The sequence below is a fragment of the Brassica napus genome, chromosome A5 (assembly GCF_020379485.1).
Source record: "Brassica napus cultivar Da-Ae chromosome A5, Da-Ae, whole genome shotgun sequence".
In the NCBI taxonomy this organism is placed as follows: Eukaryota; Viridiplantae; Streptophyta; class Magnoliopsida; order Brassicales; family Brassicaceae; genus Brassica; species Brassica napus.
The window spans coordinates 679,994-743,240 of NC_063438.1; the positions used below are offsets into that span (position 1 = coordinate 679,994).

General features: G+C 35.9%; 16 protein-coding genes across 22 annotated transcripts in view; 7 read left to right on the forward strand and 9 right to left on the reverse strand.

Moving 5' to 3' along the window:
• The first annotated feature begins 1,102 nt into the window (after positions 1-1,102).
• On the forward strand, positions 1,103-3,267 carry LOC106454412 (transcription factor PIL1). Its single transcript, XM_013896535.3, has 6 exons — positions 1,103-1,269; positions 1,395-1,902; positions 1,986-2,093; positions 2,202-2,267; positions 2,368-2,433; positions 2,712-3,267. Exons 1-6 carry the CDS (start codon positions 1,199-1,201, stop codon positions 3,093-3,095), a joined length of 1,203 nt encoding a protein of 400 aa, XP_013751989.1. The 5' UTR covers positions 1,103-1,198; the 3' UTR covers positions 3,096-3,267.
• Positions 3,268-7,874: 4,607 nt separating this feature from the next.
• LOC106450461 (cytochrome P450 709B2) lies at positions 7,875-13,460 on the forward strand. Of its 2 annotated transcripts, none has more exons than XM_048779458.1 (5): positions 7,875-8,279; positions 8,365-8,588; positions 8,687-8,934; positions 9,023-9,462; positions 12,880-13,460. In XM_048779458.1, the coding sequence occupies exons 1-5, from the start codon at positions 7,997-7,999 to the stop codon at positions 12,912-12,914; spliced, it is 1,230 nt and encodes a 409-aa protein (XP_048635415.1). In that variant the 5' UTR covers positions 7,875-7,996; the 3' UTR covers positions 12,915-13,460. The 2 variants fall into 2 exon arrangements, with proteins under 2 accessions (XP_048635415.1, XP_013747573.1); XM_013892119.3 differs by lacking the exon at positions 12,880-13,460 and adding an exon at positions 9,502-10,030 and having other exon boundaries at positions 7,878-8,279; positions 9,023-9,401.
• Positions 13,461-16,594: 3,134 nt separating this feature from the next.
• LOC106454415 lies at positions 16,595-17,569 on the forward strand. Its single transcript, XM_013896536.3, has one exon. The coding sequence runs from the start codon at positions 16,677-16,679 to the stop codon at positions 17,391-17,393; it is 717 nt and encodes a 238-aa protein (XP_013751990.1). The 5' UTR covers positions 16,595-16,676; the 3' UTR covers positions 17,394-17,569.
• A 2,795-nt stretch (positions 17,570-20,364) lies between these two features.
• LOC106450462 (pectin acetylesterase 3-like) lies at positions 20,365-23,001 on the reverse strand. The gene is made up of 11 exons (XM_013892121.3): positions 22,699-23,001; positions 22,342-22,424; positions 22,142-22,271; positions 21,994-22,067; positions 21,824-21,910; positions 21,495-21,619; positions 21,346-21,406; positions 21,216-21,269; positions 21,048-21,125; positions 20,877-20,982; positions 20,365-20,805 (listed from the first exon to the last, which is right to left on the reverse strand). The coding sequence occupies exons 1-11, from the start codon at positions 22,889-22,891 to the stop codon at positions 20,555-20,557; spliced, it is 1,242 nt and encodes a 413-aa protein (XP_013747575.2). The 5' UTR covers positions 22,892-23,001; the 3' UTR covers positions 20,365-20,554.
• A 2,932-nt stretch (positions 23,002-25,933) lies between these two features.
• Positions 25,934-29,655, forward strand: LOC106396571 (protein phosphatase 2C 32). 2 transcript variants are annotated; one of them, XM_048779460.1, is made up of 6 exons: positions 25,934-26,290; positions 26,371-26,493; positions 26,605-28,770; positions 28,856-28,969; positions 29,042-29,306; positions 29,395-29,655. In XM_048779460.1, exons 3-6 carry the CDS (start codon positions 26,749-26,751, stop codon positions 29,544-29,546), a joined length of 2,553 nt encoding a protein of 850 aa, XP_048635417.1. In that variant the 5' UTR covers positions 25,934-26,290; positions 26,371-26,493; positions 26,605-26,748; the 3' UTR covers positions 29,547-29,655. The 2 variants fall into 2 exon arrangements, with proteins under 2 accessions (XP_048635417.1, XP_048635416.1); XM_048779459.1 differs by having other exon boundaries at positions 25,934-26,504.
• A 581-nt stretch (positions 29,656-30,236) lies between these two features.
• On the forward strand, positions 30,237-34,067 carry LOC106415694. Its single transcript, XM_013856454.3, has 13 exons — positions 30,237-30,774; positions 30,986-31,264; positions 31,348-31,527; positions 31,746-31,881; positions 31,974-32,308; positions 32,492-32,621; positions 32,741-32,872; positions 32,958-33,002; positions 33,083-33,162; positions 33,256-33,352; positions 33,440-33,529; positions 33,603-33,734; positions 33,804-34,067. The coding sequence occupies exons 1-13, from the start codon at positions 30,392-30,394 to the stop codon at positions 33,954-33,956; spliced, it is 2,172 nt and encodes a 723-aa protein (XP_013711908.2). The 5' UTR covers positions 30,237-30,391; the 3' UTR covers positions 33,957-34,067.
• LOC106396417 (probable plastid-lipid-associated protein 10, chloroplastic) lies at positions 33,953-35,760 on the reverse strand. Its single transcript, XM_013836801.3, has 9 exons — positions 35,654-35,760; positions 35,349-35,503; positions 35,155-35,274; positions 34,931-35,065; positions 34,766-34,861; positions 34,614-34,694; positions 34,450-34,536; positions 34,316-34,377; positions 33,953-34,237 (listed from the first exon to the last, which is right to left on the reverse strand). The coding sequence occupies exons 2-9, from the start codon at positions 35,499-35,501 to the stop codon at positions 34,120-34,122; spliced, it is 852 nt and encodes a 283-aa protein (XP_013692255.2). The 5' UTR covers positions 35,502-35,503; positions 35,654-35,760; the 3' UTR covers positions 33,953-34,119.
• Positions 35,761-35,926: 166 nt separating this feature from the next.
• Positions 35,927-38,257, reverse strand: LOC106416274 (transcription factor 25-like). The gene is made up of 3 exons (XM_048779461.1): positions 37,992-38,257; positions 36,442-37,835; positions 35,927-36,375 (listed from the first exon to the last, which is right to left on the reverse strand). Exons 1-3 carry the CDS (start codon positions 38,163-38,165, stop codon positions 36,099-36,101), a joined length of 1,845 nt encoding a protein of 614 aa, XP_048635418.1. The 5' UTR covers positions 38,166-38,257; the 3' UTR covers positions 35,927-36,098.
• A 753-nt stretch (positions 38,258-39,010) lies between these two features.
• LOC106454416 (uncharacterized protein C594.04c-like) lies at positions 39,011-40,387 on the forward strand. Its single transcript, XM_013896537.3, has 3 exons — positions 39,011-39,284; positions 39,370-39,633; positions 39,727-40,387. Exons 1-3 carry the CDS (start codon positions 39,060-39,062, stop codon positions 40,210-40,212), a joined length of 975 nt encoding a protein of 324 aa, XP_013751991.2. The 5' UTR covers positions 39,011-39,059; the 3' UTR covers positions 40,213-40,387.
• A 290-nt stretch (positions 40,388-40,677) lies between these two features.
• LOC106454417 (probable inactive purple acid phosphatase 14) lies at positions 40,678-42,958 on the forward strand. Its single transcript, XM_013896538.3, has 5 exons — positions 40,678-41,024; positions 41,242-41,648; positions 41,751-42,025; positions 42,119-42,294; positions 42,387-42,958. The coding sequence occupies exons 1-5, from the start codon at positions 40,751-40,753 to the stop codon at positions 42,434-42,436; spliced, it is 1,182 nt and encodes a 393-aa protein (XP_013751992.2). The 5' UTR covers positions 40,678-40,750; the 3' UTR covers positions 42,437-42,958.
• A 1,154-nt stretch (positions 42,959-44,112) lies between these two features.
• On the reverse strand, positions 44,113-45,767 carry LOC106412091 (B3 domain-containing transcription factor NGA1-like). The gene has a single exon (XM_013852983.3). It carries the CDS (start codon positions 45,190-45,192, stop codon positions 44,299-44,301), a length of 894 nt encoding a protein of 297 aa, XP_013708437.2. The 5' UTR covers positions 45,193-45,767; the 3' UTR covers positions 44,113-44,298.
• Positions 45,768-51,192: 5,425 nt separating this feature from the next.
• Positions 51,193-52,951, reverse strand: LOC106454418 (soluble inorganic pyrophosphatase 3). Its single transcript, XM_013896540.3, has 9 exons — positions 52,864-52,951; positions 52,653-52,788; positions 52,543-52,571; positions 52,394-52,459; positions 52,025-52,132; positions 51,871-51,936; positions 51,652-51,772; positions 51,477-51,558; positions 51,193-51,394 (listed from the first exon to the last, which is right to left on the reverse strand). Exons 2-9 carry the CDS (start codon positions 52,786-52,788, stop codon positions 51,352-51,354), a joined length of 651 nt encoding a protein of 216 aa, XP_013751994.1. The 5' UTR covers positions 52,864-52,951; the 3' UTR covers positions 51,193-51,351.
• Positions 52,952-53,452: 501 nt separating this feature from the next.
• Positions 53,453-56,514, reverse strand: LOC106450471 (protein CCA1). Of its 4 annotated transcripts, none has more exons than XM_048779462.1 (9): positions 56,450-56,514; positions 56,255-56,363; positions 56,099-56,153; positions 55,856-55,967; positions 55,691-55,752; positions 55,111-55,311; positions 54,917-55,030; positions 54,033-54,845; positions 53,453-53,951 (listed from the first exon to the last, which is right to left on the reverse strand). In XM_048779462.1, the coding sequence occupies exons 3-9, from the start codon at positions 56,135-56,137 to the stop codon at positions 53,619-53,621; spliced, it is 1,674 nt and encodes a 557-aa protein (XP_048635419.1). In that variant the 5' UTR covers positions 56,138-56,153; positions 56,255-56,363; positions 56,450-56,514; the 3' UTR covers positions 53,453-53,618. The 4 variants fall into 4 exon arrangements, with proteins under 4 accessions (XP_048635419.1, XP_048635421.1, XP_022574709.2 ...); XM_048779464.1 differs by having other exon boundaries at positions 54,033-54,839; positions 56,450-56,510; XM_022718988.2 differs by having other exon boundaries at positions 56,255-56,488.
• Positions 56,515-57,359: 845 nt separating this feature from the next.
• LOC106450472 (protein CURVATURE THYLAKOID 1B, chloroplastic) lies at positions 57,360-58,934 on the reverse strand. Its single transcript, XM_013892134.3, has 6 exons — positions 58,577-58,934; positions 58,357-58,496; positions 58,202-58,288; positions 58,043-58,105; positions 57,721-57,758; positions 57,360-57,644 (listed from the first exon to the last, which is right to left on the reverse strand). Exons 1-6 carry the CDS (start codon positions 58,740-58,742, stop codon positions 57,587-57,589), a joined length of 552 nt encoding a protein of 183 aa, XP_013747588.2. The 5' UTR covers positions 58,743-58,934; the 3' UTR covers positions 57,360-57,586.
• A 1,099-nt stretch (positions 58,935-60,033) lies between these two features.
• LOC106450473 (transcription factor bHLH70-like) lies at positions 60,034-62,200 on the reverse strand. 2 transcript variants are annotated; one of them, XM_013892136.3, is made up of 4 exons: positions 61,655-62,200; positions 60,853-61,368; positions 60,465-60,776; positions 60,034-60,403 (listed from the first exon to the last, which is right to left on the reverse strand). In XM_013892136.3, exons 1-4 carry the CDS (start codon positions 61,688-61,690, stop codon positions 60,332-60,334), a joined length of 936 nt encoding a protein of 311 aa, XP_013747590.2. In that variant the 5' UTR covers positions 61,691-62,200; the 3' UTR covers positions 60,034-60,331. The 2 variants fall into 2 exon arrangements, with proteins under 2 accessions (XP_013747590.2, XP_013747589.2); XM_013892135.3 differs by having other exon boundaries at positions 61,649-62,191.
• A 782-nt stretch (positions 62,201-62,982) lies between these two features.
• LOC106450474 (metal tolerance protein 1) overlaps positions 62,983-63,247 on the reverse strand; it is a 2,053-nt gene continuing 1,788 nt past the window's right edge. The window contains exon 3 of the mRNA XM_013892137.3: positions 62,983-63,247. This exon is cut by the window's right edge and continues 955 nt beyond it. Within this exon, the coding sequence (XP_013747591.2) occupies positions 63,072-63,247 (176 nt within the window). The 3' untranslated portion in view covers positions 62,983-63,071.

The following is a 63,247-nucleotide window of genomic DNA, read 5'->3' on the forward strand; positions in this document are numbered from 1 at the left end:
ATATAAAAAAAATTATAAATGTTTTTATTATATATTTAATGTGATTTTTAAATATATTTTAATAATATAAAATTAAAAAAAGAACTAAGATATAAAAATTGTTATCAAATATTTATTATTCATTATAATTAATTTTCACATATACGTTAATCATATTAGGTAATTTCGTAGCTTTTATTTAAGGAAAGTGCAAAACATTTTTTGGTACGTTATTTATCAATTCGATAATTAGTTTAATAAAAAGTGTAATATAAGTTAAGATGGACCAACCTATTTTTCTAGGAATAGTATATTTTATATAATTATTTATTAAATAAGAATTTATAATCATACGGTTCTATGATCGTTCATATCGTTTTATAACAAAATATTTAAATCATCGATAACAAAATTTTCAATCTGAAATTTTTAATAAGTTTATAATTTATAAATGTTCTTGAAAATTCATTGAAAGTTTTAATATTAAAATATTTATGTAATCTTATGGTATATAGTGTTTAATATATATATATATATATTTATTTTATTATTAAATGATATTTTTTACTCATATGGTTTTAAAATCATGTGTATCTTCTTATAATAAAAATGTTAAACCATTGATCATTAATTTTTAACATAATAATTTTAATAGTTTTAGTCATTTATTGTCGTTTTTAAAAATTCAAAATATAACATATACGAAAAAATCTAAATTTTATTTTTATAGCTAATTTGATTGTTTAATTTATTTTAATAATATAAAATTAAACAAAAAATGATAGAGGAGATATACATTGTTATCAAATCTTTATTATTAAACTCATTAATTGTCATATATATATTAGTCCTTTATGGTAATTCCGTAGGTTTTCTTTAAGGAAAGAAAATATCAATCATATCATTATATCATATAGTTTGACCAACTTATGTATCTAACAACATATAAAAATCGAATGTGGACCTACTTATTTTTCAATTGAATGTAATTGACTACCTAATTGAGTGCCACCTATGCATTGGGGCCTCTTTTAATTAATACAAAATTGAGGTTACATCTTTTCAAATGTTCCTCAATTAATATATAAGGGATATATACGTAAATGCACCTCTTCATGAATCATGTGAACCCCAAGAAAGAAGACCAAAGTGTGAATTCTAAATCTCTCCCATTCTGCAACTCATAAACACCAAAAAAAGCTTCGTTCAATTTACTTCGATGGGAAAAAATCTCTGTGCATCGTCCTCCCAACCAAACATGATTTCTCCATCATCGAGCTTAAAACCAACGTAAGTTTTTTTTTTCCTTATTTCATCTAAATACTTAAAGATTTATATATGCATATATACACTTATATACGTAAGTGGTACGTACGTGAAGTGATGTTTGTATATACGTGACTCTTTTTTCGCAGATTAAACGATCAAGATTATATGGAACTGGTTTGCGAAAATGGGCAGATTCTTGCAAAGAGTCGAAAAACCAACAACAACGGCTATTTTCAGAATCAACGAAGGCAATCGATATTGGATTTGTACGAGAGCGAGTACGATGAGAGTTTCAAGAAAAACATCAAGAATCATGAAGAGACACAAGTTGTTCCTGTGAGTGACGAACAAACTAATAATAAAAAGAGGACTAAACCCTCCAAGAATGAATTAGAGAGAGATCTTTTGAAAGGCAGCAAACGTTTTGAGTCACCAACGTTGAATGATTATTCTTTGAATGGTTTAAAGAATGTTGAAGTTATCAAAGCTCCTCCTGATGAGCAATCTGAAGCTGTTGGAAGATCCACAAAATTGTATTTTACGCCTTCATCTATGCTTTCTCGAGGAACTTCTAGAGATCTAAGTAGTTCTTCAAAGAAGAGGAAGTGTGGAGACAATGAAGAAGAAGAAGAAGAAACAACTTATCTAAGTAATGTAAGATTAAGTTGATGGTTCATTAGTTTTTTCTTAATTCTTTTATATGTTGGATCCTCATTTTTTTTTCTCTTGTTATGCAGAGTTCGGATGATGAATCAGATGATGCTAAAACACGAGTTCCTGCGAGAACAAGAAAGACTATGGCTAAGAGAAAACGAAGCACTGAAGTCCATAGGTTATCTGAAAGAGTGAGTCTATAGCATTATATACACTATTAACTCAAGAAATTTCACCTTAACAAAAAAAAGTTATGAATTCAAATGAAATGAAACTAATGGAAATAATATGCAATACAGAAGCGAAGACACGAGATCAGCAAGAAAATGCGTGCTTTGCAGGATCTACTACCTAACTGTTACAAGGTTTGAGATTACTTAAAATTAAATTACATTACATTTTTACTTAGAGAGTTAATCTTCTCTCGGTGGAGATTTCTGAATATATGTTTTATATATATTATAGGATGATAAGGTATCATTGCTGGACGAGGCGATCAAATATATGAGGACTCTTCAACTTCAAGTTCAGGTAATCAAAATAATACATCAATCCAGTAAAGTCTCATGGACATTCATGTCTACAGAGAAAAAAAAAACTATTTAGTACTAAAGTGTTTTTCTTATCAAATTTTCTTTTGTTTTGCGTTTGGCTAATTTTAATTCTACGATATAAAAACGATTCTCGATTAAATCACTAAAAATAATTGAAAACTATAAACGTAAACACTAATGAACAATCATAATATTTTGCTACAATTTTTTTTAGATGTTAGATAGTACCTAACGTGTCCTAATAATCGTTTACAGATGATGAGTATGGGAAATGGATTTATACAACCATCTGTGATGCTACCAATGGGTAATTACTCTCCCATGGGTCTAGGAATGCATATGGGCGCAGCAGCAACAACACCATCACTACCACAATTTATGCCTATGAACGTTCAAGGAACCGGTTTTCATGGGATTACCAATGCATCATCACAAATGCTAAGTGCCTTTCTTAATCATCCCACAGGACTAATCCCAAACTCTCCCATCTTTTCTCCATTAGAAAGCTGCTCTCAGCAACTGGTCACTCCTTCATGTTTTCCTGAGACTCAAACTACTTCCTTTAGTCAGTTTCCAATGTCTGGGTCGACCACGAACTTCGAAGATGCTATGCAGTTTAGAGGAAGCAGTGGTTATTAATCATTGTTCGCTGAACTTAAAGATTTGTAGATAGTTGATGATGTCTATTATTTTCAAAGTGGACGTACAATGTTCAACTATAAGCTATAACTTGAATCATGGAGTGTATAACAGTCTCAAATAGAGGATGTGCATTTGCATAAATAATAACAAAAAAAGAATTGCACAATAAGTGAAAACAGAACATGAATGTATTCTCGGGATACAGTAATTCCGAGTCGTTGAAGTGTAAAATTGAACTTTCGACAATGTACGTACGTCTGGTCTGATCAGAGGATAGCAGATTAGGGTTTCTAAACTTTCCTAATTTCCTCAATGTGGTTTTTTTTTCAGTGGTAATGAAATTAAACGGCTTCGAGAACCTCGGGCTTGACGGGATTTTTAGTGGACTTAATATTCTTTATTAAGATTTTTTTTTTTCTGATAACCTTTATTAAGTATTACTAGGTTAATACCCGAGCTACGCCGCGGACAAAGATATTATATAAATTTTGTATTTTCACAGAATTAGTATTAATCTAATTTGATAATGTAATTTCTGCAGCTCTTGATAGTGTATCAAATTTGCTTAAACAATTTCAAAAAGCATACACACTAATAGATATTATAAAAATTTATCCTATAATGATAAGCATTACTTTTTATGATTAATTTTTTATGATTAATATAGCATTTTTTGTAGAGCAATTCTTCTAAATAGATCATTTTCAATTTTTAGTCACAAAAATAGATCACAAGGAGGAAAATGACCAAAATATCTCATTTAATAAGTAAAAGGACCCTAACACCATAGATATATAAAAAATAAAATTAAAATAAATTTTAAAAATTAAAAAAAATAATTTTTGTTATAGTTTTAGATTATATGTTTTCAAATTCGAATTTTTTTTATAATTATTTTTTTGAAATTTTCTTTTTGTAATTCGAAAATAATTTTTGAAACTATTTTTAAATTTTTTATTTTTAATATTTATTTTTTTGTTTTATAAAATTTTAAATCTCAATCTCAAATCTTCACTTTTAACTTTAAACTCTAAAATTTGAATTAGTTAACCCTAGAGATATAAGTGTATATTTAACTTTTTAATGAAACATTTTGATCATTTCAATCTTTAGAGTCTATATTTTTCATTTGTGACAAAAACGTTTTTTAGTGATATCATAGTGTAATTTTCTTTTTTGTCTGCCATTAAATATTATTTAATATCATTTTTTGTTATTATTTATTTTAAAATTATTAATTTTATAGTATTTACTTCTGTTAATTATTTAAAAAAAAAATAAAATAAAAGTTTATTTGTAACTAAATCGGATTATAAATTGGTATTTCTTTACGATATGAAATTTGGATACATGGTTTACAATTAAAAATTGGTTACAATTACAAATTGGTTAATTAACTAAACCAATTGATTAAACCTAATTCAGCTGTCAAACAAAGCTCTTCTTCAACCTACGCCGTCAATCAGTCCCGCTTCAGTACCATCTCCGATGCTGCTGCTCTTCTTCGCCGACGCCGCCACTGCTCTTCTTCTTCGCCGACGCCGCTGCACTGTCTTTTCCGACGTCTGTCTGATGAGTCTCGAGGACGACGAGCTCGGCTCCGACCCCGCTGCTCTGTCTTCTCCGACGTCTGACTCGTGAGTCTCAAGGACGACGAGCTCGGCTCCGACTCCGTTGCTCTGTCTTCCCCGACGCCGCTGCTCTGTCTTCTCTGACCGTCTGACGTGAGTCTCGAGGACGACAAGCTCGGAGAGTTTATGGAGATCTGGAGGGAGAGTGCCGCGGATCCCCTTCTGTCTGAGCTGGTTCCTCGTGATGCAGCTGCTCCCGTCTCATTGGACGGTGTCCCATTTGCAAGGGTTGGGGTTTGACCAGCCCACGTCTGAAAAAAATTGCATAAGGAGAGAAGGAGACAGAGGAAGAGGAGGAGGAGAAGAGATAGGTAATCTTCGTAATTTTTTTTTTCTCATTACGGCTGAGCGAAACTGACGTGGACGTACAAAATAATTAGATTGGTTACTCAATTTTTTTCATTTGATGACATGTCAATCTCACATCCATTTTAAAATCTGAGGTGTCATGCTCTGGAGAGAACCAAGCCTAATTATTGTGTTGATTATGAAACGCCGAAAACAGAGGAGTTAAGTGATGAAGATAGACTCAACCATTGGAGCACAGACAAAAAATATCTCATAACATTAAGAGACTTTAAGTGGGTATATCGGTTAAAGATGCTCTCACAAGTCTCATATGGACATAGAATTTCTTATATTATTAGCGGCTGGTAGATAATACATTAATGTGAAGATTCTTTCTTCAAAAACGATGACTCCTGTTTAAAAGTTAACATGATACTCAAAGAAAGTGGATGGTTAAATCTGAACCAATTCTTTTAGAATATAAAAATGAAAAATTCTAACTACTTTTAAAATATGAAGCAATGCATAGTAGTAACACAGGAAACGGAAAAGGGTTTCATCTGGAACTCCACTTCTTTTTTAAAAAAAAATGTCTATTACGTAACAAAATATGCCACAGAAACATTTTGAAACTACGCTATCTTTTATTTTTTTATTTTTTATTTTTGTAACACTGAATCTACGCTATCATCATACCATATATGCAAGGTTCACTTTATTTAACTAATTACGTTTTCCCCAAAATGGAAATAACAGACGTTTCTGCTTACTTCACATGTTCACGATAGAAGTCACTCTCCTTACACTCATTTTACAAATTCAAAGTATAGGATTTATATATGCATGTATGTATGTCATGTGTAAGCCTTAGAACACTAAAAAAAATTATATATATAACCTAAAAAGTTTGTTCTTTCAATGGAGATCATAATATCACACTTGACGCTAAATTGGCAGTACTTGTCTTGCTCCTTGTTGTTCTCAGGATATTCGATGCTTTTATGATCCTTGTTTGGCAGCCATTAATGGTAACCATAAGATTCAAGAAACAAGGAATCGATGTGTTTAGGTCACAAGAAGAGCTCAAAAAGTGTTGTTCCAAATCCTTCAAAGGTTCAGACTTAGCCTATCTGCCAAGTTTAAGCACGAACAGGTAGATTACCCCACTGTTCAACCTCAGTACGGCTTACCGGCCCGTAACACTCCAGCCTCTGGATGTCTAAATGAAAGTACTTATCTCTCCCTTAGACTATGTACATTGGTTGCATGTTTACAACACTCTATTTTCACTCCACATCATCTTCTCTCTCTTATATATCACATTCTCTTTCTTCCACATCACAATTCAACACTTACTCACTTTCTATTATCTCCAATGGTTTTGTTTAAAAAAACTACAACACCATATCCCATCAACTTTATTTATACTTTTATTTAATACCTTTGTGATTACATATTTTAGTAAAATAAATATTTTTTTTCTATGTCCAAATAAAATGAAACAAGTCTCTATTTATAGAGTATGAAAAATGATGAATTTTGATATAAATTTTTTATATATATAACTATACTTATTATCAAATAATTGATGTTAAATAAATTGAGATGAAAAATAAAAGTTAGTCTAAAGTAGATTTCTCTCTTTCTAAATATTGACCCAATCAATATTTGCCACGTCATGTAAAATGGACTCATTTTTGTTTTACAACGATGTTGATAAGTTTCAACACCGATTTTGTCATATCAGTTTTTTATGTTTTACAACAAACCATTGCAAGATTATCAACGGTTGTTAAAATTTATCAACAGTTGATAAAACTACCATTCTAAGTAGTCTTATGTGTATTAGAACTTAGAAGTCTTCAAATTGTTCGGCCATTGAAAATCCTAGTGAGCTTAGACCTAATCAAAGAATTGGGCTTTTGCAATCACAATTTGAAGCCTTTGAGAGATTATTAAATATTAATCTATTAAGCGTTACACCAGTTTAGTAGTGTGATTTGTGCTTGCTTTATAGTTTATACTGCTAACTGATATTTCTTAACAGCTAAAGGAGAAGCAAGACTATTGACATTAACATAGATAATTGGAAACTATAGTGTTTTAATCTTGATCTTATCCTAAATAAGAAAGCAACTTGAAACTATGAGTAATCGACAATTGGTGCGTTCAAAGAAAATTTTTTAAGACAAAAGACACTTTAACTGAAATAGCAAAACTTCTTTTAACTCAAAAGTTTGTCAAATAATCAAGTAAGGGAAGTTTACTACGTTCGTAGCAAATCCAAAAGAGTTAGGTTCTACTACACATCAATAATTGTTTCAAAATAACAAAGTCTTTATCAAATTTTATTACAGAGAATAGCAAAATACCAATGTTAGTGGTGCCTAATAACCAACAAACAAAAAAAAGAAGTCTGGATGTGCTAGTGTTTATATTTGTTTATATTAAACATCGTTGTCCTTTGGAGAGGGCGACGTCTTTATAAAATGTAAGATTCTCTGCATGTGTCACATAAAGCAACATGTATAACTCTGTTTCTTACTTGTAAAGCTCGAGAAGATAAGATTATTGCATAAGCAATGACCTCATATCTATTTCCTCCACTACCCAGCCAGAATAAAAACCTATTTTTCTTTCATAAACAACATATTATTTTATGAAACTTATTTTTTAAAAACAATACGTGAAATATGCATTTACTGTTTCCACCACATATTTTTTTGTTATAAATTAGGTCTTCAAAATGGGAAAAATATTTTATTTTCAGATGGCCAAGTTATCACAACATATTCATACGTGTCATGTTCTCATGTGATGCGTTAGATTTTCGTAACGTAAATAAATAGAAGTGTTTGTTCTCATCAGAACATACAAGTCACTGACCTTCCAACACTCGCAACAACCACTTCAACACACCAAACCAAACTTGGGCACTCAAATAAATAAATATAAACTTTATTTTTGTTTTGCCTTTCGATGGAGTTCCTGAGCACAACCACTCTCTTAGCCCTAGCTCTTCTGCTCCTTGTAATTCCGAAGATATACAAATCTTGTTGGATCCTTGTTTGGCGGCCATGGATGCTATCCAGAAAATTCATGAAACAAGGAATCTCTGGCCCAAAATACAAGATCCTGCATGGAAACCTCCGCGAGATAAGGACGTTGAAGCAAGAAGCTAAGCTTACGGTTCTTGATCTAAACTCCAACGATATCTTCCCTCGCGTTTTACCTCATTTTCACCAATGGAGGTCTCAATACGGTACCGTTTCCATCTCTCTCTCTGTTTCTCTGTCTATTCTAATGATGCGTGGCTCACAAGTTACCAACGGTATATGTGTCATTAGGAGAGACGTTTCTCTACTGGCAAGGAACAGAGCCGAGGATATTCATCTCAGATCATGAACTTGTCAAACAGATCTTATCAAACAAATTTGGTTTCTATGTTAAACCAAAGACAAGACCCGAGGTCCTTAAACTTGCTGGTAATGGACTTGTCTTTGCCGATGGTATTGATTGGGTTCGTCATAGACGTATCTTAAATCCTGCCTTCTCCATGGACAAACTAAAGGTCCTTTTAACAGACTTTTCTCGTAACATATTGACTATATATATAACATAGATAAATATTTACTAAATTTTTGTAATTTTTTTCATACTACTGATCAGCTTATGACCAAATTAATGGTGGATTGTACTTTGAGGATGTTCGAGGAGTGGAGCAAACAGATGAATGATGGTGAAAAAGAGCAAGTGGTGATGATGAACGTAGAGTTTAAGAGATTAACCGCTGATATTATAGCGACTGCTGCGTTTGGAAGCAGTTATGTTGAAGGAACTGAAGTGTTTAAATCACAAAGGGAGCTTCAAAAGTGTTGTGCTGCTTCTGTTACTAACGTCTATATCCCTGGAACCGAGTAAGTGTATATATATAATCACTCTTTTTCTTGTTGATCGATCAATTCTAGGGTTTTTGAAGATTGGTTTTGTTTCTTGTGCTACAAGGTACCTTCCTACGCCTTTGAATCTGAAAATATGGAAGCTTGATGGGAAAATAAACAACTCCATCAAAAGAATCATCGATGCGAGGCTAAAAGCAAAATCCAAGAACGTAGAGAAAGATTATGGAAATGATCTTCTTGGAATCATGCTAGCATCTTCAAGATCTAACGAGACTGAGAAAAAGATGAGCACTAATGAGATCATAGAGGAATGCAAGACGTTCTTCTTTGCTGGGCACGAAACTACTGCGAATCTATTAACATGGACTACAATGCTGCTTAGCTTGCACCAAGATTGGCAGGAGAAGCTCAGAGAAGAGGTTCTCAATGAATGTGGTAAAGACAAGATCCCAGATTCAGACAACTGCTCTAAACTCAAACTGGTAAATGCAAATTGCAAACGTTTTTGTTTCTTAATAATGTGTTTCTTGCGTGCGAAGAAACCTCTTTTATTTTTAACCTAACTACAATTAACCTATGCAGATGAACATGGTTCTGATGGAAACACTTCGTCTATACGGACCAGTGTTAAATATGATTCGGTCAGCAGCACAAGACATGAAGCTAGGAAACCTAGTGATCCCTAAAGGCACAACCATAGTGGTCCCCATTGTGAAGATGCACAGAGACAAAGCCGTTTGGGGAAGTGACAGCGATAAATTCAATCCACTGCGGTTTGTAAACGGCGTTTCCCGAGCTGCTAATCATCCAAACGCTTTCCTCGCGTTTTCTATAGGACCTAGAGTCTGCATTGGCCAAAACTTTGCCCTGATGGAAGCTAAGACGGTTCTCACCATGATTCTTCAACGTTTCCGGCTTAATCTCTCCGACGAGTATAAGCACGCCCCCGCAGATCATCTCACTCTTCAGCCACAGTACGGTTTACCGCTAGTTCTTCAACCTATCAACTAGTTGATGTACAACAGCTGCATCCACATTGTATGAAACTTTGTAAATGATTGGGATTATTAATAAAATCATTTTGGACAGGCCCATTAGTGATCGGGCGCTATTTGCTATCTAATGTAAACTGTCAGGCCAATTTAAAAACTAAAGTCAAAGTGACTGGTCAAAATGATCCTACAGAATTTGAGCTACGGCAACCATCTTACAAATATTTTATACAAATATCCGTGTTGTAATTATATTTTAACTAGAAAGTGACCAACAGAATAAATAATTTTAACTGATATTTTCCATAGGATCTAAAGGAGAAGCAAGACTATTGACACTAACATAGATGATTGAAAAATGAAAACTATAGTTATTTCATATTCTGTGGTTGATTGTTTGTGGTTTTTAAAATAGTTTTTGGTTTTTTTCTTTCTAAAATCTACTTTTTTACCAATCAAGTTTTTAGGAAATAGATTCTCTAAATTTTACGGAAACCAAATTTTGAAAATAACCACGTCTTCTTAACAAAAACCAAAATCCATATTTCTTTGGTTTTTTATATACACGTGAGCTTTCTTTTTTTCTCTTTTTTGTTAAATATTCTTATATTAATGCATTAGTATAGCAAAAAATAATATCTATACAAATTAGTCTGTTTAAATAGTAATTATTCAAAATCTTTATAGTTGAATAAAATAATTTATCTGAAATCTAAAATCTAATAGGAAAATATATTTATTTTTATTAAACTTTGGAGCTTTGTTTTGGTAAATTATTTAATAATTTTTAAAAAATATTTTAACATGGGCTTTAATTGTAGAAATTTAAATTTTTTATAAAGTTATAAATTATATATGTTTATAGCACTATATAATAATTTTTATTTTAACACCTTAGCTATTAGTATTTAAATTACAAAACTTTATACACTTATCATAGTGTTAAAATATATTTAATTTTTTTAAATAAAAAAATAACTATTTTATGTGGTAATATTTTGTATATTTATATTTACCTATTAAGTAATATATTGTTATTAAGTAATATAGTCATACTTGTAATATATTGTTATAATGTAATATACTGTTATTAAGTAATATGTTTATACTTGTAAATTAAAATAAGTTCAAAAAACTTACAAATGCATATTTTTGTGAGATTCACCATATATAGTTCAATTTTGTGTTTCCAATTTTCGTTTTAAAGTAATTCATTAGTTAAATTTATATGTGTTTTGATAACAATAATTTATATTTGATAATTTCAAAAAAAAAAAATTTCTATTAATACTATTTTTATTTATTAGTTTTTAAAGCAAAACCCAAAAACAAAAATCTAGATTCTAAAACTGTCATTTATATTTTTCAAAAAACTAAAATCTACTCCAAAATCAAAAACTAAAATCTAATACCAAAAACCAAAATTTAAAAACCAAAAATCAAATATCATTTTGGATCTTGAGAGGGAGAGAGTAAAGAAAACACCATTTGAGGGAGAAGAGAAGAAAATGAAAGAGAAGAAAATGAAAGTTTCAGAGAAAGAAACTTTAGGATGAAGAAGAAGAAGAACGAGAAAGATATTTATATTGTGCGATTAAGAGAGAAAAAAAAGTCACCGACCACTTTTTTCTCGCTTTGGAGAGTGTGTGTACTAATCCCTAAGCTTCTTTTACTACTAATTAATACTCCACTGAGAGAAAGTGTGTACGCAGAGAGAGGAAATCATAAAGAAATTTTTGTTATTTTCTTCCCCCACATATGAGACCCCTCACGTAATAATTCTTAGGGATTCGACATTTGTTAACACACTATTTTAAAAGTTTAAACAATGCAAAATGCATTTTATATGAGAGAACTGCGCGTACGATCCGTCAATACATAGTATTAAACTCCTATCTTTCTCTTTGCATCTTCTTAGCTCCTTCTTCTTCTTCTTTTTCTTCTCATCTTCTTCTTAGTCTTCAATCGTCTTCTTCACCTTCACTTATTTTTTCTTTTGTTTTCAACAGGAAAGACTTGAGAAGAAGAAAATAGAAGAAGCAAAGTGTCACAATCTCGAAATACAAAAGACAAAAACTGCACATAATCTGCATAATCAACACATGATAAATTTATTATTCGGTGAAAACTTAGCTCCTCCTTTGATGTGGTACTTGGCTCTCTTACATCCAATAACTCAATAACGTTTTAAGTACTTTTTGGACATATCTGAAAATTGAGATGATCCAAATTTGTCAAACTCATTATCTGAAAATGGAGAACAAGGACAACAAATCTAATGTTTGAAATTTGTTTGATACTATATAATAAGCTAATTATAAAAAAAAAGATCAACATGGTTCATATTATCAAAGAGAATGCACTAGACTGTTTATGTTCCTGAAAAATACTCGTTAATGGCATTCAAATCAGTATAATCAGATAAAGAATTAACGGCACTCGTTAATCGGATAATGAAAATTAATATTCAACATCGCATCTACTCCAGCTTGCACCTACATATACCTTCACATAAAAGTTGAAACCAATGTTTAAAGTTTTTTTTTAGTATACTATATTAGAATAAGGTGTTGTTAGGATTAAAACGTTAATTAGAGTTAAAAGTTTTTAAGATGAATTTGGTACCAAAACTGTCGTTGCTTTTATTCACTATCAATAAAGAAGTTCACGAATTTGCTTAACTCAAACAAGAATCCTAAACCCGGCGCTTTTATTCTCGTATATCCTTTTTTTTCCCTAATCCTAGCCTCAATTGGTCAAAACTTTGCTTATCATGAATTGATCAATCTTCCAACCAAACAACTAAATCAATATTGGGCCTGGATTAATGATGTGTATCGGGCCTAATTGAACACACTCCATAGTAGGCCGAACACTTCACCTTGTCCTTGAAGCAAACCATTCAGAGTTGAAAGGAAGCCTTAAGCAAAGTATTATGTTTACTTTTGTAATTATTTCTTGCTTTTCACTATAACGAATCCTAACGTTGGAGAACTGATATGAAACATGATCATGTACGATGAACATGGTGCTGATGGAAACACTTCGTCTATACGGACCAGTGTTGTGATTCGGTCAGCAGCACAAGACATGAAGCTAGGAAACCTAGTGATCCCTAAAGGCACAACCATAGTGGTCCCCATTGTGAAGATGCACAGAGACAAAGCCGTTTGGGGAAATGACAGTGATAAATTCAATCCGCTGCGGTTTGAAAACGGCGTTTCGCGAGCCGCTAATCACCCAAACGCCTTCCTCGCGTTCTCATTAGGTCCTAGAGTTTGCATTGGCCAAAACTTTGCCCTGATGGAAGCCAAGACCGTTCTCACAATGATTCTAAAACGTTTCCGGCTTAATATCTCCGACGAGTATAAGCACGCCCCGGCAGATCACCTCACTCTTCAGCCACAGTTCGGTTTACCAGTAATGCTTCAACCTATCAAGTGGAAGTAACAACTAACAACAACTGCATCCACTTTTGTATATTGACCTTCAAAGGCTAAAGATATTGAGCTTAATTATGAAATCATTTTGGGCAGGGCCCAATAATTATCGCTACAGATTGCTATCTAATTGATATGTGTCAGGTTATCAGGCCCATTAAAGACAATAGTCAAAGTGACTGGTCAAAACGATCCTACGGTCAGTTTGTTTCTGAATTTGAGCTACGAGCCACCATCAAATAAATCCACATCCTACTGATAATTTAGAAATATATCGGTGTCGTAATTATATTTTGATTAGAAAGTGACGTAAATATCTTATGGGTCCAGTCTGGTATACACGTTGGTTCATGATTCGATAAAAAAAAAGAATCATTGAAAACGCATAAGTTTAAATAAGAGTATACGTATTAATTAAATGAATTATTTCGTTAGGGATGAATAGTGAAAGCAAATAAAATCAATTAAATACAAAAATGAGGATCCACATGAATAAACTTTTGGAGAGGAGTGACGGAGAAAAGTGTAGGCCACATACGACCACCCCTGCCGGCACCACTAACTCTCTTAACATTAATTGTGTAATTAATAATGAGAATGATATCTACCATTTGTTCACACCACATACTTTTTTGATGCAAAATAAGCCAAACAAATAGATACACTTGCTTAGATGTAACTATTTCATTAAATGATCAACTACATTTATAATTTTCCAAACGGTTTTTGTAAATCTAAAGATAATAAACTCTTCAATGTTTCATTTTTTTCCAATAAATTTTTGAATGTATATGAAATCATAACTGATTATCCAGTGAAATCGTTTTTACAATTGATTGTAGAAAACATCAGCAAATGCATAGGTGTTGATAATACTATCAAATTAAATTGAGGGATATCTTTATATAACTACTACATTGCCCCCAACAAGCAATGCATATGGGACCAACTTTGGCTTGTAATAAGAAGGGGGCTGTTTCTAAACTTTAGAGATCCTCAAGAAGATCCCTCGTTACAGAAAATAATAGTTTAGATAATATGATATATTATCCATACTTACAAAAATGTATCAAAGGGTCGATTACCTAAAGCTACACTTTTGGATTATTCATTTAAACACGCGTTACAGATGTCTCTCGTTATATAGATGAGAATGATGGCTTTGTAAAAATGTATGAATAGTTAGTCAATCAGTCTAACTTAATTAATAAAGAAAATATATAAAAGGGTCACTAATCTGGTAATGTTAAAGACCAAAAAAAGTGTCGAATTTTCTAAGCAACCAAGAAGACGGTCGATATAGGATCAAACTCACAATGGGTTCAGATAAGAGAGACTTACATATAAAGACACATTATGACTTTTCTTTTCTCTTAAAGACACATTGTTTGTTTGGCACACTTTGTGTGGACAGGTGTTTTTTCAGGACATAAATGCCCTTGGTTTTGTGTAAGTAGAAAAATGTTCTTTTCAAGAAACCAACAGCAAAGCTAACTAAATTTTGTGTGGTTGCAATAAATGCAACATTTATTATTAAAAAGGTTGGTATATAGATTTATGTGAATTGTGTTAATTTGGCCATCGGTTCCGTTTCGAAACAAAGATTTAATGGTGGTTGTGAAGTTCTGGGTTTGAAGTTTTGTTTATTTAGTTTAAGAGTTTTAACATTTATCTGATAGATCTTTCTTCTGGTTTCTAAACAAAAAGTATATGAGGAAAATATATTTGTACACTACATCAACGTTTGCAAAATGCAGAAACTATCATCTTATATGAATCTCGTTATTTACCAGAGCATAAAAAACACATATAGGATCTTTACTGTTATCCATGTCTCATCTGACCATTTCGCACTTGACCCCAAGTCTCATGACCACAACGACCACATCCACATAACTATCGTCCACACCAATCACACCCACACATCCTTTGTCCACATTACGAGAGCTCGATGTAGTGTTGTCCTCTCCACACCAAAACTCGGACCTGCTCACCATCGTTGTCCCTACCTCTCGTCCAGCTTCTTCCTCCCTCTCCCAAAACATATAAATCTTGTAAATAACCAGAGCATGGAAGATACATGTGGAATCTTCACTGTTATCCATATCTCATTTGACCACCTCTTATCTAGCCACTTCGCACTTGATTCCAAGTCTCATGTCCACAATGACCACATCCATACAGCTGCCGTCCACACCGATCACATCCACACATCCTCTGTCTGCATCACGAGAGCTCGATGTCGTCGTCCTCTCCACAATGGAGCTCGGACCTACTCACCATCGTTGTCCCTACCTCTCGTCCAGCTTCTTCCTTCCTCTCCCAAGACATATGAATCTCGTAAATAACCAGAGCATAGAAGACACATGTGGAATCTTCACTGTTATCCATATCTCATCTGACCACCTCTTATCTGACCACTTCGCACTTGATTCCAAGTCTCATGTCCACAATGACCACATCCATACAACTTTCGTCCACATCCACACATCCTCTGTCTGCATCACGAGAGCTCGATGTCGTCGTCCTCTCCACATTGAAGGTCGGACCTGCTCACCATCGTCTTCCCTACTTCTCCTCCAGCTTCTTCCTCCCTCTCCCAAGACACTCGCCACTGAAACTGCGGCGTCAACGACGTAAATCCTTGTCGTGTCCTTTTTCGATTCTTCTCAGAATCTCGCTTCTCGTACGCGCCACTGAAGCGATGACAGAGGTGGTGCAGAGCTTCATCAGTGTCCATCTCCATCACAGAGATCCATCATCCATATCCATGGCAAAGTTGATATCTTTTATCATGAAAGAACACGGCGGTGAACACGACTGTCTCAGAAAGTGACAGAGAAGACGACGGTGCTTTGGTTCAATTGTAATTATCCAAGATGATAGATGAATATGAAAGATTGTTTTTAGGATTAGGTTAAGAGAAAGGGGATCTGGAGATTTTGAGTTATCGATGCAAAATATATAAAAAATTAATGTTTTTATAATTCATTATTTATTCAAACACGTTGATATCTAGTTCAAGGGCAAATTGGACAAAGTGACTTGAGAAAGTGTCTTCCAAACCCAAAGTGTCTAAATTGGTAATTGGAAACACAAAATGTGTCCTTGAAGGTAAACTTTTCTTCAGATAATGACATTGATTATTATAATAAATTTTAAAATAAAATCAAATAAAATACGGAGGTCAAATACGTAAATCACACAAAATACGAGACTCCATATAATAGGACCGTATAGGTATAGCTCGAGTTGATAGACAGAAATAAAAACACTCTCAAAACGTTACAAAACCTCTTCACATTTTTCTTCTTGCTACCCCTTAATGGCTTCTGACGAGAGCATGGTCATCAACTCTTCTTCAGTTCTAGACGAAGAGTACGACGATACCGATGATGGGTTTCATTACCAGACCAGACAAAGCAGTTTGTCTAGGTTATCTATCTGCACGAGCTCCTTTCACGACGACGATGACGATAACTTCACAAGTCAACCTTCTGAACTGGGTACCTTCATGTCTGAGCTCTCTCTGGAGAGCTTCGACGACGTAGGAGCCGAGGCTGACGGAGAAATCTCCGACGGTGAAGATTCAGATTCCGATAAGGAATCTTCAGGGTTCTACTCTCTCCCGACGATCATGTCTCGCCGGAGAAGAAAAGTCAACGAGATGACGAACGTCGATGGCAGTACTGTAGTTAAGCAGAGAAGCTACGGTCACGGTTTTAACGGTGTGGAGAGAGACGGAGACGGAAAACGTTACGGAGGAGAGTTGACGGTGTTAACTAATGTGAAAGGAGGAAAGAAGTCGATGAAGATGGGTTTTGAGGAAGTGAAGGCTTGTAGAGATCTCGGGTTCGACGTGGAAGTTCCGGGTCGGGTTTCAGTATCCATCGGGCCAAACCGGGAGACTCAGACAAGTAGTGGAAGCAACTCTCCGATTGCCAACTGGCGTATCTCGAGCCCTGGAGATGATCCGAAGGAGGTTAAGGCGAGACTGAAGATGTGGGCACATGCAGTTGCTTTAGCTTCCGCGTCACGTTAAAGCTTTCTTATGTTAGGGTTGTTCTTTCGATATTTAGGTTTTTTATTCTTGTCCTATTGTCTTATGAGTTATTATCAGTTTTTTTCTTGAATCTGTAACTCTTCTACTGGGTTTGTAAATATGAAAGGTATAACTATATGTTTTTTGTTCAATGTTGATAAAAAAAAGCTACTCAATTTACTTGTAAACCATTCACGTGGATTATGTGTTCCTATGTTTTTATCTTATTAAGGTATGTGATCTTTAAGCGATCAGAATATTGAATTTAAACACACAAGAGACACTCTAAAGACTGAACGTGAGATGCTAACGAGTTGCCTAGTGTAGTTAGAGATTTAAATTCATGTCACCTAATCTCTTGAAATTTTCTTATACTAAGCTCTTTAGCCATTGAGAAAAGTATACTAAATCTTAGTGAAATTTTGGGGAAGGGATTGAATACTATAAATGGCACATGGATATGAAACTTTTCATCACCACGCACTAACTAGATTAGCTGATTACAGTCAAAGATATCTTAATATTGTAAGTTTCACCAACTTTCATAGAAGAAATGTATACACATTCAAGCTTTCTGCTGCAAATCACAATCGTGTGAGACAGGTAAATGTGATGATTTTGTGATCTATTTCCCAATTACTCATTTTATTTTGGATCCTCATTTTTTTTTTGTTGCATTTTCTTGATTTTATTTTGCGATGATTTTGTCACTCAAGAGCCACACACTACCATCCATGCCGGCACGACTAACTCTCTACACATTAGTTGTGTAATTAATTATGAAAATGATATCTATGATTTGTTCACACCACACACTTTTTTGATGCAAAATAGGCCAAAAAAGCACATGCTTAAATGTAACCATTTCTTTAATTTTTCAACTATATTTATGATATTTCAAACCTTTTTTGTGCGTTATTGGTAAATGCAAACATAATGTAGTTAGGGTCATGGAAGATCAATAGTGGAAATTTCTTGGTTAAAACAATTAAAATCATAAGTAGTTATTTAGAGCTTCTCCACTGGTGGTATTTAAACATATTTTTTTTTTCACACTGAATTACATTATAATACCAAAAAGTGGTCAAATGTGATGATTACATACATACAAATAATAAGAAGCAGAGCCTTAAAACTTAAAACAAATGGCTAAGCCAATGGGGGATACCAACTGCTATGTAAGATTGGTATCGATTCCCTTTTATCACACTATCAGCCATTAGCTTAGCACCTTTAATATCATTAGGAGTATGGAATTTAACATTCCAATCCAAGAAGCACTGAAGCAACGGAAGCAAATTGGAAGAGTAGAATCTGAGTGAGGGCCAAGCTGAAGGTTTCGAAATTGCTCCAATTAAATCATTGTCTTCACTTGCAAAAACAATGGCATTGAAGTGGTATTTAAACATATATTTCATCTTTTTATAAAATAAAAAGAAAAAGAAAATAGGAGAGATAAACATGAAAAGTTTTTAAATAACATACTTTCAGAATCGCTTCTGAAACTTTGAGACCACTTGTCCTTCTTTCAATGGTGAACTTTTATGTAAAATAAAAAAATTTAAATAAATAAATAACATGCATTAAAATAATAATTTTTGAATGTTTAGAACTCTAAATAATCATTTTTACCGTTGGTCATGCTCTTGTGAAATCTGTTTTATAATGTATACTGTAGAAAACATCAGAAAGGCTTTAGGTGTTGGTGCTATCAAATTATCAATTCACATAACTACTAAATTGCTCCCAACAAGCAATGGCTGTATCAAGAAGGGGGCAGTAACAAAACTTCAGAGATCCTAAAGAAGATCCCAGGTTATGGAAAATTATAGTTTATATCATTATGACATATTATCCATACTAACAAATATGTATCAGACGGTCGGTTACCTAAAGCTACACTAATGGATTATACATCTAAACACCCTTTAGAAGTGTCACTAGCTATATCGTAGAGAGCCATAGCTTTTGAAATGTATGAATAGTTAGTCAGTCAGCTTCTAAATTATGTAATCAAGATAAATTACTAATCTGGTGACGCTAATAAAGACCAAAAAAGTGTCGAATTTTCTAAGCAAATTAGAAGACAGTCTACATGAGATAAAACCACCACCCATGGTGAGTTTAAGTCCTGGAGGTGATCCAAATGAGGTTAAGGCGAGACTGAAGATGTGGGCACAAGCAGTAGCTTTAGCTTCTGCGTCACGTTAAGCTTCTTATGTTGGGGTTTGTCAACGATCAAGTGAAGAGGATAAGATGAGGTGTTGGGCCTAGGTGGAATTTGTGATGAAAATAGGCTCAATACTCATCATTATTTCCAGCAACCCAGGTCCAATATTAATTTAGTTGTTTAGTTAGGAAATTGATCATTCCGAATCACCCAGACCGAAACCAAATGGTCCACCGAACACCCATGCCTAAGCAAACCATATGGGACCAACCTTGGCTGTATAAACAAGGGGGCAGTAACGAAACTTCAGAGATCCTAAAGAAAATCCCATCTAATGTCTTACGAGTTATTACATGGGTTTTCTTGAATCTGTAACTCTCGGTTTGTAAATATGAAAGCTATACTATATTGTTTTGTTCAGTGTCGAAAAAGATACACAATGTACTTGTAAATCCTTCACGTGGATTATGTGTCAGTCTGTTTTTTGGTCTGTGATCTTTTAGTGTGTAAAGCGATTAGGATACTGAATTTCAACACACAAGGGACCCTCTCAAGACTAAACTTGAGATGCTCAAGGAGTTGGCTAGTGTGGTTAGGCCTTCAAATTCATATCACCTTGTCTTTAGAATCATCCAACTAATTTATTGAACTTTTTTTTACTAGGCTATTTAGCCATTGAGAAATGTAACTATATATTGGTGACATTTGGGGAAGTGGATTGAATATTATAATGGCATGCACGTGGAACTTGTTATCATCACTCACTAACCAGATTCGCTGATTCAATCAAAGATATCTTAGTAATGCAAGTTTCACCAACTTTTATTTAAAAGAATGGTATACACCTTCAAGCTTTCAGCTTTCAAATCCAATGCATATACTCAAACACAGATAACAAACACAACGACAAGGAGAAGATAAGCATCATAAATTATGTAAAAAAAAAAAAAAATCAAGAAGCTGTTTGAGTTTGAGGATGTTGTTGTTAAACTCAGAAGGTGAGATCGTGACATGTTTTGTCACAAGGGTAAGGACAGTCAATGGCCTTGACTGTTTTCCTGTCAAAGTACCAATCACCAACAGATTCAGCTACCGTCTTGCCATAAAGCTTAGGAGAATCTGGTGCAAACCAAGTGTCCTGTCTCTCGGATTGGCAGTGGGCGAAGCATGAGTTTATGAACAGACCGTTGTGAGCCGAGGCCGAGAAAGTCTTTACAGCATTCACCATTTGACTCCTGAAGTCTACATTTTGAATTTACAAGAGTTAACAATCATGATTGATACATTAGGAGATGTGAGTCAAAGAAAGTCACCTTGGAAGAAGTGGATTTGAGATGAGTTACAATGGGAGTGATCTGATTTGCATGCTTTCCAAGAGCCGGTTCTGTCAGCAGATGGAGGAGCTAAGCTCTCTTGTACCTGGTGATGTATACAATTACTTATGTTTCATGAGAATGAATAAGAAAGGGACTATTATTATTTACCTGCCAAGCGTCGTAAGCTGCATTTAGAAGAAACATGGGAGTCTTGATCTCTGAAACCAAGTTCTGAGGAAAAAAACACTAAAGAAGAGGCAAAAGGATTAGGTTGAAGATGGTCCAGTCCTGCCTGATGATTAGTAATTTAATAGAGAGTGAAGAGATGATATATACCGAAGTTGGATCCAAATGCTTAGTACAAGTAGTGGACAGTTCCTTTTGGAGATTCTATAAAACACAATCAAGATTTACAGTAAGTGTATGCATCCTCAGGAGCAAGAACTGCTCTCATCATGAGATTTACCTGTACTGTAACAACACCTTGGAACATGTTCCTCAGCGAGTGGCCTCCAGAGACATCCACTCTACATTTCCAAATCAAAAAACGTTATTATTATATGCTAAAGACTTTATGAAGAGTTAAAAAACTAAAACAAAGTTGAAGATAATTACGCATCCATAAACATTCCAGCATCACTTAAGCATTTGACTTTCGTAGTACCAGGTAAGACTGCCTTGAACTGATCACAGTGCAGGATGGAAGCTAATCCTCCAGCTGAACATCCAGAGAGCAGAGCCTGTGTGACAGTTATTTACTTATAAGTGAGTCAAAACCAATGTTCTAAAAATCGCTAGGCGGTGGTTAGGGGTTTTATAGAGGATTATTGTTTAGGCGGGCGTTTAGACCAATTTTTTTAAAAATCGGTTTGAAAAAATCATTTCGCTTATACCCGATTTGCCAAAACATTAACATGAGAAGGTTAAAACAAAAGATGCATTACCTGATCTGCTTTCTGCATGCCTTTAGAGAGCAGTTCTTCCATAGCCACTTGCCAGATTCTTTGTCCTCTATAGTATAGTTGTGAACTCTACAAAAAAAGACATTGTATTAGGTATAAGCCAAGAGCATATCCAGTTTAAATTCAAAACACTTAGACTCTCTTAGACTAACCTGGTCTTCACTATCGCCTGTGAAAGATGCGCCATCACAGTAACGCAATTTGACTCTGTTCCAGTTGAAGAAGTCTGCATCCAAAAAATGATTATTCAGTCACTGCAAGCAAATTGATAAAAGCTCATGATGGTTTTGGACAACAAACCAGGGTTCTCGTTAGCTTTGTTGCTTAAGATTCCAGTGAAGGCCAAGACTTTCTCCATGTGGTTTGATGAGCCACGGCGTGTGGTTTTCCTGAAGATACAGCTCCTCCGCGTGTTGCACCATCCTCCTCCCTAAGTCATAACCAAATCAAATCTTCTAAATTCAAAACTATAATTGTGAGTGAATAAGCAAAGACTGTACCTCGAGTTGGATGAGCCAGCGGTTAGCACCTGATCCAATACCACGGTGTAGATGGTAACCAGGTAGTGTCCCATCCAGACAAACTGCGATCATCAACAAGAACAGAGCAAAGTTTCAAGCTTTTGATTATCAAAAAACAGAGGAAAGTGTCAACCTTTGACTATCAAAAACAGAGCAAAGTTTCAAGCTTTTGACTATCAAAAACAGAGCAAAGTTTCAACCTTTGACTATCAAAAACAGAGCAAAGTTTCAAGCTTTTGACTATCAAAAACAGAGCATATTCAAAGTTTCAAGCTTTGATACTTTCAACTTAAGCATTCTAGAAACAGCTAGAGAGAGAGGGTAGTGAGTGAGTACCAGCTCCTTTGGAGGCAGCTCCTTGAATCAAGGTGAGAGGCACCATGAGAAGCTGTGAAGCATTAGATGTCGCCATCAATTTACTTTCCAGCGACCAGATCGCATCGTCAGTACTGCTAGATCCGCTCTGAGCCACACACACGACAGAACACAGCCAAAGACAGCATACCACCGCCGCAAAACGCAAATTCATCTCCACCGCCGTCGTAAGAGCTGAGCTGAGCAGAGACCGGAGCTATTATTGGTTGAGCTTAATAAGATCGGTTCAGATGGAAGGAATCTTTTAAAATGCATGTATGATAGCGAGTGTGATTTTTTTTTATTTATATAAATTCACTCCACAGTCCACACACTTGCATTGCTTTTTGTTTTTGGTAATAATTTGATTTACGTCAGACTAAATCTTTGAATAAATGTCTGTTCTCCCAAAATAGATATGATTCTATAAATATTAAGATACTTTCAGTCAAAAAAAAATAGATGCTTACCTTTTTTTTAAAACAAATCTTATCTTTTATGACTTTTTTTAGAGGGATTTAGAGCATATCCATAAATACTTAAATGGATATTTTAAACAATAAATAAAAAGAAGACAATGAAAGAAGAATATCTCACATCATAATTACTTTTGATATTCTTGAGAAATTATCAAAAACACATTAATATTTTAATTTAATTAAATAATTAAATGGAGTATATGAACTTAATTAATAGTATTGATTAGTTTAGGATGCCTAGGTGAGAAACTTACCAACCATAGTCGTTTACAGTTTTATAAAACAAACATGACAAGAGCGTGTCTGTAGTTGAATGTTCCTCCTAAATCCTGCCAAAGTCAATTAATAAAAAAACATCATTAATTTAAATTGTTTCTCCATTTTGTCGGTATAGCCTATACCGTATAGGCGCCGTTTAAGACATATCTTACACCGCATGCGCATCCCAGATTCCACATGAGTACATGACCTGTAACGAGGCCCCTTACTAACTACTGGGCCTATACACCGATCATATAGCCCAGTTCCTTCTTACCTATGGAGACTCATATTATCCATTTAGAAATTCCACTTAGTTTTCGAATTTTATATTTCACGTAGTGTTGTTTTATCATTTTAAAATAAATTATATCCTTTAAATATGTTCTCCAATTTATCATTTTATTTCACTGGAAATATATAAAATTTGGATGATATTTATATGTAGTACAACCTATGCAAACTGTATCAACTCCCTTATGTATAATGACCATAGCCCAGTTCCTTATTACCTCTGAAGAATACAATCAATTTAGAAATTCAGGTACTAAAGACTATTTTTATAAGGTATGGAAATGGCCTAAAACCCTGTCCAAACGACTACGAGAAGGTAAACATATGAAAAATGAGAAGCAGTCTCGTAAATCTAATCTTGAGGTATGAGTTTTTTAGAACATTTTTAAAAGAGACTCTATAACTTCAAGTATAGAATCATGCTACCGGAAAATTAACATTTTGGCATTATCAGAGATATGAGACCGGCACGTGGTAACACATGACCAGTCTTAACCATTTATGTGTGGGGTCAGGATAGGGCATTATGAAAATAATTTTATGGAATAATGTAGTATTTTCTTGTAGTTAATATTTAATTATGTTTTTCAATTTTTCAATTTTCAATTTATAATTTTGTATATTTAATGTAAGATTTTGTTAATTAATTACTGTAATATTTTATACATGTGCTAGTTATTTATATTTTTTTATGAATTTATATTAATTATAACAAATATAAGAATCATAGTATAATTACATATAATTTTTAAGGTAAGTTTGAAGTTTTATTTTAAAGATGAACACTTTAAAACTTCAAATTTAGAGTTTTGCAAATCTTAAAATAAAAAGTACTCTCGGAGATGCTCTTAGACTGAAGCACATATCATACACAGTTACTTTTTTTTTTGGACAAAACACAGTTACTTAATGTTCAACCTTCATAAAGGTTTAACCATTACTTGTTCCTGAGAAGAGTAACAGCATTGCTCGCGCTTCCATTTAACGTGGTGCATGTTCTCATATTATAGCACTATTATTTTCAATTTTGTTTCATTTTGGGTTGCAAATTCCTTATTATGATTATGATTTTCAGCAAGAGCTCTCAAATAACAGCTTCTGATGCTAATGAGCAAGATAGTTTCTCTGTTACTACTTCAAACAGATACACTAAGCCATATAAATATAAATAAAATAATAATTTCAAATAAAACGGTGGAGCTACATTTTTAAGGAGATGCAGATGCCCACTCCAATAACTTTTGTTTTATTCTGTGATATTGAAAAGATATATAGATAGTTAAATACCAATAGTTAATTTAGTGGATGAGTTTGATAATGGCTCCGGTTTCGGATCTGTGGATCATTGATGCAGATAAATAAATAAAAACAAAAAGCAAACAATGTGAAACCAAAAGCATAATTTTCTTGGGCGTTGAAAGAGTTTGTCAGTAGTCAGAAAACTCAAAGGGGCAAAAGGAGAGAGTGGATTTGGTTTAAGTCAACAACTTGTTTTCAATTAAAATGTGACTGCTTGTGGAGTTGGCCTCTCTTGCATGTTAGGCATCATCACAATCTTCCAAATTCCTTTATTTTCTCTAAATTAAATAAAAAAATACAGTTTATAAAATGAATAAGATTAACAAACAAAAAATATATATATGAATAAATACAGTGAGCCAGTTGGGATTTAAAATAAAATTGGTAGCCAGAATATGATAATATATAAAAACAAGACTCACATGTTAACGAGCAAACTTCAACGTTCAAACTATATATTATAATTAACACCGGTCAAATCTTCTGAAATGAGGAGCAAGATTCAATGCAACCAATTATAAAAAAAAAAAAAAACTTAAGAACATTACAAAAAAAGAACGAAATAATTTTCTTTAAAAATAAGAATAAAAATCGGTGTGAATAAAAAAGGGACCCCACAGAGAAACTTCAACCCATGCAAAGGGTCCATGGACGAGAGAACAATAATGACGTGAATCACCTGTAATTGTATACCTCCAATCATTTGCAAACCCCATAAATATAAATCCTAAAAGCTTTCATTTCATTTTTGTAAAAACTCGAATAAATAGAAAAGAAAAACAAAAACCCTTAAAAGACGGTCTTCACTTTTTGCATATTTCAACGCAAATTGCTAGAAATTTTTACTCTGTTTTCCTTTTCCTATTTGTTTATTTTTATTTTCTCATTGTTATTTTTTTTTTCTTACCCTCCCAAACCATTTGAAAACCCCGAGAAATAGAGAAACACACCTCTCTTTTTTCTCCTCTGCTTCACCGATGAGCTAATTAGAAATTAACAAAGCAGAAATCATCATTTTTAGCAGTTTCAAAATCAGTTTCAAAAATCAAAACCAAACCCATTTCAGTTTCAAGCTTCTTGGTCCTCTTCAGCTCCTTTGGATTCTCGTTTCTTGTCGATTCTGAATCTCGGTTTCTCCGTACATCTCAAAGGAAGGGGAAAAAAAACTTTAAAACTACGGTTCTGGGTTTTAGCCTTTTTCCCCTGAAAAGGTTGGATCTTTAACAGCTGGTCGTATCTGCATGGTTCAATCTCAATCTGGGTCTTCCTTCCTTCTTCCCTTTTTTTTTTATTTATCATTTTAAAAATGGGTACTTTTTGTCAGATTCTCTTACAAATCTAAAGCTCTTGTTTTTAGTCCTTCCGATGTGTTCTATACACTCTCTCCTTTAGATCTGTTTCTTGATCCATCTCCTTACTCAAAGCTACTGAAACAGTCTTCTTAAAGGTCAGATCACTGTAAAGTCTCTCTCTTTTAACCTCTTTAAGCTTCAATTTCAAGAGCTCTGAACCAAAGATTTTGTGAACATTTAGCTTAATTTGTGTTTCAAATGTGCAGCGATTGAGCCTCTGATGATGCAAACGGCGTCGTATCTTTGCAGGGTTGTGTTTGTTATGTGTTGTGTTGGTGGAAATTGCTGAAACTCTTTCTTGTCAATGGGATTGTGCCTTGAAGGTGTTCGTAGAATTGCCTGAGTGAATAATGGGAAACGGAACTTCCCGCGTTGTCGGCTGTTTCGTGCCGTCTAACGAGAAAAACGGCGTCGATTCGGAGTTTCTTGAGCCTCTAGACGAAGGTTTGGGGCATTCCTTTTGCTACGTTAGGCCGAGCATCTTCGAGTCTCCGGACATCACTCCTTCTAACTCGGAGAGGTTCACTATTGACTCAAGCACGCTTGACTCCGAGACGCTCAGTGGATCATTCCGAAACGAGGTCGTTCTTGATGATCCTTCGTTCTTGAACAGACACAACAGTAAAGGTTTGGGGGAGACGACATTTAAGGCGATCTCAGGTGCTTCGGTTAGTGCCAATGTGTCTACGGCTAGGACTGGGAATCAAACGGCATTGTGTTCAAGTGACGTGTTGGAGCCTGCTGCTACATTTGAGAGCACGTCTTCTTTTGCTTCAATTCCTTTGCAACCACTCCCTCGTGGTGGGTCTGGACCGTTGAACGGGTTCATGTCAGGGCCTTTAGAGAGAGGTTTTGCGTCTGGTCCTTTGGATAGAAACAACGGTTTCATGTCAGGGCCTATAGAGAAAGGAGTCATGTCTGGTCCTCTTGATGTATCTGATAAATCTAATTTCTCGGCGCCTCTTTCTTTCAGACGTAGAAAGCCTCGGTTTCAGCGGTTTATGAGGAGTGTGAGCGGACCAATGAGAAGTACATTAGCAAGAACGTTTTCTAGACGGTCTGGAGGTGGTTTAAGTTGGATGCATCGCTTCTTCTTGCATCCAGAGACTAGAGTGTCCTGGCCTGGGGGGAAAGAAGGTAAATTACATGGTGAAGACCACCCGGAGAGTTGTCTAGAGAGCAACCGTCATTTGCAATGGGCTCATGGGAGAGCTGGAGAAGACAGGGTTCATGTTGTGCTTTCGGAGGAGCAAGGATGGCTCTTCATAGGGATATATGATGGGTTTAGTGGACCGGATGCTCCGGACTTCGTGATGAGTCATCTGTACAAAGCTATAGACAAGGAACTGGAAGGTCTTCTCTGGGTTTACGACGAGCCATCTGAAGATAATCCATTGCAGCCAGACCAGGAATCTCATTCTACTACACAGGGTAACTTGTTAGTTCCTGAAACTATCAGTGAGCAGCAGTCAAAGTCAGTACAAGAAGGAAGTGAAGAGGTTATGACTGATAATAACAGTAGCCTTGAAAATGCCGATGGTCCACCTGGAAATTTAGCAGGTCCTGGCAAGAAAAGCACGAGGCTTTACGAGCTACTTCAATTGGAACGGTGGGATGGAGAAGAAGTGGGACTTAAACATTCTGTAAGTGATATGACCAATCAGGTTGAAGATGCATCAACTTCAGGTGGAAATGATCAGTGTACCACAGAGAACACCGTTCTTGATGAGATTCCAAACTCAGGGCAAATCCATGGGACTAAAAAATCACAGATAAGCTCAAAGATAAGAAGAATGTATCAAAAACAAAAGTCTTTACGGAAAAAGCTGTTTCCATGGAGTTATGACTGGCACAGGGAAGAAGAAGGGACGACTTGCGTTGAAGAGAAGATAGTGGAGTCATCAGGACCGATTAGGAGACGCTGGTCAGGAACCGTAGACCATGATGACGTGCTAAGAGCAATGGCTAGAGCACTAGAAAGCACTGAGGAGGCTTACATGGAAATGGTGGAGAAGTCTCTTGACATAAACCCGGAGCTTGCGTTAATGGGTTCATGTGTTCTCGTAATGCTAATGAAGGACCAAGATGTTTACGTGATGAATGTTGGAGATAGTCGAGCTATCTTGGCTCAGGAAAGGCTCCATGATCGTCATTCTAATCCAGGGTTTGGAGTTGAGGAAGGTATGGGGCATAAGAGTAGGTCGAGAGAGTCGCTAGTGCGTATGGAACTAGATAGAATATCAGAAGAATCTCCAATACACAATCTAACCACTCAGATTAGTGTCTCAAACAAAAACAGAGATGTGACTTCTTACCGGTTAAAGATGAGAGCTGTTCAACTCTCAAGTGACCATAGCACAAGTGTAGAAGAGGTAAATGAATATGTCTTATCTGAGCTTTTGTAAAACTCCATTTTAGCTCTGGTTTGTCAAAAGCAAGTTTGTTTATATGTTTCAGGAAGTTTCAAGAATTAGATCAGAACATCCAGAAGATGAGCAGTCCATACTCAAAGACAGAGTCAAAGGCCAGCTCAAAGTCACTCGAGCTTTTGGTGCTGGTTTTCTCAAAAAGGTATAGACTAATCTTCAAACTTTCATAACCAAAGTACAATGTTAAGGACTTGTCCGTTTCATGTTGTTGCAGCCGAGTTTCAATGAAGCTTTGCTTGAGATGTTCAGAGTAGACTACATTGGAACAGATCCGTATATCAGCTGCGAACCGTGTACTGTCCATCACAGGCTCACTTCAAGCGATCGGTTCTTGGTTTTATGCTCTGATGGATTGTATGAATACTTCAGCAACGAAGAGATTGTTGCTCACGTGACTTGGTTCATTGAAAACGTTCCTGATGGTGATCCTGCTCAATACCTCATTGCAGAGCTTCTCTCTCGTGCAGCCACCAAGAACGGTAATAGTTTTGAACATCAAATGATCATCAGTTTGGTTGACCTTGTGAAAATGAAACCAGCATTTCCATATGATGTGTGTATTTGCAGGGATGGAGTTTCATGATCTGTTGGATATACCTCAAGGAGATAGAAGGAAGTACCATGATGATGTATCTGTGATGGTTGTGTCTCTTGAAGGAAGGATTTGGCGATCGTCTGGACAATATTATCCTGAGAGAAAACCAAAATTCAATAGATGAATTTAACAACCAGTTGAACAAAAAAAAAAAAATTAAGGTGTAATTGGGTTATTGTTTTCAAACAATCTTTCAATTTCGAAAAAGTAAAAGAAGGAAAGGTCTAAGTCTATTTATATTTGCTTCCATAACCTCATCTTTGTTTTCAATAGAAGGTCAGATAAAATTGGTTAAATGTAGATGATAATTTGAGAAATTGATAGGCGGTAACTAATTGTTTTCTAAAAAACTATCGATTAAGCGGATTATTTGGGGTTTAGGTGTTAACGGATATTGATATATATTTACATATATGTTAAATATTTTATTTTTTTTGCTCAGTTATAAATTTGTTTTGATGAACTATAAAAACTGGTATAGAAAAAATATTTACACAAATTTATGGATTTGTACTAATATTATTAGTTAATTAATTAAGTAAATTTAGATCAGTTTTTAACTCTTTATACTAACGGATTAAACTGATTTGAATTGTATAAGTAGGATATTTAAAAAATTTTACAAATCTCTTTCTATTGCTTCTGCATCCATGATCTTGTTCTCAACACAACAACTAACATCATAAAGGTTTGAGGTTTCTTATTTATTATCATTGGAGTCTCTGAGACAAAAAGAGGGTTTCTATCCATATCACTTTTGGAGTCTCTGAGCGAGAAAGAGGTTTGGTCACTCAACTTCGTCTCTTGGTCGGTTATAGAGTCAGCCGCGTATGAGTCGTTGTGAGCCGTTAATTCACGATATTTCGTCTTTATTCGTATTGACTGTTTTGGGCGGAGGAAATCAAAAACTGCCTTCTTCCTTTCATTCAATGGTTGCTCACCAATCTGAATCTCACCATACGATTCACGATGTTGTCTCTTCGAAGCCTCACTAGCTTCGTCGCTCTCCCATCGCGATTCAATCCCTCTCCGTCTTCGCGTCGTCCCTCAGTTCGTTGCCGTCTCACCGAGGCTGCAGCTTTTGAAGTAGTCTCCGGAGAGTCAGACCGTGCGATTGCCAGTAGCTTGACTGAGCTCCAAAACGGCGGTGGCTGGAAGGTGGAACCGGAGCAGCTTCCTCCTCCCCCGGCGGAAGATGGCGGCGAAGGAGAAGCTGAAGAGAGGATTTCGAGTGTCCACGTTCCCCGTGAGAAGTACATCAACGTCTCCAAGTCTGATCTCGTTAACGCCGTTGTGACGACGTTACTCGATTCACAAGACGGAGACGCTGATATCTTTCTCCTCCTTGCCACGTAAGCTGACTTTTATAAAAATCCTTAAAGCTAACACGAATTGGCATCTTAGGCTCCGAATGTTAATATCCGTCCCGCACTGCAGTTAAATTACATATATCATATATATATATATTTTATAACTGTTAGAACTGCACCGCAACTCAATCTTGTTGTTACTTGTTACCATTCGGAAAGCCTTAGTTAGTTACTGTTTGTATCTCTCTCTTAGATGCTTGGACTCTATCCTTCACGCTGAGCACAAGAAGGTCTTAGAGCAAATGAGAAACGATTTCGTCGCCACTCAGTCTCTCGAGAAGGTAAACATTGAAGAAGAAAGCTCTACTTCAGGTAGAGAGATTGACTCAGATGAGGAAGTTAACTCGAAAGCTGAACCGGAGAGCGTCGTTAACGGATACGAGGGTTTATCGTTCCCTCTGGCTGATGGTTTCGACATTTGGAACTTTTTGATTTCCACTGGCAAACAAGCAAAGAGACGTTCCGCTGAAAGGTATTATTACAAACTATCCCAAGGAAGGATCGCTATGCAAATGATAGTCTGAGTATAGATTGGTGATATTTTTTTGAATGCAGTGTTAGTGCTGCGACTCGGTTCCAGCGTTCCTTTATTCAGCTTCTCGACAGTGCTGGTTTTGAAGAGCTTTCAGCTAGGGATTTGGCATTGACGTCCGCTCTCAACACGGACTACCTTCTTACTTTGCCTGTTTACGTTGATTGGAACAAGACATCAGAGTCCAATGCTATTGTTTTCAGGTTAATTTAATATCTTTTGATGCGTTTGTACATTTTGCTACCACTTTCATTACCTCTTTGGTCAGTGTAGGAACATTTAGTAACTTCCTAGTGTCTGCGGTAGGTTTTGTGGTCCAAATTTATAATATTAATTGTAGAGCGTCTTTCATGGTTCATGTTCAGTTTGCAAACGTTGGCGTCTTGTCGGATAATCTGCTTATGAATTAATCTTTTTATAGGCGTGGATATGCAACTGAGAAGCAGAAGGGTTTGCTGCTTGTGGAGAAGCTAGACTATATCCAGTCTGTAGTTCTACGAGGAATCTTCTCTACTATTTCAAAACCCCTCAGAAAAGTTGGAAAATTGATAAACAAGGTCTGACCACTCTTAAGTGAGACAAATAACTATGTTATTTAGTTGATAAACTTCAATAACATTTTTTTTTTCCTCAAAAATTTCATGAACAGGCATTAAGTGAGGCTGCCCAGACTCAAGAAATTCAAGATCTGTCAGAGAGAGTGAAAGTTTGGCTCAAGGAGTTGTCTCTTTTTAAGGAATCATATCTAGACCTAGCCCAAACCTCTGATAAGTTCTTGGAAGGTGAGTCCCTCTCAGATTCAGTCCTCCCAATGCGGTTAGCAGCAAAAAGAGCAGTCAGTCGGTATGAAGGGCTTCTCACACCTGTTGGTCCTCGTGAAAGGCTCTTCAGAAAGTTGCTCGCGTGGATTGGTTTCATTTCTCCTGGTTATGAAACACCATTTCAGCTACCTAATGATAGTAATGCATCTGAACCTTATCTAAGGTGTGTGTCTTCTTGTTTCTTGCATATGTTTTTCAAGACTAGATTTGGCATTTGATTACTGGAGTGCACCTGCATATGTTCACTTATTATAAACAAGTGTGAAAGTTCATTCCATGTGTATATATCCCTTAAGCCATTTTGTATAAACCTTCAACCTGATTAGTATTTACTGTCTTCACTCAGGCCAATATCCTTGTCAAGGATGACACTAGGTGATATATGGAAACCTGCTTCAAAGAAAGCCTGCGGAAATGATATGTGGAAAAGGATAAAAACTTCGATTTCCATTCTTTTATCACCGTCAACGCTGCAGGTATTCTTTTTCTATGCAAATAATGTAATTTGTTCGAGTCTCTAGTGCACTGTTCTATGCACATGATCACAGTTTTTAGATGACTCTTGTTTGTTTTTGACTCTTTGGTGGGTGAATAGGAGCCTGCATTTGAAGAACTAATTTTGCTTTACACGACGGATGCGGGTGAAAAAGGGGATAAGAATGAAGATGAAACCCGATCATCATTACAACTGGAGATATTTGAAAGAATTCCAATTCCAGATTTGCCTGTAAGAATATTACATCTACATCATGTGTGTCTTCTCATGAGCTTTTTACTGTAGTTTTCACCAACAATTTTCCTGTTTTATCCAGGTAATTTTCCCTCACAGGAAGCTTTACTTTCGCATCATAGATACAGTAAGTGTGGTTGCATGATTGATGCACTCAGTTTTACTAATCTTATCTCTGTTGACTAATTACTTAAAATCTTTTGTTAGGTACGTCTGGATATCGCCAGTATTTTGGGACTTACGGCATACTTTGTGAACTACAAGTTTGAGAACATCTCATCATCCCCGTATGTCTTCTTATACACTCTTCTCTACGTCACTGTATAGTCTGTATTACAACTTACGGGAACAGAGAAAATTAAGACTTATTTGCAATATAGATCAGCATTTTTTCTTGATGTAATCGCCGTCACTGCTCTGGTTATCTACGCAACACGTGTGGTTTTGGGTTACAAGCAGACATGGGATAGATATCAAGTGAGTTGTTAGTAAACCCAAAGTTTATACTCCCTTTATTACAATTGGTTAAAAGTGTTCTGATTTTGAAAAATCTCCCTCCCTCAGTTGCTAGTAAACAAGACGCTTTATGAGAAAACCTTAGCCAGTGGATTTGGCTCTGTTCACTTCCTTTTGGATGCCTCGGAGCAGCAACAGGCAAGACCTCCTTAAGGGTTCTATATGAAAAATCTTTTACTTATGTTTTTTTTTTTAACTCGCTTATTTGCAGTACAAGGAGTCAATATTGACATATGCAATTATCCTTCAAGCCGGAAAGAATCAGGTTCTACATAACGCCATGTCTTACCAAGGAGTTCAAGATAGATGCGAGAGATTCTTGTATGACAACTTCAAAATAAAGGTCTGTATAAAACTTGAGCTGTCATAGCAACATTAACTAGACCTTGTAGCTCACTAAACTACTTTACAGGTGGAGATGCGAGTAGAAAAAGCTATAAGCACGTTGGTGAGACTTGGTCTAGTGACAGAGACACTGATCGATGGCAAGACCAAGCTACAAGCTGTTCCTTGTCCTCAGGCTTATGTCTCTCTTAAAGAAATTTGGAACGGTCTTCTTGGTTGATCCAGTAACATTTTTTTGCTTTTGTTGTAACAATATCTCTCTAGTAAAAACCCGAATAGGTTGTTTATACATAAACAGAATCTACTAACATAATAAAGTTCATCTTCTCTCTGTAGTAATATACAGTTTGAAATCAGAGTTTTACAGATTTTTTTCTAAATTCTCAGAGCTCGAGGGGTTGAGATTTTGTAAAGACAAAGACTCCTCCTCCTCCCACAGATCGACCCAAGAGCATGTTGTTATCGAGATAAGAGAGGTAATACAATCCTCCCACAGATCTCCTGCAATAGAGGAGTATCTTTTTAGCATCCATAGCTCGTATGTTAAATCAGTAATGGTAATAAAGTTATCTTATCTACCTTCCTGGGCTGGTTGCTGTTACTGGAATCTGAGCATTGAAAGTACGTATAAACTGCAAAATCTGAAGAAGAAAAAAACGGTAAGAGTGTTATTAGCTTTGGTCTTTCTAGGCAGAGAGGTGTTTTGTCTTAACCTGAAGGTTTAAGAAGGAGCGTGGGAGAATTGCAGGTGCGAGAAGAGCTTGAACTTGCTCATTGATATTAATGTTTCTAACACTTATCTGCAAAAAAAGTTAAATTCAGATTACTACTTCTGGTGATAGACTAATACTGAAAGCTTTGAAAGCATTCAACCAACCTCTTCAAACTGAAGGTAGATGTTTCTACTAGAGACCTTATCGAACTTGGCAGTAACAACAAGTGTTGCACCTTCTTGTTCCTACCATGGATTTTGATTCATTTTTATAGCAAATGTGAAGAACTAAAAGGGGCAGAGAAGAAGCAACAAACCTCTAACAAGCTTGGAACACTCCACTGAACAACATTCCTGATGATCCCACCGTCTGATCGATCTCTGCACTCAAACTTCTGAAAGATCTGACCAACCTGATCCAAAAACCAAACAAACGATCAAAAACGGAAACTCAGAACAATGTCTTTGATCCTCAACAGCACCTGAAAGAAGGGAAATCTTGAGGCAGCTTCAAAGAGAACAACAACATCAGATGCAGATGTATACTGTAGCCTCCATATTCCATCTAACTTCATCAAATCAATGGCTTCACCGCCGTTAAACCCTTCTACAGTCACCTGAAAAGTTTCTACCAAGATCCGAACTCATTAAAAACAAATCCAAACTCCTTATCATACATCAACCATATCTCACACAGTGACTGTACCAAGGCCTCCTCGATGATAGAGCGTTGATCGGAAGTAGCAGTGAGTCCTCGTTGAGTTTCTTGGACAGCTCTTAGTAGGTCGTGTTTCTTGTATTCTAAGTCAAGTTCACTGTCGACCACCTGAGTTAAATTACCGAAACATAGTCAAATCAATTTGTTTCAGACAAGAACCAAAATGTGAAAAGAAACCAAACCTTAGCTGTCGTGTTTCCAGAAGCTACAGCTGCTCTACAAAAAAATCTCTTTCTATGATCGGTATTGAAGTTTAGGCCAAAAGGTTTGATTTTACAAACGCGAGGCGTTGAAAACGCTGGACAAAAGATAGCCGCAGAAGCAATTCGATCCATCACTACACATAACAAAAAGACTGAGGCTTAAAGATGTCCGTCCCACAAAAATCAGATATTTTTTCTTCTCCAAAATTAAAATTTACTTCATTTCTCAGAATAGTGATGCCTTTATTAAAAGAAAAAATAAATAAAGAAAATTCAGGCGATACCTTCAATCTCTACCTTCAAAGCTGAAAACTATCCGACAATTGTGAGAAAAAAAAAGAAGCAAACTCTGTTTTGTTTTTGTCGATATATTGTATTTATACTCATTTATTTCTCTTTTTCTTTAATTATAAAAGATATGTACTCATTTGCTCGAAGTCGTGGCCGTATATCAACCTCACACTGAACCAGCTCGAGCTAAACTGAGCAGGATAGCTCAAAGTTTTGAACTTTTGATCAATGTAAACTGAAAAGCTATCAATGATTCCACGAGAAAATTAGAAAAGAAAATGACTCAGATATAATATCAAATCTTATGAGAGTAGTAAAAACATGATTATGATATGCTTAAAAGACTAACAAACCATCAAAATGGCAATGTACAACAAGAGCAAGACCACATGTGTGTATCTCTTCTCACCATCAGCAAACACATTTTTTTTAAAAAACTTAGCCATTGTTGTCTGGTTGGTGATCAGCATCATCATCTCCCTCTCCAAGGTTAACCCAAGGAAGCATCGACTCTAAAAACACAGCCAATGGATTCCTATTCGCCACATCACTTACCGGTGGTGCTTGCTGTTGCTGGTGATGACCACCACCGCCTCCTCCCGCAGCCACTTGTTCTCCTCCTCCCATTCTAGGATCAGCCACAAAGTTCTGTAAGTTGTCTGGAGGAAGAGTCGGCACCGAATCAGAGAAATCATGTATTGATAAATGAGAGTACCTGAAAAAAAACATCATCATCAGCTCTAAAACCCCAAAAAGGAAACTTGAGAAACAAAACACTTACTCGTTATGCTTAGCAGGGAAAGCTTCTTCCTTGACACTCAAGAAATCCTCCGCGTCGCTCTCCTTATCATCCAACTGCTTAATAACCAACTCAGCAGCGCTCTTGAGCAGCTTCTGAACATCAGGAAGCCTCCATATAAGGTAGTTCCTCTCCACGTAGATGCTAATAAGATGATCCAACGACGGGTTCTTCGACTGATCAGACCTGAAGTAATAATGCTTCAGCATCTTCCCCCACGCCTGATCCTTCAAAGGCACCTTATCCACAAGCTTCTTGAGCACAGTCGGGTGAAGCTTCAACGCTTGCATCATCAGATCTAACGAGCTTGACTTTGAACTATCTAAAGAAGACTCCTCCGTCTTCTCGAGGTAGACTCTAGCTATAGCTAGGGAATAAGAGAAGTTCGGGAAGAGCCATAAGGAGTTCTCGGATTGATACTCCTCCGAGAACTCCTCCAGCCACGCGTACTCCTCAGCTCTCAGCGCGAAATAGTCAACACAAAACAACGCGCCAACGGGGTTATCCGTGTCCAGGGACAGCAGCAGCTTGCAAACCTCTAAAGCTGATCTATGACATCCGCGCCTGTCCATGTTCCTCATGTGCGCGAAAAGGGCCGTGAAGAAGGGCTTGTTCGCGTCGTGAGAGTACTTCAACCGGGAGGTACCGTTGAAAGGAGTGAACATGGGATGCCACGCGCGCTCCAGACCGTACAAGCATTTTCCTATTGCATCTGCGGACATCTGATGGTCGCCGGCGAACTTGAAGTAGTCTGCCATGGTTATAAGCGAGTCGATATGGTAAGGGTTGTTGATGAGGACGCTGGCTACGCCGTTGAGGTCGTGGAGGTTCTGCGCGGCTTGGAAGGCTCTCTGAGCTTGCTCGTAGGAGGATGAGTGTGTGTATCTGAAGTAGTTGTAACCGTCTTTGGTCTCGAGAAACTCCATGGAGAAGGAGCGGTCCCAGCGAGCCCAATTCTCCATTGGTGTAATCAGAACGGTTTTGGTGATGTGGTGGACTCCTCCACGTCTTCCTCCACGTACCTGCCTAGAGGGACCAGGACCACCAGCTTGGCTGCTGCTCTCGAGTGATCTAACGACCTTTGAGCCGTACATTCTCCTTAACTCGTTTTCGAGATTGAGATACTTGGGGTCTATCTCCAACACTGGTCTTGAAGAAGAAGGCTTTGTTTCTTGAACCTCTTCTTGCTTAGAGTTGGTTCCGAGAGAGAGAGCTTCTAAGGTTTCGTCAAAAGTGGTTTCAGACTTCACCACCACGTTGGAGCGAGTCTCTTTGGTTTTCTTCTTCTTCTTTTTCTTCGACTTGTTCTTTGAAGGAAGCTGCACGGTGTCAGCTTCTTCATCCTTCTTCTTCTCCTCATCATCTATCTCTGTCTCCTGTAATCAAACCAACACAAAAGTTCATATTTTTAATTATTATAGATCAGCTTCCGACATAAAGACCAGACCTTTACGATCCGACATTAATTTCAATCATGTAATAACAAAATCCAACATTTCAGATTCGAGAATCGAGCAAAGAATCTAATATACCTTCTCGGATTCAGGATCTTCATCGCCTTCGTTCAAGAGATCAAAAGGATTAATCGAAGAACGGCCTCTCGAGCCACCGAGCTGCTCTTCATCTTCGTCTTCTTCATCGTGATGATTCTGGAGTTTGGATTCTTCGTGTTCTTTGAGAACCTTCTTCAACAACCTCCCTGACATGTCTTCTCCTCTGCTTCTTCGTCGGCTCGATATCCGAGAAAGTCGATTTAAGACGGCGGAGAGGACCGACGATATGCTTCTATCTCCAGGCTCAATTGACCTTTAGAAGGTTTCTTTCCGGTTTATCACTTCATCGATATGGTTTACTCAATTATACCGAATCAAATTCATTAACCGGTCAAGTTGAGAGAACGACGTCGTTTCTTCCCCATATTAGCTTCCTTTTGTTCCACGATTAGCTGCATTAATCAAACTCGTCAATGGTGCAAGCAAGGTGTAAAGATGTAGGGTTACTGAATTATACTACTACTAAAGTTCAAATTTGGACCGCAGAGAAAGTGGTTAGTTTTATAATTATTCAGAATCTGATTGATTAGTTTAGAATCCTATGCTTTCTGCTAAGCTAATAATTAGAGTCACCACGAAGCACCGCTAATTATCTCCTACTTTTACTTGTATAAAGTTATCCATATCACGAATTCACTTTGATTATGACTCTCTTAACTCTCCCCCACGCTTTGAATTTTTATCATTAATTTGTCCTCATCTCTGCTTGACAACTTGCATTTACAACTTTGGATTAAAGTAACCAATTACTCTCATTTTTTATATAGTTAATAGTCACAAATTTCAAAACCATCATCATCACGACAAAAAAAATCATATTCCAATCGATTTGAATAATTTTGCAATCACTCTTTAGTTTATATACTAGTTTAAAAATATTCCGCCAAAAGTAGAAATAAACAGAAGACACTAATCATAGCAGTGATCAAAGTGGGCCCAAACACGCCACACAGAACCCAGCCCAAAAGCCCAACAATTTATATAAACTAACACTCTCCTTCTCCTGATCATCATCGTCAACAACGTCTTCCAAACATCGAGAACAAAATGAATCGGAACTTAAGAAACGCCATCATCGCATTCCTTGCTCCACTCCCTTCCATCGTCTTCTACCTCTCCTTCCTCCGTAGCTACTCTCCAACCTCCGATCCCGAGCTCTCCCACATTCACTCATGGTGTTCGAACCACCCGCTTCTTCTCGCAAACCTCCTCTTCTTCCTCAACGTCAATTTCCTCTTCTGGGTCATCGGCTTACTCCAATCCAGCCACTGGGTACGCGTCAATTTTCGTTAAAACAAAACCCATTTCTCAAAGTTTTGAAATTTAATCTTTCTAAAAATGTCATTTTTTTTTGTAGATGATCGATGTGTATTGGACAGTGATACCTGTAATGTTGGTTCACTACTTCGCGTCGCATCCGTTGGGAGAGTACAATAAGTGGAGATCCATGGTTGTCGTGATCCTGACGTGGGTTTGGAGTGTTCGGTTGACTCATAACTACTTCCGGCGGGAAAATTGGGAGTGGGGCGCTAGAGAAGACTGGAGGTTCAACGACTTGCGGAAACAGTACGGGAAACACTGGTGGTGGCTCTCTTTCTTCTCCGTCTACGTTTCTCAGCAGGTAAAGATCCACCAACTGTTCGATGATTTGCCTCAACGAGTAGATTCTCATTTGGTTCTTTTGTTGTCTCTTTTTTTGTGAAAATTTGCTCAGATCTTCCTTATTGGGATATGTCTACCTTTATACACCATCCACTCCGTTGATGCGCCTTTGAATATTTGGGACTTTGTTTCCTCGGCCATCTGTTTGACTGGCATTGTCATGGCCTACTTCGCCGACACGCAGCTACACGAGTTTGTAACCCAAAACCAGAAGCTGAAGGAGCAGGGGAAGCCCAAAATCCCCAATCTCGACACGGGTTTGTGGTATTACTCGAGGCATCCTAATTACTTGGGTGAACAGTTGTGGTGGTGGGGACTGGTCGTGTTTGCTTGGAACCTTGGTCAAGGATGGACTTTGATAGGTGCGCTTGTCAATACTCTGTGTTTGGTCTATGTAACAATCCTTGTGGAGCGTCGGATGGTGAAACAAGAATACAGAGCTGAAGCTTATAGAGCGTATCAGAAGACAACTTCTGTGTGGATTCCATGGTTCAAGTCTCAGGTTGCTGCTGCTGTCAGTAAAGATAAGAGCACTTGAATATTATTGGCATGATTAGTTTGTTTCAATGGGCCTTCAATTGTGTATTTTTTGCATTGTTTTTTTTTTGTCTTTGTTGTGTCTTTGTGTTGCTTCGTTTTGTCTATGAAAATTTGTATTAAAATGGGTTTGGAAATGGGTCTAAATAGTGTTATTTATATATGGAGTTTATTTAGCTTGAATATTTTTTCTTTAATAAATAACTAAATAATATTTACGATTTTGCTTGTAACCGATAATGATATTCTAGTTGTTTTTTTCGTTATATATTTTCAGCAAAATTAAAACTGAAAAGCATATGCCAATAATGATATTCTAGTTGTTTCCTGTTATATATTTTCAGCAAAACTGAAATTAAAAAGCATATGCCAAATCAGTTGGATATTGATAAACATATACATTAGAATATACCTCAGGAATATTTTATCAAATCTTCAAAGAAAATCAATTCAATGCCCTATAAAAACAGAGTCGAATGTGATTATTCACTTCTCACGTTGATCAAGTTACATATTCACCAAACAAAAACAAACACACAATGGGGAAAATACTAGCCTTATTCTATGTGTCTTTGATCTGCCTAGGTCTCTCAGTTTCACCGGTAGACGCCTACGGTAGAAGGCAACTTCGGTTTAATTCCAATGGCCGGTTTAAAATTCTGCAAGTGTCAGATATGCACTACGGTTTTGGCAAAGAGACGCAATGCTCAAACGTAACACCGGAAGAATTGCCTTACTGCTCTGATCTCAACACCACCTCCTTCATACAACGCACTATCGCTTCCGAGAAACCCGATCTCATCGTCTTCTCCGGTACACACACAAATGAATTTTGTTTTTTTTTATAATATTATAATTCTAGTGTGTTTTCGTATCTTCAATGTACTTTTATAACATAATTCTAGTTCTATCAGTGTTATTTTAATTTATCCATGCACAGTTGAAATTTTATTCTTGTGATTAATGAGTATATATAGTATATACATATTGTATTATTTAATTATATCATTTGTTGGTTCTCTTAACGCAGGAGACAACGTAAATGGAATGTGCGAGTCAGGTGACGCGGCAAAAACAATGAACATGGCATTTGCTCCGGCGATCGAAGCGAAGATCCCATGGGTGGCCATTCTTGGGAATCATGACCAAGAATCAGACATGACAAGAGAAACAATGATGAAGCACATCGTGAAAATGCCTTACACGTTGTCTGAAGTAAACCCTTTCGGTTCTGGTATATTCCCCATTGACGGTTTTGGGAACTACAATCTACAAATCGAGGGTCCTTTTGGGTCGCCTCTCTTCTTTAAATCCCTTCTCAATGTTTATATGCTTGATGGTGGAGATTACGTCAAACTCGATGGGTTTGCTTTTAATTATGATTGGGTTAAGTCCTCTCAAGTTAACTGGTATGAACACGCCTCTAAATGGCTCGAGGTAAGTCACAAAATTATTGTTTAGAAAAAAATGTATTGTCTATACATAAAAATTGTAATTATTTTGTTTTTTTAACTAAATTATTTATTTTGTTTTTAATAGATGGAATACAAGAGGTGGCCTTTTCCACAAAAAAGTACGGCACCGGGTTTGGTTTACGTCCACATTCCAGTACCCGAATTCAAACGGTTCACCGAACCGAGGCAGATGACTGGTGTGAGACAAGAGCAGACATGTTCTGCACCTATCAACTCTGGTTTATTCACCAAACTTGTCGAAAGAGGTGAGGTCAAAGGCATTTTCAGCGGTCACGACCACGTTAACGACTTCTGTGCCACGCTTAATGGAGTCAACCTTTGTTACGCTGGTGGTTCCGGGTACCAACAAATATCATGACTTAATTTGACTCAAAAGCTTTCTAACCATTCTTGTAAACCCTATTTTTTATTAATTTATGTGACACACGTTAGGTATCATGGGTACGGAAAGACTGGATGGGCAAGGAGAGTCAGAGTAGTTGAAGCTCAGCTTGAGAAGACTAAGTATGGACGTTGGGGAGCCGTCGATAAAATTACAACTTGGAAACGACTCGATGATAAGAATCATTCTTTGATTGATACTCAACTTCTTTGGTCCAAGAACACAAGTAAGTAATATCATTTTATTAAACTATAGTCGACTTTAGACTCCTAAGAATTGGTTCTCTGATCTTAATTTGATGTTTTTGTTTTATTGCAGCTCTTGACACAAATTACAGGTTTAAATGCAATAAGATAAAACAGCACTGATCATTGATTAAACGGAGGAGTTCTTTTAGATTTATAGGTTGCTTTGGTTTTATTATTTTATTTTTGTTCATTACTATTAGGTTTTATTTAAAATAAGACTGAAGACAATTCAGCTTGTAATTTTTTTTCATTTCTGTTACATTTTACGTTCTATATTCTTAATAGATCATTTGATTTTATCTATAAACAAGAGTCAATGTGAACCTCCCTGAGGTCAAAATCATGCTAGAATTTCAATTCACTTTAACTCGTTTAAACGCCTAGACATTTGAATGTTTCCATCAAAGACGGCATGTTGTTTTCTGAGTTGTTCGAGAAGGCCTGATCTCCTCCAACTAGGGTTTTAGTTTCCACATCGTCTCAATATAACTTTTTCTCTCGTTTCGAATAGTCTTCATTCACATCCACTGATCCGTTAATCAGGATTTGATGTTATCTTCACCAATCTCTAACGATTTATATAGTCGACCACATCATATCAAATTGAGATAAACACAGACATTAAATGTATATTTACAAGTCGCTAAAATGAAAATTAACATTGATGTATTTATTTAGAATATTTTTGCACATATTTTTAATTTTTAATTAATGATTTTTGATATACTATAGGTGTTAGCAATCTTTTTGACTAAAAAAAAGAATGGCAATCTCTTATAGATTTAATTTAAAGTTAAACATGTGTTTGATGATAATGTATTGATAGCAAGACGTAGACGTACATATGTGTGTGTGTATATATGCCATATGCATCTTTGAAACGTCACCAAGTAATTTCCAAACCTTTAGGATGAATTTGGTTAGCTATACTATATAAGCCTTAAATTTAAACGTTTCAGAGTAGCGAATGTATGCGTTTATAACAAAACCATGTAATAATTAACTAGGATCTAAAACTAGCTGTTTATGGTATAGAGATGTGATAGATCTTACTATATGATCAGATATGATGTATGAGTATAAACATAGCATTCATTTACATTAATTGTGTTTCTGCAATGATATCTAAATATAGATTGCAGCGTCCAGACCAAGAGACGAAAAGAGAGACCACATACCTAACAGCAATTTTATACTAATTTTCATAGCCTTTAGCTTTTGTGGTATATTAATTACTGCATCAGAAAAGATATGTGAAAACAGATCATACTTTTTCAATCGCCCCAAGGTGAAAAAGAAAGAAGCAAAACTCTTCTCTTTTCTCGTTTTGCTAATTCAGACATCATGCAATTATATATAGAAGTACGTTTTTTATTATTGCTTTGACACTGCCTACCTCCTGCAAATCTACCTGCCTAACTAATATCCAGCAATAGGTTCAGAGAAAAGCAGCAGCAGCCATATTTACTAACCAAACATAGAAATCCCTAACCAAATTAACTGCATGGACAATAATTAGTGATGCATATATATCTGCAAAATGCAGCAACATATCTATACAGAGAATTCACTTTTCTAAAATAGCCCATCAAACTCTGAAACTTTCTGACTCAGAGACATACAAGAGAGATATGGGTTTACACTGATCCCAATCCTAGTTCATGTCTCTTCTTACACATCTCACTTATTAGGTATTTGTATCCAATATTTCCTATTCTCTACACAGCCTTGCAAAATTACATTGTATATCAAATTAGAAATTTATATATGATATCATGAATGTAGATGCATCTATGTACACAAATCAAATATTCTGAAGAACAACTTAACAAAAGACTATTCGAGTCCATATAACTTATCTATGGACAAACATATCATTTCTCGGTAAAAATGTATAATGGAATCAATGCATTATATATGTTGTCATATATATATTTATAGAATTTATGTTTAAATTTAAATACCAACTAATCTCATCATCATTATTGATCCAAATCAAAAGGCAATGAGGACTTTCCTTTCTTAGAGAAGTGATCATCTTCACTGCTGCTTCCAAGTCTCAGCTGAAACAAAGAGGAAGACGGAGAAGCGTCACCACGTGGCAAACTCCCACCGGAAGATGAAGATTCTTCCTCCATATCGACTCCAAAAAGCCTCAGCCTCTTCCCGGCCGTTCCAACAACCGCCTGACTAACTTGAGCTCCTCCGTGCATCATCACCGGCACAGATTCAATCACCAACGGATCAGCCACCACGGCTCTTTGATCCACCAAGTACCCGTATCCAAATTCTCTCGGAATTTGAGGATAATTATAACCACTGTGATGATGATGACGTGGCTGCTGATAGTTGTAAAGATTGTAACTAGTTGCTGTCGGAAAACTGTAAAACCTAGGAAACATAGATCCGGCAGCAAAGTGAGCAATCGATGTCGGATGGTCAGGAACTTTAGGTCTTCTCCTCCAATCAATAAACAAGCGGCTGTCTCTTCCTGAATCTCCGACACATCTCTGGAAAGAGACAATATCTCCGGCGTCTAGCTTTTTGTCTTTAACGAAACGGCTCCAACCTTTAGTCATGACATAGCTCTGACTACTGTTCCAGTAAGAGTAACGGAACCTCCATGACTTTCCTGCGAGATCTTCGAAGTTTAGAAGCAAACCTTTCTCGTTTGTGGATGAATCTAAAGGGAAGTATCTCTCTGCGTATTGCTTTGGGATCACGAGCCGGTTTAGTTTACCAACGTCGCTTGGAGTCACCACTTTGTCGAACATGTGCTCTCTCTCTACTTCTTCCATGGGCTTCTTGGCCTCTTCTTGTTCTTCTTCTTCCTCCTCTTCTCCTTCTCTTGAAAGAGACAAGTTTGTCATCATCATTTTTTGATTAATGGTATGGTCAAGATTTGGTTTCTGACTTGAATTTGATGATTTCAACAAAAAGCGGATGGGGGTGACTTTGGAATTGAGAAATGAGCTGAGAAGCAACAAACCCTAATTTTTGAAGGAGTGGAGGAGGATTGGAGGAGAAAAAAGGGTTAAACTAGTGATGTGATTGACCTAATTATACATAAATATAAAGTTGGGTTTTGCCTAACTGATCATCACCACGATCTCTCTTTCTCTTATCTATGTCTCACTGTTTTTATGCAATAGCTATATAGCTCTTAGAAATTCAGAGGAAAGAAAACAAAAAAAAAGTATTGTTAAGATTTTTAGAAGAAGAATGAGAGAAATGGAGAGAAATTTTGAATGTTATGGTGTTACATGATGTGAATGATGGAGATATGGGCAAGAGAAAACCAATTTAGAGGGACCCTTGAATAATCTAGTTTAGTTCATGTGACCTTATTGTTTCTTCTTTCTTTTCTCCTTGCATAAACTATTCTTTTAATCAATTTCTCATACACAACTTTTTAAAATTTGCCAAATCTAAAAGAAATCATAGGTGTCTAACGAATACATTTTGTATATGGTTGTGGTATGAGGAGAAAAAGGAGATGGTAACGTCGAGGGCTTAATTAGGAAGAAAATTCTATTTTTTCTTCTGAATAATTATAATTTTTTTTAAATAACAATCAAATGATAACAATAAAAAATCTAACATTAATAAATGCCAAGCATCGAATGGATAACTTTTTTATGGGTTTGCTGCGCTTTTTGTTTTCGCAAAGACAGATTAGCATGTTGATTTAGCCGTGGTCTTTAGTCTTTACTGCTGACTTTTTGTTATGGCTCCCGCCTCCTCTCTTTTCTCTTAATTTCTTCTTGGTGTGTTCATTTATGCATAACCTAATCTGTGTGTATTTGAGTGTTATATGTTTTACTACTGCCATTTGCAACACTTGCTGTATACTTTCCCCCACTTGTAAGAGAGACTTTTATTAATCATACATTTATATCTTTTACCTGTATTTTTTTAAGTTTAAATAGAAACCAATCTTATACGTATATAAAGCACATTTATATCTTTTACCTGTATTTTTTAAGTTTAAATAGAAACCAATCTCATACGTATATAAGCTAGATGGATTTTCTACGCCATGGGTAGAAATAATAAATTTTTTAAATAAAAAATATGAAAAAAATATTTTTATTAAATTTAGTTTTATGTTTATTTAAAAATCAATATATCAGTTATTAGTTATGTCAGATATAATTTATATTTTATTATGTACTAATTTCTCTTCCTATGCTCCTTGTTATTTATATATAATACATAAAATAATCAAAATTCAAAATTATGGATTTGATCATATAGATAATTCGGTAATTATACAAAAAAATATTTACAAAGGTAAGAAGATGTCTATCGTATTTGTGAGTATAGTGTGAGACTGAATTCTTGTTTTGAGTTCGAGTTTGCAGGAGACTAACTATTTTACCACAAGAAAACTAGGTTCTTTTTCCTTCTGGTTGTCAAAAGATTAGAGAACCTAACAAATGAGCTATGACAGATATCGCGTTTGAAACATGGCGCTAAACGTAAAATAGTTATATAAAGTTGTTGCCTAAGCAATACTCTTAAGGATTCTTAAAATCGGCATGGACATATATTATCTAGCTATTTAAAGTCAAATAATTTCTTTAAGATATAAAAAGTGTTTCAATAAGTCACTTTTCATTTCTGGATTGAGAATATATTATTTATTTTGTTGTTGTATCTTTTCAAAGTTATGAAATTTTAAGAGCAAATTAGCTCAATATACTCAAAAGAGTGGGATACCATTGAATTGGGGGAAAATGGTAGTGATGGGGGAAAAAAATTGAAGGGAAATAGGGTATGGGGTGCAAATAGAGGAGAAGTTGTGTGTAGGGAGTACAAATACTCAAATTAAATTTTAATTAAAAGTATCTATCAAGTATCAATCGCCATCTTAATATATATGTTTGGTTTGGCCGGTTACTTTTAATTCAAAAGAACAGGCCTGGTCAGTTTAAAATACGGTTAAACAAGCTTAATCACGTTGACAATTATATTTTATAGAAAGAAAGTTTGATTTTAAAAACAAAAAAATATAGTGCATATATACATCTACAATTCTTAAACTTTCAAAATTAATTTACAGAGTAGTGACTTTATTTGTTTTCTTTATCTGAAATAGTGATTGCTTTTCCTTATAACATTGTAGGATGATTTAAAATATATCTATATAAAATATAAAACAGAGCCGCAGAATTAGCAATAAAATTAAAATACATATGATTTAATATATTTCATTATTTGGAATTACTATTAAGATAAATATAACCAGATTTAAAAAAAAAATCATGATGTTCATCCATGAGAGAGAGAAACAACAAAATATAAGAACCTCTTTAGTCAATCAAAAACTAATAAACATAGACTTGCTATAATATTGTTCTTGGAGTACTGGCCAAAGAATCTTAGAGTTTATGGCTCAAGATATATAACTTTTCGCATAAAACGATAATCGATACATTTGTTTGTTCCAGCGCATCGTGCTAACAGCTTGTAATGACGTTTTTGTTTTATCCATGTAACACTGTGAGTATAGTAACATTACATATGTTACTCTAGAACATGATACGTGTCAATCAGACCCTTACAATTAGTTCTTAATAACTCGATATATTAATTGGTTTCCGTAAGGTTAATCTTGTAAGGTTCTTACGTACGTGGTCCTGACAGAGACTAAGCACCCTTCATGTCCCGTTGTGCAATTTCGGTTAATACTTAACAGTAATCAACGGCTAGCTGGATACGATTAAAGTTTAGACTTTGTTAGAATGGAATTGCACTACATAGTCTATTTCATGTTAATGGACGTTACTATAGTCGATGACTACTTAAACCACTTTTTACTATCAATAAAACAGAATTTAGTTGACGGTTTTAGCTTATTTTAAAATGTAATCAAAGAATTTGACTATAGTAAAATTAAAAAGTTTAAATTATAAAGCATGCAGTAGGTAATGGACATTCATAAACGTGGTCCAAAATCTCATCGTTAGTACATAATTGGCTGGACACAAAAAGCCTCTAGTTGATACATTGTTTTCTTCTGTTTTATCGTGTTATTGATTAGAATCTTAATGAACACTATAGGACCTTTTCGCATCTTAATCTGAATTAAAATAATGATATACCTAATTGCATTTTATGATGTAAATTTTTATATATAAGTATCTGCATGGCTTATCGTCTTTTCTTTGTAACTTTCTATATACAACGGGTTGTGTTTTCTTTCATGGCATCTTATAATATCACCACCCCTGATTAATATATAACTGATTGAAACATTAGGCTGGATGCTATCAGCAAAAAGAAATACGACGGATCAAGTTATTTTCAAGATTTGCAAAAATAGTGAAGCACAACAAAAGGCAATACGATTAAATCCTTCTTTATATAAAGGAACACAATTCTGTTTGTTCTCCTTTCTGTCAATGAACTTAATATATTACCATCTCTCTATGTCTATAGTTTCTTGTAGAGAGATAGAGAGAATAATACAATAAATATCAGGAAATTACGAGGAAACCATAACGTCGTCCTTTTCAAAGCTATGCCCTATTAGCCAAGGGGACCTCTCTATTTCTAGACACCCCACTATCAACCTTTTTATAACTCTAAACATGAATTGAATCAGATATGCACCAACTTAGTTTTCGAACTTTTAACTTCCAGAGGGAGTCTCAGCTTTTCAAATGGTTAATGCTTTAACGGATCATATAGTTGTTATGCTATACTAAATATCAATAGCTCAAAAAATACCAAGGAAGTCGTTTGCTAGTCTTTGTTTTGTGGGATTAAATTAGAATTGCTAGTGAACCAGACTAGCTTAAGATAATGATGGAGAGTAGTTATACGTATAGAGATATATATAAAGCATATGATTATGAAAGAAGGAAAAGATGGGGCTTAGGGTTAGGACCACTTTGTAATTGTATACCGAAAAATCCAGATCACTCACACACTTATGAACTCTCTTTTTTTGTTTAAACAAATGACCACTCGCCTGGAACACTCTTTTCCCCTTAGAGTCTTCCCCTCCTTTCAAATGGCAAGTCCAATCTATATACGTTTACCTTCCTTATTTGTAAATGAACTCAAATCCCAAGCAATCCTCTTTTTCATTTAAATAGAAGTTATCTATTAACCCAAAAAATCCTTCTATATCTACCCAACTTTTTATAGCAACATACATAAGTATCCAGTCTATACAATTAGTTTCATGTGTATGATTACATTATTGATCATTACACATGGCTATAAATAGTTTGATCAGTCGCTTGTGGTGACAAGAAAGCGTTGCCTTTAGAAAATTAGGGTTCCCCTATTTTTTTTTTTTTTTGGGTCAAAGGGTTTCCTTGTTTTGTAAAGAGTATTATGATAGAAATTAGTTGTATGCATCTTGGACCGACGCTATTTCCGTAGAGTCACTCGTGTTAATTTAAATCGACCATTATTGATTATGAAAAGGGTATGATGATGATAATAATACATGTAAGATATAAGTACTTATCGAAAAGAAAAATATAAGATCGGTCGCCATCGAAGAGGTAGTGGTGAAGTGGAAGGCGGTCCAATTTCTTAAATGAAATTATTTTGGTTAAACATAAAACTATAAATAATGGAGAATCGGTGGTACGCGATAATGGCAACAACATGCTCCAGTTGTCAATTTACCCCAGAGTCTAGAATATCTCTCTCTAGCCAGCCCTTCACCTATAAAAGAAAGGGGTTAAACATAATTAGTCTTCTAAGCATGCATCTTAAAAAGTTCATGTGCAAATGAGAATGAAAAAGAATAAATCTATTGTTCTCAACATTATCATTATATATTGGTTTATGCGAGTATTAAACTTCAAACCCAAATAATACACATAGGAGGACCAACACCAATGTTAACAGAATTGGTTTCATAGTTTGCTTTACTTCTCTAACATTTTCAGTTAGTGATAGTGAAAAAAGTAAGATTTTGTTTATATAAATGCAAATATATAAGGTGGGGTAGGTTTGTAGAGAAGGATGGATACAAATGAAATCAACCCGCTCAGGTTGTCTCAACTCTGAAGGCCAAAAACACTATTTATTAAAATTTGGATGCTTCTTTCTTTGCCAATTTACAAAAAGAGCAAGAAAAAAACTATATGATTTTACATTATTATGTATTTATTATAAAATTATATTATTAAGAAACTTTTGTATATTTATGCATTGACTCCATATATATATAAAAAGTACTCTGCAGTAACTGCGATAGTCAGCTTCCCTGCAGCTCATATATTCACATTATAATCATTCATTCAATTCACTGTTCATACCCTTAGATCTTGATGAGCGTATACATATATACACACGTACAAATGTCGGTCCATATTATAGAAATTATTTCGTCATTTAGCTGATTAAAAATAAAGTGAGGGAACCCTATAACATATATAGAGTGGTCCCTATTAAAGAAAAAGTGAGGCCCAAAATAAATACGATATGATGATAAATGGAAAAGCCCATTCTCTGTCTATATATGTGCTACCTCATGTTTAGTCGCTTTCTCATTTGGATCCACACAGGCACACACACGATATGATAATTTGCCAACTAATTAAAAACTGTTTGTGTTCACTGTACTGTTTTGTATACTAGTGTACAGAGAGAGATCTTTCGTTAGGTGTTTATTTCCCTCTATGGTTATGATTCTTTGGTATATATTTTACGCTTACGTGTGTCACTGAGTCTTAGTACGTACAATTTTACTTCCGATTCACGTATGTGGTTTTTACTTGGTTTCTAAATACTCGTTTGTTACACTGGTTATTAAAATTTAAAAGAGACAGTTTATTTGGGCCATATGAGCTTATAAAGCCCATTAGTATACAAGTTAACAGAGTTTCAGTAAGCAACAAGGAAAAAATGAAAAATAAAATACATTTGTCTCTGTATGAGTTTCAAATTACAAAATTCAACAAAATTGCAACATTACAAGAAAAATAACAATTATTAAAACAATATTGTGCTGCGAAGAATCATCTCTTTCGCCGTATGGGAAATATAAGTGTGTCGTTGTACGTTCATCTCCTCAAGCTATGGAGAATATACTCAGCGTATAGGTCCCTGTTTATGTAATAGAATGATTGATAAGATACGTTAATCATTTGATAAAAGTCTGCGAGTTTACGGGTTAAAGGAAGCATACATGGAGTACTGGATTGCTTCATGTGCCTTCTCTGATGGCAAGAAATCGTTTACAGCCACCTCCTTGTGCTCGTTCTTCTTGTCTACAAGCATAACCACAATACATGAAACTTTAGATATTGTTTTTTTTTTTTGGTTACAATTTGATTATAACTAAATAAAGAAAAGGATGTTACAGTCTTCGAAGAAACGACGGATCTCTGAGAGACGGTGAGGAGCGAGTTGTTTGATGTCAGTGAAATGTTTGTACTCTGGATCATCAGCACACACGGCAATGATCTTGTCGTCCATCTCTCCCTGTAATAATATATACTAATTTAGTGGACAAGTTTCTAAAATAGGAAATAAATTTCGTTAAATAAAAATGTGTGCATCTTTTATTGAAGAGGAGGAACCTGATCAATCATGGGCATTAATCCAATGGCTCTAGCACGGAGAAAACATCCTGGAAGCACTGGTTCCTATGTACACAAGCTTAAACAGGTTATAAACTATATGTGGGAAATGGATGCTACATTAATTTCTCTGGTGATTTTTGATGTTGAGAACCTGCATGAGGACAAGAACATCAAGAGGATCGTTGTCTTCACACAATGTCCTTGGGATGAATCCATAGTTGTGAGGATACACAACCGATGAGTACAAGATCCGGTCAACCTGAGATTGAATTGGATGTCAATGTCATCAATCATAATTCTTGGTAGGCATGCAAATCGAACCTGCCCAACCGAACCGAACTAACCAAAAAATCGAAATGAAATGTTTGGTTTTTGGTTCAATTGGCGAGTTTTCGGCCAAACCGAACTAACCAAATTCTGAACTAACAGACCCCGAAAGCCCGAACTAACCGAATTGCATGCCTAATTATTGGTTAGAAAAGAAGATCTCACAATCTAGGGGTCATTTCATTTCATTTACCTTGATAAGACCGGTCTTTTTGTCAAGTTCATATTTCACTTTGCTTCCCTTTGTGATCTCAACCACCTGACCGAAGAGACGCTTGTTAGAAAGACTAATATACAAATTAATAAAAGAAGTTTTATTAGGTAACTGTATAAGAGACATACCACATTGAAGACCAATGGAGCTTCAGGACCTGCAAGAAAACACACACTCGTGTTGAGAATTCATGTAGAATAATAATTAGATATGATTAATAAGGGTTGTTGTAAGTTACCGATCTCAAGGTCATGCCATGGATGTGCAGCTACAGATCTCTTGGACAGAGTTGAGAGAATCCTCTCGTTGAGTTTTGGAGCAGGACGAGGAGACTCATTTGACTCCATCGTTTCTTCATATGTTTCTTCACTCATCTGTTGATCATCATATCTTATATGTTGAGATCTAATGAATCAAGAAACAATAAGAGATTAGTATATATACGTTACCTTTGGATCTTCTTTCTTTTTACAAGGGACAATAAAACAAATGTAACTTCTGAAAAACAAAGCTTACGTTTATGCATATATATACACGAGAAAACAGAGGTTAATAATAGCATGAGGACTTGGTCAACATCATTTATTGATACCAGAGATATTCTTTCTCAACCTTTCGATTCCTTCTTGCTTCTTTTTGCTCCTCACGTTGTTGTAATCGTGACAACCAATCGCAGTCACGTTTTTTTCCTTCCAAGAGCACGATCTCATAATTATTTAAAACGTTTCTTTACTCTCAAGTAAAGCGTCTTTGACTTACATACCTTCAAAACCAAAAAAAAACTATAACTTCCTCTGTTTTTCAAGTCTTAGGACATTCTTCACAAATATACTCAACTTCTCTGCTAAAATTTATGTAATGCCCCGACCAACCACAGCAAGTGAACCTCCACGCCTGCTCACTCGACCCGTGGGGCTCATTCCTTAAGTTCTTGGAGACTCAATAGACTTGTTTAAAAAATGTTTCTTTAATCTCAAGCAAAGGCGTTTTTAACTTACATACATGCAAGTGTCATAGGTTTTTTTTGGGAGGTAGAAATTAAACAGATTATGATTTGTTTGATAATACAGAGTCAAACGTTACAAGAAGACTATGGACAAAATACACAGGCCTTCAAAAACAGAAGAAAATGTATCAGTGATCTTTGAAACTTGAATGAAAATAGAGAAACAACAGATATAATAATAGAGTTACAACTTTTTTTTCATGTTGAAGTTTGTGTTTCCAACCTAATCCGCTTAGGATCTTTCTGTTCAACACTGATGATAGGATTGGTGCTGTTGATGACTCTACTTTCTTTAGCTTCCATTGAACATCTTTTGTAAGGCTTGAAACCTGTCCTTCCTCTACTTAATAGCTGCTGCTTTGAAGCACCCAAAAACGCTATGTTTCTGTTCTCTTCTTGATCATCAGCTGCTGAGTTAAGATCAAGCTCCATTGGATATCTTTGTTGTTGTTGTTGACCCTCCTCTCTCTGATATGTAAAACTTTGTGGCAACACTTCTCTTGCAAACAGAGCTCTAAAAGCAATTCGTCCCTGAAAAAAATACAAATAACATTTTGCTGAATAAACGATTTTAAATAAAAGGAAGTTTTGAATCTATTTAGTTTTAAGTACCTCATCTGAAACAGCCTTCCATGGATCAGCTAAGTTAGAGCTACTGATTCTACTGCGTCGTGCATTAGACTCTGACGTTTGTGGATTGTTAGTATTGTCCCCATCCACTTCTTTCACTTCCTCATTGGTGGTACCACCGTTCTCTTGCCTCTCCACCAAAGCATCAGCCTCAACATCATCACTACTCGAAGGAGTGTTCGAGCCACAAGAAGACCTGTCAACTTGCTTTCTGTCCCTCGCTCCATCTGATCCCTTTGCATCAGTCTCGGTCGCTGCACAAGGATGATGATGACAATCTGGTTTACTCCCATTTTTAGCCTCCTCTGATTCCAACGAAGATCTAGCCTTTGACGCCTCAGAGTGTTCTTGATCCACTGTTTTTGTGTGGTCTACTTCACCGGAAGGTCCATAAGCAGTAGCTGGAGGGTGACAGGTCAAACCACCTGAGCTAAAAGGAGCGCAGAGAGGTAGCATTCCATTGGCGGCCCACCAAGCACTTGCAGCTGCAACGGTGGCTGCAGCCATGGCGGCCAAGTTCCCTTGTGGGCCGCCACCAAACGTCGAGGCGAAAGATGCAGCTGTGTATAGAGCTGGTGTTTGTAAAAGGGTGGACATGATATGGTCAGGAAAGGACTGATGATGGCCTGAAACTGTGTGGGGGTGATGACTGTTCTCGTCTGGATCTGAAGGAGGAGCATGTGACAGAGAGGTTGTTATGGAGCTCCCCAATGGAACTAGCAGAGGGATATGCCTTGGATAAGTCTGAGGTTCACTGTAATTGGCTGAGTTTGACTCCTTGTTCTTCCCCTGTTCCTTCCCTCACATTATAGTTTCATGAAAAGTACTAATACTCTTAAACCCTCAAATAGCAATGTAATTTTTACCTGTTCCCGTGAAGGTAAGAACTCTAGAAAAGTGCTTGCGTTTGATGCAGCAGAGACGTGTTGATGAGTGAGACAGTCTGAGCAGTTGTCTTCCTGCAGATCTTCATTGGTCGTCTGTAAAAACAAAGCATACAATCTGTATCAATTACATGACATACTACAACAAGATGTCTTTGATTGACCAGTAAGTTTACCTCAGGAAGAGAAACTTTTCCTGACGCAATGGACTGTTTTCCATCGTTCAGACACGTTTTTGAGATGGGGAGAGATCCACTTCCGGTTCCGGTCTTTCTAGGATAAGGATTGTTTGGTTTTCGTTTAGGGCGTGGAGGAGGGATAGCTATGTCTAGCGTTTGAGCCACTGGTACACCTTTAGCCTCAGCCTCTTTCTCTACCTGAGGAGATGAGAGAGTAGTCTTGTTACCCTCTAGATAAAACACAAACAAACATATATCTATTGGTATTCAATGACTCTAAATCAAAATTGTTACCTCTGTGGCTCATCATCACAAAAAACAATAAACATATTCAGGACCTACCCCAGCTTTTGCCACTACCTCAGAATTTTAAGACTTAATAAGGAAAAAGTTGTTCTCCCCTGACTTTCAAGAGAAACTAAATATTCTTATGAAGACAACATGTGTGGATTTTGACAACATATAGGAAGACAAGATAATTAACTCTCTCAAACTATTACTTTGTTACCTCAGATATCATTGTTTCTCCAGCTAAATCAATATCTATTAAGAAGCAGAACACTTGTCAGACAGTTACCTTGGAGAAAAATTTCTGAGCATGGCTTCTAATCTGGACAGCAGTTTTCGTTGCTACATGTTCTGTCCAAACGAATAAGAAAAAAATCAAATCAGTTTGAACAAACAAAGCAAACGGAACCTCATCTACAGAACAAGAACATACAAAAAAAATATCAAAAACAACCTTCGATCTTTTGCCAGGCTCTACCGTAAAGCCTCAAGGCATCAAGGAACCTATTATGTTCTTCCTCAGTCCATCTTTCACGTTGCTTTGTTATCGTATACGGCTTCCTCGTCTAATATTAATTTTTTTTATTACAACAAACAAACAAAAAAAAAACACAAAAGTTTCCATCTTTGTTTTTCAAAAAAAAAAAAGTTTCCATCTTTGGTCTTTCACCTTAACAAACATTTAAATTATAATTACCTTAACAACCAGATCTTCTCCAGACGAATTAGTCTCCATCACTAATCCTTACAAGCTAAAACACACAGACACACAGCTTCAGATCCTCTCCCACAAGATTCTTCGATTGAGAAACTAGAACCACTCGAAGCCAAATAAAAACAGTATTGAAAGTACCTCAGTGAGAGATTCAATGGAGGATGACAACACTTGTAAAGAGCTAGCAGAGATCGGGGAATAGAAGAAACAAAGCTCAGCCTGGAGTAGCTGAAGATCCCATAGTTATCTGAAAAAATTTGCTTCCTGGTTAGTCGGAGAAGAAGGGAGAAGAAGAAACAAAGACTCTCTATGTGCCCTTTTGATCAATGAGACCTGTGGGAGATGGAGAAATCTCAGCCACTATAATTGATTTTTCAGATTTTTTATAAATCTCAGATTTATTGGAGGCTCACAAAAGAAACTGCCACATGTCGACATATTAGTGGCTAGTGCTTTGATACAGCTTTTTATGTGTTTCCCTTCTTGTCCATCTCGTGCCCAACTTGTTCACAACTATCTCTGCACACAGGCCACGAGTTCAGGACTGTCGGAAAGGTTACAAATGTCAAAGCGCTATAATATCTTGATATAGTGGGACCCGCAGATACCATATCTCTCTCCCACCAGATTCTCGACACGTGTCTTACACACTAGAATCATCTGTGGACCCACCCTTGGCCTTGGGTATCTAAAGAGAGAACTTCTCGATACCCGCATTGGGTGTTTGTGCTTCACGGGCTATATATACTTAAATGGGCCGGACGCTTTGATGGACTTAATTGATATATTTATTGGAGATGCATGTTCTTTAAGTTGTTTCAGAAAATACATTACTATGCTATGTATACAATATTTTAATTAGAGAGTAATGATAAAATTGTTACAGTGTTATTGGTTTAAAATTATAGAAAACAGGTAATTACAAAATAATATATTTATTACAGATATATGTTCTTTAAGCTGTTTCAGAAAATACATTATTACGCTATGTATACAATATTTTAATAAGAGTGATGATAAAATTGTTAGAGTGTTATTGTTTTTAAATTATAGAAAACAGGTAATTACAGAATAATATATTTATAATTAAAATTGAATATATTTTTATATAGGTGAAATTTTAAAAGAAAATGTGCATCATTTTAAGATAAAGAGAATATTTGCTATCTTCTTTTTTTTATAGTCTGTGGGGGTGTCCATCTTCTAGACAGTTTAGAGGGCAAAAGTATGAAACCTTTGTAAGAATGTAACAAACATCTCTCATATATATAGTCTTGAGGAATTTACAACACTGACATAGATGGATGTATGATATATTTTGAGCTAAAACGACACCCGAGACAAAGAGGATGTATAATTATTTAGTTACGAGAAGGGAAGATTGAATGAAGGATGTGGGCTGTGTTAGATTCATTCAATTCATGAATGGCCCCTCTAAAAGGCTCTTCTTCTTCTTCTTCATCCTCTGGTTCAGTTGCTCCCTATTATGTCTCTGTACGTGTCCTTCACCTTCTGAATTAGAGTCTCCCTGAAACACGTTACCATATGAGTTTCATTTTCTCAAAAACTAAAACAAATACAGGTTACAGAGGAGATTGCTTGACCTGTCTGGCTTGAATATCAGGTTCTTGTATGCAAACCACTGGTAAAAATAAAAAAAGACACGTTAAGGCCCATCACATATAAAACAGATTGTCTTAAGAATCAAGAATCACTAATGAGAAGTAGCAAGCAATCAATATATAAAATCAGATGTCAATATTGAAAACACGAATTGCATAATTACTCCAATGAATCAGAGGACTAATCCTAAACCCAATAGTGATGCTAACAAATCTCCTCTAAATCCTTGAAACAAGTTGGCTAAATCAGGTAATGATTCAAAATTATATAACAAAGACAAAGATGAAACAAGTAGAAACTCACCCCTGTGTAACCAATACCAACAACTTCAAGAACACCAGGAACCAACGGAAGCCTGTCGATTGCCTGTTTCACCACACAATATTCACAATTTTAAATCAAAACAAAAGAAACTTAAACAACACTAAAGAGTTTTGAAGATGTAATGATGATTATCCTCACCGAGATCACACCAGCAGTTCCCCAAAGAGCCACAAAACCAGAAACTGCGAGAGAACTAACTGCATACTTATCCTCCACTTTGTCCCACTACAATAACAAATCAAAAGAATCAATTAATGGATTATTGTGAAGAATGCAAAAGTAAGAGTCTTTACAGCTTCTTGAACGGTCTTGACAATATCAGGTAACTCTGTACTCGCAGCTTCGGTATTGGTGGCAGGAGCTTCAACTTGAGTAGTGGCAGCAACTTCAACATCCGCAGCTCTCGTCAAAACGTTCCTGACAATCTTCCGACCTTTAAAAAAAAAAACCCATTACAAAAGTTTCCATTTTTAAAACTCTAAAACAAAAAAGGTTTCAGATTGGTGAACCGACAGTAAGCAGTGGCTTTGGCCGCGCGGGTCTGCGACTGAGCCGGCTGAGGAGGAAGCGTGGGAAGGGAGATACAAGAAGGAGAAGATGCGGAGGCTTGTCGAGAAGAAGGAAGAGGAGCTCTTGAGTCGATGATCGTCGAGGAGGCAGAGACTGAGAGTGAAGCCATGGCTCAGGTGCTCGAATCACAGAAGCCAGACAATGTTGTTGATGAGAAGCAATTAGTGATTGTGATTATTATTGACTTGAGATTAGTGGAGAACAAGTGTCTGAGAGTTTGCTTGTGGTGGAGATGGTTTCTCTGTGAGCACTCGGAAACGATTCCACCACTCGTTTTGGGTTTCCCGATCAGGATAGTGCTGACGTGGCGGACGTATAGGTGAACTTGGTGTTCTCATTGGATAGGATTTGGTTATTTGCAAACTGGGACAAAATTTTATATCGTTTTCTTTTGGAGGTATAAAGAAAATAAATTACAAAATCATCACTTATGTGATTGGATTGTACAATCTTATTTTCTTCAGAACAACTGCTTTCATTAATATGAATGTGAGTATACAATCTTAATTTTTTATTTGATGCCTATAAAACCACTAAACCAAAGATAAAATATTGTGATTATTATCAACAAAGTGTTAACTTATTGGCTAAAACTTTTATATTATCTGATAGGAATATCATAAAATTAAGTTGAAATACGTCTTATTTCTAAAAGTAGATTAAATTACATAGTTTAAATTTCATTCTAAGATAATTTGCAGGGCTATAACCTCTTGATAATTAAAAAAAATAAAACAATGCATTGTTATTACTCAAATGAAATGCTAGTTGTTCGGTTTTAGTTTGTATACAACATACATTACTATTCAAATAATATTTTCTTATTTCAACATACATGAATACAATTATGAGATCGCGTAGTCACATATGTAATGATTGTTCCTTATTTTCATGTATTCATGTTTTGTTTATATGTGTCTTCTGATATTTTCTTTCAACTGTACAGTGAAGTCGTTCATACTGTTGATGAGAGCTTGATGTTGTGAAAGAAGCCGTTGATGAGAGTTTGATGTTATGATAGTTTAGTCTTAGTTTTGTTATATGTGTATATGAAACTAAGACCTAAATTTTGTTAGAAATTTTTTTCAAATAAGAATTAAATTTAAGTGATTCAGATTTCTCAAAAAAAAAAAATATAAATAGATTAAAAAATTCTAGTCACTAAAAAAATAGTGTTTTATTATTACTCATGTGAAATGTTAGATGCTCTTTTATATCTTTTTGTACATATTTTAGTGGTAAAGGAGAATTTTGATTATTTTTACATAGCTTGTTTCTAAATGACAAGAAATTTGGTTTAAACTTAGGCTAAGTTTACAAGTTGGAAATGTGATATGACTAGAAACACGAAATGGGCCTTTTTTTTATATATCTAGCTAAAAGACATGTGGGCTTTTCAATCTTTGGACCGATCAGTAGTTACTTGAATCTTCACAACCCAATGCCACAACATGTTTGTCATCAAGAAAGTCAAACCCCAAAAGAGAGGCAAAAGCAAAACAAAAAGACAATGTATCATGAATACGAAGGTCAAACTTGATATACATCTATCAAATGGGTCCCCAATACTGTAGAGTAACCCCTTTTAAATAAAGTCAAAGTGCCATGCCGAGAAGACTCCAATTACATACCAACAAAACAACATATTATTACGAAAGAACGTTACTTTTTTTGCTTTTTGGGTTTCTTGTTCTTAACTCAGCAGTCCAATATCTGACGAACCGCCGCCGTTATCTCATCGGCCGATGTCAAAGTACAGTCCTCTTCCATCTGAGAAATAACAAAAATATTGATTTTTGTTTTTCATTAAAGCATATAGTTTATTAAGTACCTTGAGGTTGAAGGAATAAGAGACAGTTGCATTGCATGGAGAAGTAACGTTGAGATGAAGAACAGTGAACCTAAGCTTCTCTAACCAAATGATTGATCTGAGAAGCTGTCCTTGTTTCTTCGGGCATTGTATCTTGAGATTCACGTGACTCTCTATCACCGTGGCATCGATCCTCAGTTTACTACTTTGTTCTAACGAAATGTCTTTGGTATCAGTTTGTTGAGTAACCTTTTGCGCTTCGAGTGATTGTAACTGTTGCTCGAGGAGCTTCACGAAGTCTATAGCTCCTCCTACTATTGACGCTTGGTCTCCCTAAGAACAGAACTTGTTAGAAGAACTCTAACGTTATTACCTATAAAGGTTGAAGCTTTTGTAAGTGATCATATACCCTAAGGATGTAGGAAGATGGGATGAGAGAGCGGAGTGAGCTGAGATAAACGTTCATCTGGCGTCTGCGGTTACGTTCAACCGTTATGTGCGTCATTCTCTGACTCTCCATCTCTTCTGTGTTCTTTGTTGGTTTGGTTCTCTTTCTCTTTCTCTTCTCTCTGCTCACTGATGCTGCTACCAAGTTGTTGTTGTTTCTGCGCTTGCGTAGTGGGTTTAACTGAAGTTCTTGGCTTGAGATGGCTTCGTTGACTCTTTCCAGAGATGGGTTCTGATGGTAGTAGTTGGTGGGTGAATGAAACTCTGGAACTTCATGTGGGAGATAGTCTCCTAGCTCCCAAGGCTTTTGGAGTGTTTGAAGAGAGAGTAGTCTTAGAAAGTTTGGGTCTTTGACAGACAAAACCGAAGAAAGATCTTCACTTTGTTGCATCATATCTTCCTCAAGGACAAATCTTTGATCCTCTTCTGATCCTTGAACTTGTAAGCTTCTTCTCACAATCACTTTCTGATCCAAAGACTGCACAAGAAGAAAGTGAAAAACAGAGGAAGGTGATACCTACCATGTGAGTGTGATAGAGAGAAAATTAAAATTGGTTAGTGGGTCAGTGTAGAGAAAACAAAACTAGAATGAAAAATGGAATGTTTCAAAGAGAGGGAAACAGTTGAGAGCAGATTTGTTAAGTGTTTTAGGTATAACAAACATACACAGCATTGAATGCTAAACCATTCTGGACTCATTTTGGGAAGAAAGAAATTAAATTAAAACGTTCCATATTTGAGATAAGGATAACACTTACACTTACAGAGAGCTTGTTTTGTCCTTGTATCTTCTCCTCCATTACAAAGCTGAGAAACCTCTCCCTCTTATCACTAGAAATAAATGTGAGGACTTTTTAAATAAGTAAAAAAAAAACAAGAAACTCATGTAAAGCTAAAGCCGTTAGCTTTATATATAGAACAGTGGTGTTTAATTGCTATGAGGATGTTGAAGAGAAAATGGGAAACTGAAAGTGAGATATGAGAGATAAAGTAAAGTAAACAAAGAGGTAAAACAAAAAAGTAAAAAAAAAGAGATGTTTGTTTTAGAGGACTGAAGATGAGTTGGTGAGGGTAAGAAGATGAGAGAGAAGAGAGAGAGTCTCTGACAGAAGAAAGGTCCCTCAGAAAAAAACATTATTGGCTCTAGCAGTTTTTGTCTGGCAGCGAAGACAGACGGTTGTGGGGACTTTGGTTAATACTCAGAAGAAGATGAGAGCTTAATTTGTGTCTTTTATGTAAAGCTAATGAATAAAAATTGAACCTTCAAGTGTTTGTTCATTCTATCTATTAACGCGTGAATCCTGGCTTCTTATCTGCTAAGCATACAAGTGTCTATGCCTTGTCTTTGAGGGTACTAACTAGTGTTTGTCACTAAAATATCTTTATTTGCTTTCATCAAGTTTATTATATTAAATAACTTACGCATACATCATTGCAATATCTACACATTTCCAGATGACTATAGTTTGTTATCGATCAAATCCATAACTTTTGAGGACAAACAAGAACGTAGATTTGATCATCAAACCTCACATGAACAAACCTTATCCATGTTCTAGTCTCAGTTGTGGCCTCTGTTTACCTCACGTGTTGAGTCCTAACACAGCCAAAACTAGTCTCTTTTCTCTACGAGATCCAATCCAAACACAATCTCAAGATCTCGTTTATACTACTGTATGCAATAAGAACCAGAACGGGTCCTAAGCAAGTTAAAAAAAGATCCAACCTTTACATAATGTTACACAAGCCTTATCAATTATCATCAACTACTTGGGTGTTTTGAGATTTCATCTCTCTGTGTGGTACTTGCTGATGTAACTTATAAGTTCTTGTTACCGACTATTAGGACAAACATGGCCCCCACTTGTGACATACCATTAAAAAACTCTAAAAAGTCAAAATCAGATCCTGATTCTAAACACATTCACAAGCCCTCCTGTGATTACTAGGAAGATGATAAAAATCTAAACTGAAGGCAGAAAAGTTGAGATGACATGACATCTCCTGTTCTAACCAAGTTGTGTCCTTTCTACACTTATGTAAAGACAAAAAGCTTACTTGAGCTCAACCAAACAAAGATGACAAGAGAATGTGAAAAAGGATTGAAACTTTATTGATTTTATTATTGTTAATAAAGAGAATACTGATACAAAAGACTCTTGAGATGTTTGCTATGCCTTTTTAACGCTCAATTTGTATTGTGACATGACTGATGTTATACTCTCTCCGGATGTAATCAATAACCTTGTTCAACACCATATCAGCATCTGCCTCCGGTGTGATATTAACATGGCAAGCAAGCAGCACTTTCCCCACAGTGATAGCCCAAATGTGAAGCTCATGAACAGCCACCACTT

What these genes read in the sequence shown, in the direction of transcription:
- LOC106454412 (XM_013896535.3), top strand. Translation starts at nt 1,199, where the DNA reads ATGGGAAAAAATCTCTGTGCATCGTCCTCCCAACCAAACATGATTTCT. An exon ending in TCATCGAGCTTAAAACCAAC is followed by an intron (nt 1,270 to 1,394) that starts GTAAGTTTTTTT and finishes CTTTTTTCGCAG; the next exon opens with ATTAAACGATCAAGATTATA. An exon ending in TACTACCTAACTGTTACAAG is followed by an intron (nt 2,268 to 2,367) that starts GTTTGAGATTAC and finishes TATATATTATAG; the next exon opens with GATGATAAGGTATCATTGCT.
- LOC106450461 (XM_013892119.3), top strand. Translation starts at nt 7,997, where the DNA reads ATGGAGTTCCTGAGCACAACCACTCTCTTAGCCCTAGCTCTTCTGCTC. An exon ending in GTCTATATCCCTGGAACCGA is followed by an intron (nt 8,935 to 9,022) that starts GTAAGTGTATAT and finishes TTGTGCTACAAG; the next exon opens with GTACCTTCCTACGCCTTTGA. An exon ending in ACTGCTCTAAACTCAAACTG is followed by an intron (nt 9,402 to 9,501) that starts GTAAATGCAAAT and finishes TAACCTATGCAG; the next exon opens with ATGAACATGGTTCTGATGGA.
- LOC106454415 (XM_013896536.3), top strand. Translation starts at nt 16,677, where the DNA reads ATGGCTTCTGACGAGAGCATGGTCATCAACTCTTCTTCAGTTCTAGAC.
- LOC106450462 (XM_013892121.3), bottom strand. Translation starts at nt 22,891, where the DNA reads ATGAATTTGCGTTTTGCGGCGGTGGTATGCTGTCTTTGGCTGTGTTCT. An exon ending in AGCTGCCTCCAAAGGAGCTG is followed by an intron (nt 22,425 to 22,698) that starts GTACTCACTCAC and finishes TGATGATCGCAG; the next exon opens with TTTGTCTGGATGGGACACTA. An exon ending in CAGCTTACGACGCTTGGCAG is followed by an intron (nt 20,983 to 21,047) that starts GTAAATAATAAT and finishes ATACATCACCAG; the next exon opens with GTACAAGAGAGCTTAGCTCC.
- LOC106396571 (XM_048779459.1), top strand. Translation starts at nt 26,749, where the DNA reads ATGGGAAACGGAACTTCCCGCGTTGTCGGCTGTTTCGTGCCGTCTAAC. An exon ending in GTGCTGGTTTTCTCAAAAAG is followed by an intron (nt 28,970 to 29,041) that starts GTATAGACTAAT and finishes ATGTTGTTGCAG; the next exon opens with CCGAGTTTCAATGAAGCTTT. An exon ending in TCGTGCAGCCACCAAGAACG is followed by an intron (nt 29,307 to 29,394) that starts GTAATAGTTTTG and finishes GTGTATTTGCAG; the next exon opens with GGATGGAGTTTCATGATCTG.
- LOC106415694 (XM_013856454.3), top strand. Translation starts at nt 30,392, where the DNA reads ATGTTGTCTCTTCGAAGCCTCACTAGCTTCGTCGCTCTCCCATCGCGA. An exon ending in TTCCAATTCCAGATTTGCCT is followed by an intron (nt 32,873 to 32,957) that starts GTAAGAATATTA and finishes TGTTTTATCCAG; the next exon opens with GTAATTTTCCCTCACAGGAA. An exon ending in AGACATGGGATAGATATCAA is followed by an intron (nt 33,353 to 33,439) that starts GTGAGTTGTTAG and finishes TCCCTCCCTCAG; the next exon opens with TTGCTAGTAAACAAGACGCT.
- LOC106396417 (XM_013836801.3), bottom strand. Translation starts at nt 35,501, where the DNA reads ATGGATCGAATTGCTTCTGCGGCTATCTTTTGTCCAGCGTTTTCAACG. An exon ending in CAAGATTTCCCTTCTTTCAG is followed by an intron (nt 34,862 to 34,930) that starts GTGCTGTTGAGG and finishes TTTTTGGATCAG; the next exon opens with GTTGGTCAGATCTTTCAGAA. An exon ending in TCTACCTTCAGTTTGAAGAG is followed by an intron (nt 34,537 to 34,613) that starts GTTGGTTGAATG and finishes CTTTTTTTGCAG; the next exon opens with ATAAGTGTTAGAAACATTAA.
- LOC106416274 (XM_048779461.1), bottom strand. Translation starts at nt 38,165, where the DNA reads ATGTCAGGGAGGTTGTTGAAGAAGGTTCTCAAAGAACACGAAGAATCC. An exon ending in AAGATCCTGAATCCGAGAAG is followed by an intron (nt 37,836 to 37,991) that starts GTATATTAGATT and finishes GTTTGATTACAG; the next exon opens with GAGACAGAGATAGATGATGA. An exon ending in TTCCCTGCTAAGCATAACGA is followed by an intron (nt 36,376 to 36,441) that starts GTAAGTGTTTTG and finishes GTTTTTTTTCAG; the next exon opens with GTACTCTCATTTATCAATAC.
- LOC106454416 (XM_013896537.3), top strand. Translation starts at nt 39,060, where the DNA reads ATGAATCGGAACTTAAGAAACGCCATCATCGCATTCCTTGCTCCACTC. An exon ending in TACTCCAATCCAGCCACTGG is followed by an intron (nt 39,285 to 39,369) that starts GTACGCGTCAAT and finishes TTTTTTTTGTAG; the next exon opens with ATGATCGATGTGTATTGGAC. An exon ending in CCGTCTACGTTTCTCAGCAG is followed by an intron (nt 39,634 to 39,726) that starts GTAAAGATCCAC and finishes AAATTTGCTCAG; the next exon opens with ATCTTCCTTATTGGGATATG.
- LOC106454417 (XM_013896538.3), top strand. Translation starts at nt 40,751, where the DNA reads ATGGGGAAAATACTAGCCTTATTCTATGTGTCTTTGATCTGCCTAGGT. An exon ending in ACGCCTCTAAATGGCTCGAG is followed by an intron (nt 41,649 to 41,750) that starts GTAAGTCACAAA and finishes TGTTTTTAATAG; the next exon opens with ATGGAATACAAGAGGTGGCC. An exon ending in TGTTACGCTGGTGGTTCCGG is followed by an intron (nt 42,026 to 42,118) that starts GTACCAACAAAT and finishes GACACACGTTAG; the next exon opens with GTATCATGGGTACGGAAAGA.
- LOC106412091 (XM_013852983.3), bottom strand. Translation starts at nt 45,192, where the DNA reads ATGATGATGACAAACTTGTCTCTTTCAAGAGAAGGAGAAGAGGAGGAA.
- LOC106454418 (XM_013896540.3), bottom strand. Translation starts at nt 52,788, where the DNA reads ATGAGTGAAGAAACATATGAAGAAACGATGGAGTCAAATGAGTCTCCT. An exon ending in CCGTCGTTTCTTCGAAGACT is followed by an intron (nt 51,559 to 51,651) that starts GTAACATCCTTT and finishes TTATGCTTGTAG; the next exon opens with ACAAGAAGAACGAGCACAAG. An exon ending in GAAGCAATCCAGTACTCCAT is followed by an intron (nt 51,395 to 51,476) that starts GTATGCTTCCTT and finishes TTACATAAACAG; the next exon opens with GGACCTATACGCTGAGTATA.
- LOC106450471 (XM_048779462.1), bottom strand. Translation starts at nt 56,137, where the DNA reads ATGGAGACTAATTCGTCTGGAGAAGATCTGGTTGTTAAG. An exon ending in TCTTACCTTCACGGGAACAG is followed by an intron (nt 54,846 to 54,916) that starts GTAAAAATTACA and finishes ATGTGAGGGAAG; the next exon opens with GAACAGGGGAAGAACAAGGA. An exon ending in GGAAGGCTGTTTCAGATGAG is followed by an intron (nt 53,952 to 54,032) that starts GTACTTAAAACT and finishes TATTTTTTTCAG; the next exon opens with GGACGAATTGCTTTTAGAGC.
- LOC106450472 (XM_013892134.3), bottom strand. Translation starts at nt 58,742, where the DNA reads ATGGCTTCACTCTCAGTCTCTGCCTCCTCGACGATCATCGACTCAAGA. An exon ending in GAACTGCTGGTGTGATCTCG is followed by an intron (nt 58,106 to 58,201) that starts GTGAGGATAATC and finishes GTGGTGAAACAG; the next exon opens with GCAATCGACAGGCTTCCGTT. An exon ending in TTGGTATTGGTTACACAGGG is followed by an intron (nt 57,759 to 58,042) that starts GTGAGTTTCTAC and finishes TATTTTTACCAG; the next exon opens with TGGTTTGCATACAAGAACCT.
- LOC106450473 (XM_013892135.3), bottom strand. Translation starts at nt 61,690, where the DNA reads ATGGAGGAGAAGATACAAGGACAAAACAAGCTCTCTGTAAGT. An exon ending in AAAACAAGCTCTCTGTAAGT is followed by an intron (nt 61,369 to 61,648) that starts GTAAGTGTTATC and finishes CTTCTTGTGCAG; the next exon opens with TCTTTGGATCAGAAAGTGAT. An exon ending in CTTATTCCTTCAACCTCAAG is followed by an intron (nt 60,404 to 60,464) that starts GTACTTAATAAA and finishes GTTATTTCTCAG; the next exon opens with ATGGAAGAGGACTGTACTTT.